At 57.5% G+C, this 50,466-nt stretch overlaps 4 protein-coding genes across 15 annotated transcripts; 3 read left to right on the top strand and 1 right to left on the bottom strand.

Annotated features, from left to right (window-relative positions):
• The first annotated feature begins 375 nt into the window (after positions 1-375).
• On the top strand, positions 376-8,156 carry POLD2 (DNA polymerase delta 2, accessory subunit). Of its 8 annotated transcripts, none has more exons than XM_032642921.1 (12): positions 395-431; positions 852-910; positions 1,546-1,987; positions 4,777-4,898; positions 5,088-5,211; positions 5,497-5,611; positions 5,757-5,955; positions 6,218-6,298; positions 6,450-6,607; positions 6,811-6,938; positions 7,434-7,535; positions 7,888-8,156. In XM_032642921.1, the coding sequence occupies exons 3-12, from the start codon at positions 1,768-1,770 to the stop codon at positions 8,046-8,048; spliced, it is 1,410 nt and encodes a 469-aa protein (XP_032498812.1). In that variant the 5' UTR covers positions 395-431; positions 852-910; positions 1,546-1,767; the 3' UTR covers positions 8,049-8,156. The 8 variants fall into 8 exon arrangements, with proteins under 8 accessions (XP_032498815.1, XP_032498817.1, XP_032498812.1 ...); XM_032642923.1 differs by having other exon boundaries at positions 412-431; positions 852-956; XM_032642925.1 differs by lacking the exon at positions 395-431 and having other exon boundaries at positions 485-910; positions 1,546-1,607; positions 1,714-1,987.
• Positions 8,157-8,260: 104 nt separating this feature from the next.
• On the bottom strand, positions 8,261-17,884 carry AEBP1 (AE binding protein 1). Of its 4 annotated transcripts, none has more exons than XM_032642914.1 (21): positions 17,594-17,884; positions 15,598-15,939; positions 14,991-15,053; positions 14,792-14,863; positions 14,526-14,660; positions 14,383-14,448; positions 13,612-13,707; positions 13,406-13,489; positions 13,241-13,288; positions 12,493-12,602; positions 12,277-12,416; positions 11,852-11,936; positions 11,608-11,752; positions 11,420-11,505; positions 11,134-11,257; positions 10,670-10,866; positions 10,402-10,581; positions 9,837-10,188; positions 9,617-9,756; positions 9,362-9,461; positions 8,261-9,151 (listed from the first exon to the last, which is right to left on the bottom strand). In XM_032642914.1, the coding sequence occupies exons 1-21, from the start codon at positions 17,844-17,846 to the stop codon at positions 8,544-8,546; spliced, it is 3,426 nt and encodes a 1,141-aa protein (XP_032498805.1). In that variant the 5' UTR covers positions 17,847-17,884; the 3' UTR covers positions 8,261-8,543. The 4 variants fall into 4 exon arrangements, with proteins under 4 accessions (XP_032498805.1, XP_032498806.1, XP_032498809.1 ...); XM_032642915.1 differs by having other exon boundaries at positions 13,612-13,689; XM_032642918.1 differs by lacking the exon at positions 13,612-13,707.
• A 96-nt stretch (positions 17,885-17,980) lies between these two features.
• Positions 17,981-29,293, top strand: LOC116759315. 2 transcript variants are annotated; one of them, XM_032642929.1, is made up of 5 exons: positions 18,331-18,453; positions 22,047-22,101; positions 22,657-22,763; positions 26,558-26,726; positions 29,268-29,293. In XM_032642929.1, the coding sequence occupies exons 1-5, from the start codon at positions 18,434-18,436 to the stop codon at positions 29,274-29,276; spliced, it is 360 nt and encodes a 119-aa protein (XP_032498820.1). In that variant the 5' UTR covers positions 18,331-18,433; the 3' UTR covers positions 29,277-29,293. The 2 variants fall into 2 exon arrangements, with proteins under 2 accessions (XP_032498819.1, XP_032498820.1); XM_032642928.1 differs by lacking the exons at positions 26,558-26,726; positions 29,268-29,293 and adding an exon at positions 23,113-25,047 and having other exon boundaries at positions 17,981-18,453; positions 22,031-22,101.
• Positions 29,294-37,032: 7,739 nt separating this feature from the next.
• On the top strand, positions 37,033-45,478 carry POLM (DNA polymerase mu). The gene is given in 14 exon segments (XM_032643179.1): positions 37,033-37,069; positions 37,072-37,201; positions 38,509-38,692; positions 39,412-39,510; positions 39,635-39,805; positions 40,868-40,939; positions 42,715-42,835; positions 44,165-44,334; positions 44,441-44,530; positions 44,631-44,803; positions 44,805-44,865; positions 44,941-44,982; positions 44,985-45,029; positions 45,260-45,478. Coding segments are annotated over 14 exon segments (1,482 nt in total). The 3' UTR covers positions 45,347-45,478.
• Positions 45,479-50,466: the final 4,988 nt, after the last annotated feature.

Raw genomic sequence — 50,466 nt, 5'->3', positions numbered from 1 at the left:
GAAGGCGCAGCGACCTCAGGGTCAGGCCTCCGGGAAGGGCCGGATCGGGGCGTCACGGCGCACACGAGTGCACACTGGTCCCTAAGCTGCAACCCCGCCCCGCGTTTCCCTTGGAATAGGGGGCGTGATCCCGCGCACGCGCAGAGCTCAGGGGCGGGGCGCGCGTCAATGGAGGGGGCGGGCGCGGCTGTGGACGAGCCCGGGGGGGGATGATTAGCATGGTGGAGCGCGCTGTCATTGGCGGGATGCAGCATGGGCGGGGCGAGGCTCGCGGAATGGCGGGAGGAGGTGCGCGGCGGCGGGCGGTCCCCGCGATGATGAGCATGGTGGAGCACGCGGTGATTGGCGAGATGCCTCTGTGGGCGGGGTAAGGCGCGCGGATTGGCGGGAGATGGCGCGCGGCTGTGGGCGGGGCCGCGGCGTGCGGCGAGGTGAGTGGGGTCTCGGTTTCCCGGGCCGCGTGGATGCTTGGGGGGAGCTGGCTCTTTGGGGGGGCTGGCTCTTTGGGTGTCCTCGCGTGGAGGCGGGTTAAGAGGCATCTCGCGAGGGAGGTCTGAGCAGGCTCTGTGCTGTACTCCCCAAGACGGCCCCAGGTTGCGGGCCGGGGCCGTGGCCTGGGGAGTCAGGCCGCGAGACTCCATCGAGACTGCGGCCAGAGCGCTGCCTCCGCTCTGCACTTTGGGGCAGAAAGTTGATTCAGATACCGTCCCAGCCCAGAGCTGTTCTGTAGCGACAGAATTCAAGCCACCTAATAGCTGTGCTAAAAGGCGGGAGGAAGAAATCGGTTTTAGTGCCACGTCTTTTTTAACCCATTCCATGCAAACTATTATCATCCCTGTACGCATGTAAAGAAATGACTGAGCTGCTCCACGCACTGATCTTGGAACCTGCTGTGGATCTGACGCCTACAGTACGTCTCAGTGGGGCTCCGGGCTGCTTCTGGAAAGTGGGCTCAGGTGCTGACGCCTCTGCTCTCCTGGAGCTTTTATTCTAGTCAGAGGAGGCAGACAATAAAGTTAAAATGTATTGTCTGTTGGGAGGTAAATGCCATGGAAAACAATAAACATTGCAGGAGCAGAAGTGCCAGGGGAGGGTTGCAGGTGGAGAAGGTGAGGTTTGAGCAGACCTGAGGGACCTGAGGGAGAAGAGCAGGCCTCCTGGTGGGGGGACAGGAGGGCAGGACCAGTGGGGCAGATCTCATAGGCCACTGTAGGGACTTGGGGTTTTATTCCGTGAAATGGGGAACCTTTGGAGGGTTTCGAGCAGAGAAGTGACTGATTTATGTTTTGTTTTATTTATATTTTTAATCATAGGCTAATTATTTTATGGTAGGCTTGTGTAATAAGGCTGGCCTCATGCCTTGAGATGGGGCAGGTGCCAGGGAGCTGGATGGAGGCAGATGAGGAATTCCATTTGGGGCATGGAATTTGAGACCTTGATCATTGTCTGTTGAGGTGTGGAGCAGGCAGTGGACACTTGAGATGGGTTTGGAGAGCGCCAGGTGGGAGAAGCATTTCCTAGCTTTCCTCATCTCCCTTTTTGCAGGTTACAGGGGACACTGGTATCCAACCTAGTCGAGTTCCAGGTGCTGTTCTGGCCGAAGTCTGGTGTGCACTACAAGTCTCCCCCACCCTCAGTGCCCTGGGACGCGGCTAGGGACGCGGCTGCCGCGGAGGCTGCAGGGATTGCAGGACTGCGTTTGTGTCCTTTCAGGGACCACCTCCTCCCTGTCCCGGCCACAGCAGTCTGGACACATCAAGCACGGACATGTTTTCTGAGCAGGCTGCCCAGAGGGCCCACACTCTGCTGTCCCCACCATCAGCCAGCAATGCTACCTTTGCCCGGGTGCCCGTGGTGACTTACACCAACTCCTCGCAGCCCTTCCGGCTGGGGGAGCGCAACTTTAGCCGGCAGTATGCCCACATTTATGCCACCCGCCTCATCCAGATGAGGCCCTTCCTGGTGAGCCGGGCCCAGCAGCGCTGGGGTAAGTAATGAGTTTGGGGAAGTGCTTCTGGGTTTGTTGGGCATGGATCTCCAGACCCTTGGGGTTGTCTGTCTTTCCTAATCAAGTGGCCTGGGCAGTGCAGGCCTTTTTCTTTTTTTTCCCCATTTCTTCCTTGGTGATCTTTCCTGCTTTTAAGTTATTCTTGATGAAGTAGGACCCCCACGACCTTCAACTTTTGGGTGATGCCCCATCACCCCATTGTTACTATTTGTAAGAGTGGCTTTCTGGGACTTCCCTGGTGGTCCAGTGGTTCAGACTCCTCACTTCCAATGCAGGGGGCATGGGTTCGATCCCTGGTTGGGGAACTGCGATCCCGCATGCCTCATGGTGCAGCCAAAAAAAAAAAAAAAATTACAAAAAAAAAAAGGGTAGCTTTCCACGTAGTTTTCATTTCATGTGTTATGTCTTTAAACTGAAATTTTGTGGTTGAGACCGTGTCTTATTCATTTTTCTTGCCCCCCACCCACCCCGGCCAGCACCAGGCTTGCTGGGTTTCAGCCCAGGTTGCACATTGGAACCACTGGGAAAGCTTTGGCGAGCACTGGCTCCCAGGCCTGTCCCATCCCACCAGGTCAGCTGGATTGACTCCGGTTTTATTATACGCAGCCAGGAGAACACTTGACCCGATCTCCTAGCTACATCCTCATGTTAGAGATGTTTTCTGTTTTCCTCACTGCAGGCAAAAGTGTTATTCACCTTTTCTCTGCCACATAACAAGGGTCTCCTTCCTCTGTCTCCCAATGCCTTTGTCTCACTTTCCTTGAAGTCCTCGAGGACACCCTCCTCGAGCCTAAGGTCAATGTCATCTTTTAGATTCTTTACCACAGCATCTGCTGTGGTACCAGGTTTCTCCTCTTCTTCTTTTTTTTAATTAATTTTTATTGGAGTACAGTTGCTTTACAATGTTGTGTTAGTTTCTACTGAACAGCAAAGTGAATCAGTTACACGTATATACATATCCCCGCCAGGTTTCTCTTCTAACAAAGCTGCCCAGTGACAGAAAGCAGCCATTTTATTCTGTTCACAGAGTGGGGCCCACAAGGAATGGGGCCTTGGCTGGGTGATTGACGGTAGGCAGCATCGTTCACTCAACACGTGGCTTCTCTGCGTGGCCAGGCTTCCTCCCCAGAGCTCAGTCCGTCTCAGAATTCACGTCTCTCCACTCACAAGTTTCCTGAACACCTCAAGCCCTTTCTTACCTTTGGCTCTCCCTGCGCCTGGCACGCTCTGTCCCTGGCATACTCTGTCCCCAGGCTTCCTTCACAACCTCAGCTGAAACATCCTGTGCTTCGAGAGGCCGCCTGGGCCAGCAGGGCCTTCTCTGTTCGCAGCACTTGGCCCAGCGGCAGATCCCGCCTTTCCTGCTCTTGCCTCTCCCTCTGCGCCGGAAGCTCAGTGAGGGCAAGGATGGGCCTTCGGGTTCACTCTCTGTGCTGGCGCCTGGCCTGGCGCCCACACTCCGCCTGGATGGTCAGATGTCCCGCCCTCAGCATAGGGCTGTCTGGTTCTACCTGGTGCTCAGACATGCACACTGGATCTCAGCTGGGTAGCCTAGGGCGTGTTCCTTAATCTCTCTGTGCCTCAGTTTCCTCAGCCAGGTGGTGGGGTAATAATATCTCCAATGGCGTGTCGTCGGGGGTGGAAGAATTCCAAGCGCAGGGCTTGGCACGGCCACCTGGGGCTGAGTGAGGGCTCGGTGGACATTGTGGCTTTGGCATTTGTTGTCTCTTGTGGCGTCTGGCATTTCTATCCAGTGCCGGCGCCCTCCTTATCTTATTTTGAAGTACTCCCCCTCGCTCCCCAGGGTGTGGATCTGTGGGATGTTCTTGGTTATTCCGGGGCAGGAGGGATACGTGCTGGAGTCACCGGGCTAAGGAACGGGCTGGTCCCGAGTCCACATTATCCCATCACCTCCTGTTAGCATTTTCTCCAGGCTTGGGGTCTGTACTAGCAAACCCTCAGGCCTTCTGGGACGTGGTTCCTCCCTCCTGCCCACCCGAGTGACCCCTGCATACCACCCCTCTCCCACGCCCGTCTTCTTGCCCGTCCCTAACGCTTCCTATGTGCTGTTCTCTGTGATCCCAGGCCCTCTGGTGACTCCACAGGAAGCAGAATGGGGCGGGTGGGGATATGAAGTTTGGATTTGGGGTATCTCTGTTTTCAGATGACGAGGCATTTGTGGGGCGGATGAAAGAATCCAAACTCTCTAAAGAGACTGTAATATTGTTAGGGCAGGGCTGTGTTGAGACTTGGCATACCTCTTTCTAAGGATCAGTGTTATAATTTAGGTATAAGTGAAGAAACTCTGCATTAGCTTCCCGTGGCCATTGTAATAAACAACAGAGCCGCAAACTGAGTGCCTTCAAACAACAGAAGTCTATTCTCTCCCAGTTCTGGAGGCCAGGGCTCCGAGATGCAGGTGTCGGCAGGGCCACGTTCTCTCCAGTCCTTCCTTGCCTCTTCCAGCTTCTGGTGGCTGCCCCGGCACTGGTGGGCCCGCTGCTGCCTCCCTCCCGTCTCTGCCCCATCTTCACGTCGCCTTCTCTGCATGTCTGCCTCTCTTGTGAGGACGCTTGGCATCCAGAGCGCAGGCACATTCAGAGTCCCTCTGTCCCCCTGGGGCCAAGTGATCCTTTAGGTCTAAGGGGTCCTTGCATTTGACGTTCTCTCCCTCCTCGTGGAGGCCAGGGCCCCAGGGCCGTGGTGCTCCGTGGCCGTGAGGGGGTGGAGCAGGGCTCGTCTCTGAGCTCATACCCCTCGCGCCGCAGGCAATGGAGTCCTGATTAAGAAGCTGTGTGAGCTGCAGCCTGGGGAGAAGTGCTGTGTGGTAGGGACCCTCTTCAAGGCCATGCTGCTCCAGCCGTCCATCCTGCGGGAGGTCAGCGAAGAGGTGAGGCCCACACGGGTTGCCCCCAGAATACTTCCCCGGGGGCACTGATGAGGCCACCTGCCTTGCATCCTGGGAATCAGGGCTGGGCCTCTGCCCATGGGGGAGGGATCTGCAGGGCCATCTCACTGATGTGGCACCGGAGCCAGAGTGGGCTCTGGCCCCATGACCACTCCCATCTTTGAATTCCAGCACAACCTGCTCCCCCAGCCTCCTCGGAGCAAATACATCCACGCAGACGACGAACTGATCTTGGAAGATGAATTGCAGCGTATCAAACTGGCGGGCGCCATCGACGTGGCAAAGCTGGTCACAGGTGGGGAGGGGGGAGGGGGTGGCCCTCACCTCTGGGTGCTGGCGAACACCTGCATTATTCTTGCAGCCATGGGTTTGGGTTCAGGCGGCGGGTGAGACCCAGGTAGGGGTCAGTTCTTCCCACCTGCGCCCGGAGGCACTTGACTCCAGGAAGCAGATGCCCAGTCCTGAGTCCTCATGAGAATTCACCAGCAGAGGAGAGCTGCTGGTTTTGTCATCTGGGTGCCTGGAAGGGGGTGGTAACCCCTCAGGCCCCCCTCCTGGGCCTGACTCTGCTGCTCCCCAGGGACGGTCCTGGCTGTGCTGGGCTCTGCAGGAGACGACGGGAAGTTCCTGGTGGAGGACCACTGCTTTGCAGGGCTTGCTCCCCAGAAGCCCACACGGCCCCTCGACACGGCCAGGTGAGGAGCAGGGGCCCGGGTCCGGTCAGTGGTCTGGGGGAGTCACATTCGCTGGCCCCTGCTCCCCTGTGATGGTGACAGAGCCCCACCAGGAGCTCCACGCGGCCCTCCCAGCACCCACGAAGACCCCGACTTCTTCCGGCAGGTTTGTGCTGCTGGTGTCCGGCCTGGGCCTGGGTGGAGGCGGGGGCGAGAGCCTGCTGGGCACCCAGCTGCTGGTGGACGTGGTGACGGGGCAGCTTGGGGATGAAGGGGAGCAGTGCAGCGCCGCCCACGTCTCCCGGGTCATCCTCGCCGGGAACCTCCTGAGCCACAACACCCAGAGCAGAGACTCCATCAATAAGGTACGGCGCCCGCCTGCCTGCATTCGAGCCCTTCCCTGCGGAGCGTCGGGCACGGGTCTCGCAGGTCTGGTGACCCAGGAATCTCCTGTCCTCAGGCCCTGCTTTCTGAGGGCGGTGGTGGGGGCCGGAGGCCCGGAACTCTTACTGTCCCCCTGCGGGTGGGGCTTTGCTCTGCTCTCAGCCCTCCTGGCGGGGGCTCTGGGTATGGCTTTGATGTAAGCCTCCCTTGGGGCCTGATAGCCTCTGTACGGGCTTCTCCCAGGCCAAGTACTTAACCAAGAAAACCCAGGCCGCCAGCGTGGAGGCTGTCAAGATGCTGGACGAGATCCTCCTGCAGCTGAGCGTGAGTGAGCTGGGGGCAGGCCAGTGCTCGGGATCGGGGTCTCTGGCACTGCAGTTGGGCACTGGAAGGTGGGCTGGGGAAGGTGGACTCCAGTGGGGTGCGTATGGAGGGAGCTGGGCCCTGCGAGCTCCCCTGCCCCTGTGCCCTCCAGGCTTCCGTGCCCGTGGACGTGATGCCAGGCGAATTTGACCCAACAAACTACACGCTCCCCCAGCAGCCCCTGCACCCCTGCATGTTCCCACTGGCCACTGCCTACTCCACGCTCCAGCTGGTCACCAACCCCTACCAGGCCACCATCGACGGAGTCAGGTAGCCCCACTCCAGGCTGACCCCTGGCCTTCTGCCTCGGTGGCACCAGGAGGGGAGGGTTGGGCCCAGGGCTGTGGAGGGCCCACCTGGAGTCGGGCTCGGGACTCCCTGTGAGGGTGCCAGGTGAGCTCTGGGCTGGCAGCCGTGGGAGGAGTGCAGACGGTGGCCCCCCAGGGTGGGGTCAGCCGAGCCCTGCCTTGCAGATTCCTGGGGACGTCGGGACAGAACGTGAGTGACATCTTCCGGTACAGCAGCATGGAGGACCACTTGGAGATCCTGGAGTGGACCCTGCAAGTCCGTCACGTCAGCCCTACAGCCCCTGACACCCTAGGTACTGGGACTCAGACACGTGGTGTGCAGCAAAGGGCCGGGGAAGGCCAAAGGGGCTCCTGTCATGCTCGGAGGGTTCCCAGCCTGGATTTGCACCCACCAGCCTAGCCGTGACCTGTCTAAGGCAAAGCCCCAAAGCTTGGTTTGTTTTGGGAGCTACTGTGGAATCTTACGTCTGTTCGTGGCCAAGGCCCTGCTTAGGGCTGAAGGCCATGGGAGCGCAGTGGGAGCTAGGGCCGGCCAGAGCACTGCACCCTGGCCCGGTGCCCACCCGGAAGGGCGAAGGCGGCAGCGGCAGAGCATACTGCCCTGCCTCTGGGGCCACGTGGCAGTGTGTGGAGATGTTTTTGTTGTGACAGCTGCAGGGCTGCTACAGGGTCACGTGTGTGAGATGGCACCCCGCGCCCTACACGGGACAGCCCTACCCGAGATGTGTAGGTGTCTCCGTGCTGCGGCTGAGAAGCCCCACTCTCAGCTGTGGGTCCTCCTTCTCCAGGTTGTTACCCTTTCTACAACACCGACCCGTTCATCTTTCTGGAGTGCCCTCACGTCTACTTTTGTGGCAACACCCTCAGCTTTGGCTCCAAAATCATCCGAGGTAAGTTTTGTCTTCTGGGGGTCCCAGGCCTGGGCTGACGCGAGTGACACGCTCTCAGCTGGGGCCAAGGCTCACAGAGAAAGCCTGTGTTGGAGTGTCCAGGCGCCCATGGGTGGACAGCCCAGGCTCTGCAGGGACTGAAACTGTCCCCACCAGAGCTCATTCTGGTCAGTGTGGCTTTAGCCTTGGACCTTTATGGTGTCCTTGGCCCTTTTCGTTTCTGGTCTCAAGGAGCTTCTGTGGTCCACGCTCCCATGGTGCTGATGGGGGCTCCTGTTCACTTCTGGTGACTTCCCTTTGAGACGGGCCTCACCCAGAACCTAAGGCGCGCCCCCACGTGGCTTCTTTGCAGGCCCCGAGGACCAGACAGTGTTGCTGGTGGCTGTTCCAGACTTTAGCACCACACAGACAGCCTGCCTGGTGAACCTGCGCAGCCTGGCATGCCAGCCCATCAGCTTCTCAGGCTTTGGGGCGGAGGAGGAGGACCTGGGAGGCCTGGATCTGGGCACCTGACTCACAAAGGCGGCCTTGTCCGGAGAGGCCCCGGCTATTCCTTCCCTGTGGCGTCAGCACCATGGCAGCTTTGCCTTTGTAAATAAAGCCCGAGTGTTTACTGGTGTTGAGCTGGGCAGACCCGGTGGCGGGCCAGGGCGCTCTGTGGAGGGAGCCTCCCTCCTCCTCCCCTCTCCCAGCTGGTCAGGATGGCAAGCGGTCAGTGACACATCTGCCGTGAGCTTGGTTTATTGGTGTGGCCGGAGCAGATGGTGGAGAAGTCTGCCCCCACCACCCCCCCGCACCCGGGCTCGCTCAAGCTGCCCCAGCCCGGCCCTGCAGCAGAGCGGCCGGTGGAGCAGACGCCTGACACAGACCCTGGCTCCTAGGTCTCCATCACTTTGTGCCCCCTCCTGGCAGGGTCCACACCGGGGATCTTTCCGTTTGCTGATGGCAGCTGAGCAGGCCAGGGCAGTGTGACTACTGGTGCAAGCTCGCGCGTTGGCAGACCTGTCCTCAGAAGTCCCCGAAGTTCACTGTGTAGGTCTCAACTGTGGTGAAGGGGATCTCCTGGCCCGTGACCATCTCTCTCTCCTCCTCCTCACCCTCCTCGGGCGCCAGCTCTGTCCCAAACTCCGTCACCACCTCCGTGTAGGTCTCGGTCTCTGACTCCTCCCAGCCAGCTGTGGTCTGGGGTGGAAAGTGCCGGGGACCCAGGGTAGGACTCGGGGCGGGGGAGGGGGCGACGGAGGGGGCGGGGAGCAGTGTCGGGGGGGTGGGGGGCGACGTGGGGACGGTAGCCGGGCTGGCGGTGGCGTTCAGACGCCGGAGCCGCATCTGTTCGCGCATGCGCAGCCGGTACTGCAGGCGGCGGCGTTGCATGCGCCGCTGCTGGGGGGTCATGGGGCGCGACGGGTCGATGTGCGGGATGGGCCGGTTCCCGTTCATGGCCATGATCTCCCGGATGCGCTTCCAGTTGGAGCGAGCCAAGATGAAGTTGCACTGGGTGGCTCCGATGTCGTAATCCACGTTGCAGGTCTTGGAGCTCGGGGTGTAGCCCTCCGCGTGGGCCGTCACGCGGTACTCCCCCGGGTTCAGGATGCGCCAGTAATCACCGCCACTTGCTGCAAAGGGAGGACGGGTTCGGCTGCCTAGGAGTACCCCCTCCCAGGCCCCAGTCCTCCTGTCCGAGATCCCCCTAGCCCTCCCTCTGGGGGGCTCCAGAGGAGCAGGGACGTGCTGGGCAGGCCAGGCTTGCCTTGCCAACGGCACGTACAGATTTGGTGCCCCCCACCTCGGGAGGCGGAGCGGCCTAGGGGTATGCACTTGTGTACCTGTCTTCACTCCGTGGTTAATGCCGCTCACGGAGATGGTGGCGTTGGCGATAGGGATGCCCTGCTCGTCCGTCACAACCCCCTTGATGCCGCGGTGAACCTGCAGGGGAGGCAGGGCGGGTGTCCACATGGAGAGCCCACTGGATCTGCTGCTGCCCTGTCCCATGCACGAGGTCCCCTCGCCCTTCACCACCCTCTCCCCAAATGCTGCCCCACTCCTCCACCTGCACGCCCCCCCCTCGGCAGCCCCCACACCTGCTCCATGAAGGTGAGCAGAGCTTCCTTGTTGTTCTCCCACTCTCGGGGCAGCTCACTCTCGTGAGGGAACTTGTCGCAGCCCAGGTAGATGGAGAGTTCCAGGCAGTTGGTGTGCAGGTAACTGAAGTCGTTGATAGCTGGGCAGGGCAGACACAGAGCCGCAGTCACCCCTGCCCACACCAGATGCCCCACCGCAGACCCTCCCAGGCTGACTCACTCCCAGAGCGGGGTTTCCACTTGGCCCCGTTGATGATGCCCATGCCGCCGGTGTAGTCCTGCGCTTGGCACCCTCCCCGGTAGGGCTCGGTCATGGTGAGGTGGGTAGAGGCGAAGGAGATGGACAGCCAGCGGAAGATGGCATGGTCTGGGGTCTCTTGGGCCTCAGATGCTTCTTCCTCGTCCTCTCCCCGGGCGGCTGCCATGGCTGCGGCCAGCAGCTGCTCCTGGCTGGGCGTGCGGGCCATGTCATAGGGGTAGGACACGAGCCGCTCACCGCCGTTCAGGTTCGCTCCCAGCACAAAGGGGTTCTTCTCCATCCAGGCAATGATGGCCCGGACCTCCGTGGACACCTAGGGTGGCCAGTATGTGGGGTGTGGGCCACAGCCTCCATCACCCTCCACGTAGACCCCATACTGGTACTCATTACCCCCTCAGTCCCTCCAAGGCCCTGCAGTCTCAGTGCCCGGGCTGGGTAACCCACAGCCCACCCCCAAGTCCGGAGCTCCAGGACCCCAGGGTCCGGGCTGCTCCCGCAGGCCCTGCTGGCCAGGCTGCAGCCTCACCGTGGCATCTGGAGACAGGTAGTGTTCAGGGATGGGCAGGTTATTGTTGGGGACCCGGTAGGGGACCCATTTCCTCTCCTCAGCTCCCCAGAGCACAGAGTTGAGGTCCGGGAAGTCCTCATAGATGTCAAAGCCCTCCTCGGTCCACAGTCCCAGCGCCCAGTTCCCAAATTCTGAGCCCTGGGGGAGCAGGTGGGGGTCAGCATCAGCAGCCCACCCCCAGCCCTGCCCCACCCTAGCCCTGTCTTACCCCCTTTCCTCCACCCACCATCTGCGCTGCCACCTCGTAGCCGTCAGGGTTCAGCGAGGGCACCAGGTGGATGCGCGTGTCATGCACCAGGCTGCGCACGCGCGGGTTTCCGTCTCGGTACTCGCGGCACAGGTACTGCATTAGTAGCAGCAGCAGCTCTCGGCCTAGCACCTCGTTGCCATGGATACCAGCTGTGTAGCGGAACTCAGGCTCCCCTGTAAGGGCAGGAGCCTCAGCAACCAAGCAGCCTCCCGAGGCCTGAGGCCCAGGGGATCTGAGGAAGGACCCAAACCGGCCTCATCCCCAGAGGGGTGAGGGTGGCTGAGGACTGTAGGGCCCAGCAAGGGGCTCCAAAGATGGGTGGGAGGTGGTGAGCTGGAAACATCAACGGCGCAGACCCAGCTACAGTGCCAGGGCCTTGCCTCTATAATCTGTTGGGCGTGGGGAAGGCCAGGCCTCCAGGGGGCTGTCGGGGCCCTCACCCAACTCGTGATCCCCGGGGTTGTCCGAGATCTCCATGGCGTAGATCTTGAGCCCACGCGAGCTCTTCCCTAGGCTGTATGTGCGGGTGATCGTGGGGCACTGCTCGTTCACCACCTTCATCAACTGGGTGCCAGAGAAGACACAGAGTTACGCAGCCCACCTACTCCCGCCACCCCCAGCCCACCCGCAGTGACCACACCTCTCCCACGGCCTGGGTCTGCTCTATGGGGAGGCTCCCCTGTTAGCCCTGAGCCCAGTCCGTGGCCTCAGGACAAGCACCCCAACCTGGCGCATGTCCTTATAGCTGTGGTGCCGGAAGTCCAGGTCGTCGGTGGTCAACACCTCGTTCTGTGCATAGTAGCTGTGGACAGCTGCAGAGGGTGGGCAGGCAGGGCCTTGAGCTGGCCACCTGCCAGCCCACCGCGGGTTGCCCCAGCTTCCCATCCATGCCCCTGCCAGCCCCCTGCACTCACGGGACATGGGGCACCCCAGCACCTCCAGGCGCATGCATAGGCTGCCGTTCCAGGTGAGTGGGTAGATGCGGATGAAACGGGCCACCACCGGCTCCGGGAGCTCGCTGAGCACAGGTGTGTCCTTGTCCACGTTCCCATGGAAGGTCTGGGAAGAGGCAGGCCTCTGAGCAGCCCCCAACCCCAGCCGAGAGCCCACCTGCGGTTCAGACGAGGGGCGTATAGAGCCGAGGGCTCAGGTGCCCACCATTTCCTCGTAGCCGTTGGTGTACATCACCCATGTCTGGCTGTCATTGCTGAAGCCCACGAAGAAGGAGGTCACGAAGTCGTCACTGGGGAGCGGATGGTGGTCAGGGTAAGGCTTCTCTCCCCGCCCCAGGTCCAGGCCCTCAGGCGGCCTGAGCACCCTCTTCTGGGCCCAAGAACCTAAGAGCTAGCAGGTGTGTGGTGTTGGCCCGGATGTCGGGAGAGGCTGCCATGCCCGCTGCGTGGCCGTGGGCGATTGGTTTGCTTATCTGGACCCAGGGAACCGACCGGCCATAACCGAGGAGTGGCGGTGGGGTGGGGCGGGGGAGGGCCCTGGAAGGCCCACTGGAAAGTTCTGAATGGGACTCAGAGCTGTGCCTGGAGCCACCTGCCCCCACCAAGTGCCTGTGAGCCTGGTGGACTTACTGGATGCTGGAGTCGCGGCCCTGGGTGATGACGCCCGTGAACTTGGTGGTCCTTCTGGTGTCCACCTCGATCCACTGGGTCTGAGAGTCGTCCTCGGCACACCACGCCCCGTCATAGTAGTCGTCCTCAGTGTCGCCGGCCTGTCGGGGACAGCAGGGGGGCTGAGCAGGCAGGGAACCCCTACCCAGCTGGGAGATGGGCCCGTCCGACACCCACCTGCATGTTGAGCCGGCCACGCTGTGCCCCTAGGCCGTGGCGCAGCATGGAGGAGGACCGGATCTGGTTGTCCTCGATGCGGTGCGACTCCATCCCGATGGGGGGGCACTCTGGGGACACGGCACCCCAGGCTGGTGGCCCCCTGGCTCCGTCCCTCCTTCCACCGAACCCAGAACGGAGGAGCCCAGCACCCACTTCCCCTCACATCAGGGGGCGCCAGTGAGGGCAGCTGTGCTCCAGCCTGTGCTTCCCCACCCTGAGCCTCAGCTTCCCCCTCTGGAGAATGGGCTGATGATGCCAGGCTCCAGGGGACCACGGGGCTCACATGAAATCACAGGGACAGCCACCCCAGGGCCTGGCCGGTCCCAGGCATTGTCTGCATCGGGGCCATCTGCACACCTGCCTTGTGCCCCGAGCTCTGTCCCCTGGGGTCAGACCCAGGACAGAGACACTCCAGGGCCTCTCCTTTTCACGTTGCAGGACTTTAAGAGCAGGAAGGGGCTCTGGAGGCCTGGAGTGCCAACAGGAAATTCGGGTTCGGGACCAATGTGTGGCCTTAGGTGGGTCACGTGCCCCATCACCGTCACCCTGCGGCCACGGCACAGCCCCAGCGCCGTCACACCCGCCCTACAGCCTCCATACATGCCCATGGCAGCCCCGGCGCTCGTAGCTATGCTGCAGCCCTCACAGCCCCCCCCAGCCCCCCGCACCTATCCCGCTCCCCCGAGCCCCCCAGCGCCTCACTCACTGAGTTGCTCTGCTGGAGCCCACTCCTCCAGCTCACCCTTCCGGGGCCCTGGGGGCAACAAAGGGAGGAGGTGGTGCTGAGGGTCCCAGAGCAGCCGGGGGTCTGGCGGACCTCTCACGGGGACCCAGGTTGTGTGGGCCCAGCCCCCGGCCCCCAGAGACACACCTTTGTGGTCCTTGCCCTTCTCCACGGTCCATTTGTCATGTGTCTCCTCCTCCTTGGGCCTGCTGCCCTCCTTTTTGGGTTTCTCTGAAGGTGGAAGTGGGGAAGGGCCTGTTGGCTTAGCCCCAGGCTAAGGGGGGCTTCAGGGGGCAGGTGGGGTGGGGGTCAGGCCTGCACGGGGGGGCTGGGGGCAGCCTGGTTCCACTCACTCAGCCCCTCCTTCTCTTCATCTGTTTCCAGGCCAGGGTCAGGCTTCTGGGGCCTGGGAGGCCGGAAGTAATAGTCCACTGTGGGGAGGGAGAGCCCTGATGAGATGGCCCACCATGAGCCGGGGCTCCTAGGTTCACAGGAGCCCAGTGGGCCGGACTGGGCACGCGGTGCACAAGGTGAGGAGGTGAGATCAGGGTGGGCCTTAAAGAGTCCAGATGGGCTGAGATGAGGAGGGAGGGTCCTCCTGGAGGGGGAGGCTGCTTGGGCACAGGTGGGGTGAGCGAGACCCCGAGGAAGTCACCAGCCTGGCCCCCCAGCAGGGCGTGGCCTGGAGAAAGGTGGGGAAAGGCTGGGCAGGGAGTGGGGCACGGACATCGGACATGCCCCGAAGGACGACTGGCACCTGTGGCAGGAAGGGGGGTCTGGAGGGCTGAGCTGGGGCCAAGGGGTTGATGGGGACCGAGGCCAGGAGGAGGGGAATGGGGTCCAAAGGGGCCGGGAGCAGGAGGGAGCGGAAGGCCGCATGGGAGTCCCGAGGGGCGAGGGGCGAGGTGGCCAGGACCGGAGCTCGGAGGGCCCGAGAGTGAAGCCCACTGGGGCTCAGGGCGATGTGGGGAAGAGCGAAGTTGGGAGCCAGGAAGACCCAGCCTGAGGGAGGAGATCAGGGGAGGGCGGCCAGGCCGGAGAGGGTGGCCGGGTAACTGCCACCAAGGTGGAGGCACAGGCAGCCCGACCTTGGGATGCAGAGGGCAGGGGCCCTGGGCACTCACTGTCGTCGTAGTTGGGGATCACGTAGCCGTCCCCATAGTTGGGTGGCAGCGGCTTCAGAGGCGGCTCTGTGGAGGTGGGAGGCAGGGTTGAGCCGGAGCCCCCTCGCCTGGCACCCCGCCCCCCAAGTCTGCCCGCATCCTACCTATCCTCTCCTCCGGGGCCTCGAACCCCCGTCCGGGCGGCTCAGCCTTCTCCTCGGGGCGCTCGGGCCACAGCCTTTCCGGCCTTCTCCTGCTGGGGGGCGGCCTGGGCTGCTTCTGGCGCCGGATGTACTCAACTGGGGGAGAGGTGGGCGCTCGGAGCCGGGGGCCAAGGCCAGGGAGGGTGGGGCCTCCGGGGGCCGGGGGTGGGATCCAGCGGGGGAGGCGGGGCCGGCGGGGCCTGGGGAGCGGGCAGGGTCCTACTCACAGTCTTCGTAGTCCTCCCGCTCTATCTGGTCGTTGTAGTCCAGCGTGGGCTGCTCCGTCTCCTCCTCCGGCTCTGAGGGAGAGCGCATGTGGCCGCCTCATCGAAGGTACTCCCCGACGCTGCCACCCCGGCCCACCCCGGAGACCCAGCAAGCCAGGGCGGTTGGTGCCCTGAGGCCAGGTGGCCGGCGCCCACTCACCAGGCTGGCGCTCCACGTCGGTCTCTCCTGCTGGGCCCTGCCAGGGATCTGGCAGGGGCCCGTCTGCAACACAAAGCCCAGGAGCAGGTGGACGGGAGGCCTGCCCTGACCACTGGCTGCACCGTGAGCCTCCACGAGACCCGGGCCCTGCCGACACCCCCTGAACAGCTCACTCCCGGGAGGCCCGGGCTGCTCTAGCTCTAAGCACCCTGCTGGCATTTCCGGGGGGCCAGAGAGCTGGACGGCTTTCTGGGGAGCCCAGGCCCTGCTGTCTGGAAGGACCTGCCGCAAAGCTGCCCCCGCAGGCGGGCACCCTCCAGGCTCAGAGCCCAGTGACGCTGTGGGCAGGTGGCTCTGGATGGGGCCCAGGGGACGGATCCCAGGACGGTGGAGAGCAAGCCCCCCCCCCCCGACGAGGCTGCCAAGCACTCCCTCCCCAGGGGAGGAGCGGCACCGAGGGAGGGACAACAGTGAGGCCGCAGCGCCCACCCGGACTGGGGGCTCTGAGGGTCTGCGAGAGGCAGGGCCTCAGGGACCCGCCCTCAGCCCCCTCTCCCTGCAGCCCAGCAGGTCAGAGCCCCACAGTCTCAGAAGAGCCAGCACTCACCTCCCTCCTGGGGCAGCTCCTCGAGGCCGGGGCTGGCGACTGGGGGCAGTGGCCACTTCGGGCTTTCGGAGGGGGTTGGTATGGGGGCCTTCTTCCCAGCCAGAGGCCTCTTGTTGGCCTTGGGTGGCTTCTCCTTGGGCTTCTTGGTGGCCTTGGGTGGCTTTTCCTTGGGCTTCTTGGTGGCCTTGGGTGGCTTCTCCTTGGGCTTCTTGGTGGCCTTGGGTGGCTTCTCCTTGGGCTTCTTGGGCGGCCTGGAGGACGCCTCCGGGGGCTGCTTGGTCGCCTTGGGGCCTTTGTCCTTCTTTCCTTTCTTCCCTTTGTCTTTGGCTTTTCCTGGAGGTGCTGTTCAAGATGCAGACTCAGGTAAAATCAATGAAGAACCCCCTCTATGCCCCATGTGCCCCCCCCCACCCCCGGCAGGGTGCCTACAACCTGGGCAGAGGGGCTGCTGTTAGCCCTGCATTTCCCAGATGGGGGAAACTGAGAGGTGAAGCCACTTGCAGTCATGGCAGAGCTGGGACTGGCTTTCCGTCACCACCACACCTTGGCCTGGGTAGCTCAGCTTCCCAGGGGGTAGGCCCTCGTCCTCCCATCTGCCGAAACCTCCAGAGGAGCACCTCACAATCCCCTCTTTCACCATACAGCCCCTTGGCCAGTCAGGGCCCACTATTCTGTGCTGGGCACAGAAGGGGCAGAGGGGTGACTAAGCCATCCGGGCCTGGGGAGAGTGCCCAGTCTAAAGGGGGAGGCAGTCTCATCCCTGCCAACTGCCACATGAAGTAAAGGGCATGGGCCCAGGGCCTGTCTGAAGCTAGAAAAGCTTCAAAGAAAAGCAACACTCATGGGCTATTCCCTATCCAGGGGTAAGGAGGCTGGGGTGGGTTGGAAGCCATAACCATAGGGGGTCCTGAGGCCACACAGAGGACAGATAGGATAGGTGGGCACTGCAGCTGCTCGCCCATCTCGGAGTCTGGGGGAGGGAGGAAGCAGGGGCAGGGCCTAGGGCTGCCTATAGGAATCCTCCAGGCCCCTGAGCAAATGCTGTTGAAAATGTAATGGAGGAGTGGGGGCCACATGACCGAAATACTGGAAAATCTACAAAACGCAGACAGAAGAAACAGAGCTGCCACAGCAGCGTGCAAGAGGCCGGGACAGCAATCTCGACCGGAATGGTGGGGGAGGCCGAGATGGGTCCCAGGGAGGAGCCAGGAAAGATCTAGAGCGGGATGAAGGGGAGGAGCTGCTGACCTCAGGAATGATGGATGGTGCCCTGGAGTCTCCTGGGAGAGAGATCAGCAAGACCCTTGCCCACCCTCCGGAAGATCACAATAAACAGCTAAGATTTATTGACAACTGATTATATAAGAGGCACTAGGCTGAATGCTTTAGTGATGCATCACCTCGTTTAATTTTCACAAGAACCCAGGACTACTGCCCAGTGCCTCTGGAGGCCTTGTGGAGACGAGGGTCTTCTGCAACGCCCCCCGCCCCCCGGCTCTGTGCTCCTGGAGTAGGAGGCCAGGCAGCAGGGTGCTGGGGGTCCTTCCCAGGGAAGGCTGGAGGCTGGGACTCTGGCAGTGGTGTGGGCACGGCCAGTGTGTGCCACAATCAGACTGAGTGGCCCCATTAGGACGGCAGGGCCGTTCCCGTTCAAACTGACCTGGGCAGGGGGCAGCAAAGTCCCCAGTTAGTTCATGTCTAGTCCCTCTGGGGGTTTGGGGCTGTGCATGACGGATTGGGAGGACCCAGTTCCACTGGGCAGTGGACCTGCTGGATGCGTCTCCAAACCCAAAGGGCTCCAAGCCAGCACTGACCTCTGCCTGGCACAGTGTCCCGCCAGATATCTGGGCTCTCTTGTGCCTTACAGAGCCATTCCTCATGCTGGGCAGACTGGACCTCGGCCAGACACCACCGAGGCCCGCCATTCAAGCCTGAGGTGGAGGTCTCCCCGAGGCCCCCCATCACACCGAGGGCCACCCCTACCCGGTGCTCTTACCCTCTTCGGCCACCCCCAGACGCGCCCCCGGCTTGCCCCCTGTCTGGGCTTTGCGGACGGGAAGGGTGGGTTCAGGGGGTGGTGGGGCCTCCACGTCGTCCTCCCGGGGCTCGGACTCCAGCTCCGACAGGAAGCCCTCGAGGAACTCCTCGATCTCGTCGTCGGTCAGCACAGTCTGCGGGCGCCCCCCGGGGCACAGTGCCAGCAGCGCCAGGAGGCAGCCGAGCAGGGGTGCCCCGCGCAGGACCGCCATGGTCGCGGCCCGCACGGGGGGCGGTGGGGGGGGCCTCCGGGGAGGGGCGGGCGGGGGCTCCGGGGCGGGGCGCGGGGGGGGGGGCTCCGGGGTGGGCAGGGGACTCCGGGGTGGGGCGCTGAGGGCTCCGGGACGGGCAGTGGCTCAGGGGTCGGTGTGGGCTCAGGGATGGTCTGGGGGTTCCGAGGCGGTGGCGGCGGCTGGGAGCTCAGGTCCCGCGTGGCGCGCTCCCGCGCGGACCGCCTTCTCCAAAGCGCCAGAGGCGGCCGGGGCGGGGGTGCTGGGGCTTCCGGAGCCGGCTCCCCCCACCCCCGGGGAAGGAGGAGGAAGGGGAGGAGGAGCCGGGCGTGGACGGAGGGGCTGCGGGGGGAGCCGAGCAGTCCCGGCGCCGCGCGCGCTTGGCACTTCCCGGAGTGGGAACTGCGGGCTGTGTCCCGGGCCGGGGCCCGCGCCTTGGAAGGAAGGCCGCAGGGAGGGAGCGTCGGAGGGGACGCGAGGTCCAGAGGGTGCGGATCGGAGCGCTCCGACGCCCCTGCCCCGCGCCGTCTGCGACACCGCCCCCAAGCCGGACGAGAACTGGAGGCGAGATGCCCCAGACCGGCTGGAGGTGAGCGGGACCCCTGATGGCAGAGCCAAGCCAGGAACTCAGGCCTCGGGGACCCTCCCCATCTCGGGACCCGCAGAAGTATCCCCACCTATCCTTTCCGCCCTCTGGAGCCTTGGCCTGGCAGCTCTGCCAGCTGTCACCAGCCTTCATTCAGACATCCAGCTAACCTCCCAGGTCCATGAGAGCCGGGCCCTGTGCTGGTCCCCCTGGGAGGGACCACACTTTGGGAATTCACCCTCTAGTGAGGGGGACAGGTGCAAAACCGCCCTCAAGGCAGGCTGACTGCTCTGCTGGGAGTAGGAGCCCCCATGTAAGATTGCCCCTCCCCTCCCAAGGGACTGACATACTAGGTCAAGTTTGAAGGGAGGGTCAGAGATGGAGCAGGGAGGGACGGACGAGATGCCTTTCAAGTTGTATTAAACTGTGTGTGTCATTCATAGGAATGGGCTGTCAGGGGTGTGGAGGGACTCAGCACTCACACAGCAATTTCCATACAAGCTCAGGGGGTTGTTGCCCTCCCCTGCACTCCCAGCAACAGAGGGAGGGATCCCAGATGAAGAGCCCGGCACGGAGCGGGGAGGCAGCCAGCTGGCTTATGTGGCCCCCTTCTAGCAGATGGTACAGCCTCAGGTGAAGCCAGGTCAGATCAAGGGAACATTTTAGGGGCGGTGCGGGTGAGCCCAGCTCCGCGTGGAAGATGTAAGGGCCACAAAGGCATAGGAGATCAGACACTACCCCTGAGGACATGGGCCAGCTGGCAAGAGAGGATGGGTACCTTCAACCCAACGAACCTGGGTGCTGGGACCTACCACAGGAACAGTTCACTCACCACCCAAATAGGAGCCACAGATGTTACGGTCGGTTCCCCTCCCCTACGGTTTCTTTTACTATTTCCCCGCAAAGAACATTTATTTCTTCACCTCTAGGGATACACTGCTTTCCGAACAGCTGAGATCCTAACCAGGACAAACAGACGTTCCTCTACTTCCTCTTACTAGAACCCAGTTTTTTAAAACTGTGTTTACCGTAGCTCCAGCTACCATATGGACCAGATGCAGCAGGGACATGTAGATTGGGTAGTCAGAGAATCCCAGGATCGATTAGTAATGTCTGCCATGGGTGTTGGCTTAGGGAGTTATGCCATGTGTACCTGGTGTTTCCATAAGTCTCTCCCCAGGGGCAGATGTTGGCTGGCCCCAAATGGGCATGACATCTAAGGCCAGAGCTCCCAGAATGTTCCTCCTTGATGGGATGAGGAAGCAAGAAAAAGCACATCTGGAGCCCATGGGCCAAGTTTAGCAGCAGTCAGCCCTGAGCCAACGTTGTCTGAGGGTTTGGCCCAGTTGAGAAAACCCAGGAGAGCCTGAGATGATGAACAGGCAGCAGCCAGGGAGCGTAGTGCGAGCTGCTGGCTCAGCCCGGGACTGGGGGCAGGACCCAGGGAGCTCTCCCTTCTCTCACCACTTTCTTTCAAGGCCCTTCCTTCGCTGCTCACTGGTTTGTACTTAGAAAGGCGGTGGGACTATGTCAAGAGCTGGTCCCTACAGTCAAATCCCAGCTCCGCCCTCCTGGCCATCTGATCACAGCAAGTAACCTCACCGCTCCCCGTGGCCTCACTGCCGCAGACCAAACAGGGACTTTGCACGTGCTGTGCCGAGCGCTATTTCAGCACTCGCGACCCAGCAGCCTCCAGTTCTTGTCAGTTCCCTTAGGAGACCAAGACCCACCTGGGCTCTCGGAGGACGCCTCCCCCACCCCCCCCAGTTGGGCCTCCTTGTCCCTGTGCTGTCCTCGCCCTGCCATGTGTACCCAGGCTGGTCCTGGCAGCAGTAGGATGAAGAAAGCTCTTACCCATAAATGTCCTCTGCGAGCCTCTGAATCATCGCTCTCGAAACTTTTGTCTTGGAATTTGTTCTGTTGCCCCCAGTTGAGTGTGTCAAATAGGGAGGCCCAAGGCTGTGGGGGGGTGGGGGGTGGCGGCTATAGAACGTCACTTCCCTGGGAACAGCTCCCGAGTTCAGCTGGCTCACACATGGATCAGATTTGGGTTCAACATTCTCCGCCAGGGAAAATAGAAGCCCTGAGAAAATTAGAAAGAAATAGAAAGAGGCTTCTCCTCAGTCACAGTGAGTCACCAAGAGAAACATGAGCGAAGGCCTGTGGGGAGCTGGGCCCTGGGGTGGGGTGGGCAGGGAGTTGGGGGCCCCCCTGCCCCCTCCCACCCGAGAGTCTGGGCAGGTGGAGGGGGGCTGTGCTTCCCTCGGTGGACAGGGCTGGGACTCTGCTTAGCTTTAAGACATGCACTCAGGAAATCCCGCAGACCTAGGCCCATCAGGACCTGTCATCTAAACCAAACTCCCCAAGGGCAACAGCCCAGGCCGGGAAGAGGCAGGCCAAGAGGTGGGAAGCTTGTGGCCTCCTGTGGCTGCCTTTCACCCTTCTGGGATCCAGGCCCCCTGCCAGCGGGTGGGGTGTCTGTACCCACGTCCAAGGGCTCTCCTGAGCTAGTCTGGGAGTCTGCTGGACGTCCTGGGTCCCCTCACCTCCAGCTTCCTAAGAGAAGGCTGGGCCTTTCCCTCCTACGGAGCGAGGCCTACCCTAGGGACTGCAGGAGGACTGGGCTTACAGGCAGAGACAAGGCAACATCTCACCCTGGTGGATCTACCCTTGCTGCTTCCAGAGTTGGGGAGCAGAGTTCTTGGGGGAGCCTGACATGGGCTGTGTGTGTGTGTGTGTGTGTGTGTGTGTGTGGAGTTTTCCTGCAGCCTTGTGAGGGTCAGGCTGGTGGAGCCCACAGATGCAAGGGTGGGGAGAGGAGGGGGCGGGGCCCGCACTCTCACTTCTGACCAGGCTGGGGTCGGTCCTGTTTAGCTCACGGGCCAAGAGCTTACCTCTGAGGGCCATTGAGAAAGAACCATATGCCAGGAGGGCTGCCTGCCAGGGTGGGAGGTCCCCAGGAGAGACACCTGGTTGGGGGCCGAGGTGCCCATGCTTGGGGTCAGCAGCAGGGGCATTGCAGAGGTCTGCAGAGACCCATCTGGGAGGAATGGTGCAGTGCAGAGGCCCTGCGGGCTGCAGCGAAGGGCGGGGTGCGGGGGGGCAATGGCGGTGGGGGAATGTGGACATGTAGGCAAAGCTGTCACATGAGGGCTTTGCTCCTGTCAGTAATGCCTTCAGCGGGGTGGGGGTGGGCGGGGAGCCAGAAGCTCCCACGTTGGGAAGAGAGTGAGTAGGTGGAACGGAAATGGAACCCACCCTCTTCCCACTATGGTGGGGTCAGTCCCACAGGGATGAGAAATCGAAGCTTTGCTGTAGGTCAGGCTTGCCTTGTTAATGCTTTCCGATGCGACAGCTTCCTGCGTGAAAAGAAGAACCCAGGATGGACCTGGAGCAGCAGGGAGAGGGCCTGTTTCCTTCTGCCCATCCTAGAAGCCACACTTAAAACTATGACCTTGAACAACTCGGTTTTCTCAGGCTTTAAGTTGGGAGGTGGGGAATGGCTCCATGACCACTAGCAGCACCCCGCCCCTGTTAGGAAGGGTCTCCCATTCAGACAGGCCTGGTCAAGCAAGGTTAGCCTCTTGTCTTTGCAGATCAGACCGTTTGGATCTCGAGGCAACTCTGGCTGGAGCCTTGGAAGGCATGAGGGTCAGTCTTATCCCTGCGTGGGCCCCAGGTGACCTTGATCCCTTCCCCTCTCCCACCAGACCTCAGGGTGGGAACCCTGAGGTCACTACAAACCTAGTGACCACACCTCCGCACGAGATGGAGTGGCCCCATCCGAGCACTCACTCTCCGCGTCCAGGGAATGAGGGGGTCCCTGGAGGAGGGTGCCCCGAACCCTGGGTGGCCTCTCTTCCCTAATGGGAAGAGCCATGCTCTGGGACTCTCAGGGAACTCATCCATTCTAAAGGTTTCGGCAGAGTCTCCGCACCCAGGGGCACCACACCGCAGCTTCCTGAGTGTCTGAAAAGATGCCCCCAGGCCGTCCTTCTAGGACTGCCAGCCTCGTCGGCAGGAGACTGCCTCATCCCATGTCACTGTAGCCTGAGAGTCCATGATCTCATCACCCTCCACTTCCTAGCCCCCAGCCCGCCCCTATCCTGCCACAGCACCATCCCCCCTCACTCTGGGTCCCCAGCGATCTAAGCACGTGTCTGTGGGTGTGTGTCCCTGACTGCGGCTCATTTGTTCATTGGGCAGGTCTCCACGGAGCTTTCAACGAGGTCCAGCCCTGAGCGTGGCCCAGAGACCCAGAAATCATGGAGGTATCCTTCCTCTGAAGATGTTCAGGCCAGAGGGAATAGGATGTAAGTGGTTGGACCTCCGGAACAGAGGGCACAGGGGAGGGCATCGAACCCCGGGAAGTGGAGTCCTGCCCTGTGGGAGAAACGGAAGGGGGATCCCGGCGGGGGAGACGCTGTCCCCTGGGCTCAGACTCCTCAAGTCAGTTGCCTGCATCTCAGGTCCCAGCACCCGGACAGTGGGCTGGGCAGTGATGGTGCTTTAAATGCTTGTAGAGTATATGCGCCATCTTGCCCCATTTTCAAGTAAGGAAACTTGGGCCCAGGGAGAAGTGATGTGTCCAGGTCACAGCATGTCAGTCATGGTGTGTCTATGAGGCCAGACCGAATGCTCTTTTCCATCCGGTTTACACAGCATCCGGCATCGGCCCACAAGGCCGCGGGGCTACCAGCCCCTCCTGCTGAGGCCCGAGTATCACCAGGAGCCACCCTGGTGCCTCAGCCTGGACAGAGGTGGGAAACTCACCTGCCAAAAGGACCAGCGTGTCCCACTTCTGACTGCGGCAGCCGCAGAACACTGGGGCTGGGAGCAGTAGCGGCAGAGCTCCTCCAAGGCTCCCGCGGCCTCCAAGGCAGCAGCTCAGACCCGGCCCAGCTGGCCCAAATGAGTGTGTGCGGTGAGGTGGGGGTCGGAGTTGTAACTGGAAGGCTCTGGAGGCCGGGCCTCGGGACAGCAGGCCCTGGGATCAGGCACCAGCCCTCCCAGTCTCCTGGAGTCCTGAGTTGGCCTCGAGGGACCAAGCGAGAAAGACCCAGGCCCATCCGGTCCCTCTGCCCCTCCCTCTTGGGGGAGGGCTCTGGAAACGCCCTCTTGTCTACAGTTTGGACAACGCCGGGGGATGAGTCTGCCCGGGCTCACCAGGAGGGTGGTTCCCAGAGCCATGGGACCTGGGGTCTCCCAGACAGTGTCTAGCTGTCCGCGCAATTGGCAGAATGATTTTCTTGGTTTCCAACAACTTGAAAACCACATGTGATTTTCCACAGTCCCCAGGCCCAGACTGCTGAGTGAGCAGTTCACCCGAATTCCTTCCACTCACCGCAGGACCCAGCCCCCGGGAGACTGGGGGGTCACTGCAGCCGCGGCGGGGCTGATGGGCTGAGGGGCGGGAGGCGGGCTTCCAGCGCCTGAGTAATTCTGCAGCCCGCAGACTGGGATGAGGACAAGGGCTGCGTGTGGCAGTGTCATGTGCCAATCAGCCAGGGTCGTCCGGTTCCAAACAGGCTCTACTGGAAAAAAGTATGCTCACCATTCCTCCCACCTTCATCTAAATTGACTCCGACGGATTGAAGATGTAGATGTTGAAAGAGAAGCCATCAAAGTAGTAAAAGAAAACATAGAAATCTGTGCTTACCATCTTCGTGGGGGAAGTCTTTCTAAGCAGAAACTGTAGAAGGATGGAGAATTTTGGTTGCGTAAAAGCGCTAGCTTTCTGTTCAGGATATCCTGAAAATGAAATTAACAGGCAAACAGAACACTGGAAATAGGTCCACAAGCCCTAGGTCAGAAAGCGAACATTTTAGGAGCTGCCCGTGGCCTCAGAGCCTCTCTCCAAGCCTCAGTTTCTCTCCTCCTTAAAATGGGATAATACTGACAGTATCGCTCCTTGTGAAAAGGGCACAAGGATTCACTGAGATAAATCTAGAAAGCTGTGCCTGAAACATAGTAATTCTTTGAGAAAGGGAAAACATTCTTTACATTTTTAAAGTTAATTTGACCTTGTTTCCATTTTTAAAAGTGAGCCCTGAGATAGAGGCCAATTCACAAAAGAAGCATAAGTGGGGACTTCCGTAGCGGTCCAGTGGTTAAGACTTCGCTCTTCCACTGCAGGGGGCACAGGTTCCATCCCTGATCGGGGAACTAAGATCCCGCATGCCACTAATAAACATATGCAAAAATGTTGACCTCATGAAAAATTATGCAAATGCTAATTAAAATACACTGAGTAGTACTTTTCCAATATCAAATTCCCAAAGATTAAAATCCTCCTGGTGGGCTTCCCTGGTGACACAGTGGTTAAGAATCCGCCTGTCAATGCAAGGGACGCGGGTTCGAGCCCTGGTCCGGGAAGATCCCACATGCCGCGGAGCAACTAAACTCATGTGCCACAACTACTGAGCCTGCGCTCTAGAATCCGCGAGCCACAGCTACTGAAGCCTGTGCACCTAGAGCCCGTGCTCCGCAACAAGAGAAGCGACTGCAATGAGAAGCCCGCGCACCGCAACGAAGAGTGGCCCCCGCTCACCGTAGCTAGAGAAAGCGCGTGTGCAGCAATGAAGACCCAATGCAGCCAAAAATAAAATAAATAAATGTATTAAAAAAAAAAAAAAGAACCCTCCTGGTGGAGGCGGTACCAGGAAATCACTGTCTGAGCACTGTCCTGCAGGATCATTTGGCTGCAGAGATCAGAAACCCCACTGTGATGAGTAATTTTGTGTGTCCCCTGACTGGGCTAAGGGATGCCCAGATCAACGGTGAAACATTATTTCTGGGTGTTTCCGTGAGGCTGTTTCCGAAAAAGAGTCGCTGATCTGAATCAGTGGACTGAGAAAAGCAGATGGCCCTCCCCAGTGTGGGTAGCCCCAATCTCTGCTTGAGCTGGGACGTCCATTTCCTGCCCTCGGACATCAGCTCTCTCGGTTCTCAGGCCTTTGGGTTTGCACTGAACTGCACGACTGGCTCCCCTGGGCCTCCAGCTTGCAGACGGCAGATGGCAGCCTCCATAATCGTGTGAATCAATCCTTCCTAATAAGTCTATATACGTGTATATGTATCCTGCGGGTTCTGTTTCTCTGGGGAACCCTGACTGATACACTCTCTAAAGCAGCTGAGCCCTGACAGGCAATCCCACAGGTGACTGGTAGGACAGAGGGCCACCACGTTCCCCTGCGGCCCAGCCTTCACTGTTCACCCAGACCCCTCCATACCCCAGAACTTCAGCCTGGACTTCAGCTCGATGAATTTCCCAGAGGGGACTTGGACCAGGCAACTGGACTCCACCCTATACCTTATTCCAATCAGCTGCTGGAGGGGTCGGCCGTGTGCCCAGGTATGGCTGCACCGGCCACCTCCCCTGGAGCCAGAAGAGGACCCGAGGCCTGGGTAGGCCCTGGGCTCATCTTCTCGGGAAACTGGATGCCAGCCTCATAAATGAGCAGGTGCCCCAACATCTGCACCCCTCTGCCACTCCAAGAACAGATTTTCCCGTCCTGAAGTGCATTGTGACCTCAAGATGGGTGAAGCATGTGATTCTGGAGATGACGAGCCTGGGATGTCCATCCTGTCCACAGGGACTTTGGGGAATGAGGTGCTGCATTAGCCCCCGAGAAAGCCTCCCCTGCCCCACCCCCCACCCCGCCCTCAGACTAATACAACACGTTCCTGATTTAGTGGGAGGAAATCCCACCGACAGGTGGGCACGTCCTGCCTCAGGGGACATATTTGCTGTTCCTTCTGCCTGCAGTGTCCTTCCCAGCTTCTCACTGAAGCATCCCCAGCTGCCCTTCGTAAAACTTCAGCCCTCTCCTATATCTGCCAAAACAAACCATCCCACTCTCCTACTTTATTTCTGACATATTGACCCATTGGGCTATACTGATGATGCTAATGGCTCCAGTTAAGTGGCCTCCCTGTGCCCATGCCCTTTGCTCTGTGCCTTGTAACCTTGTAGGCCCCTCCTACTCTGACTACAGGCTTGGCCATGTGATGGCTTTGGCCAGTTGGACAGGAACAAACTTGGTCCAAGGAGAGGCTTGAAAAAACACTTGAAGCATCCTCTCTCCCCTTCCCCACAACCTTCCAGAAGGATGAGAGCACACCTGGGCTGTCCTGCCGGAGGACAAGACCACAAGGAACAAAGCCGAGACCATGCAAAACAGGCTGCCACAGCCAGTGGGACACCGGAGGGAGACCAGCGAGACCAGCCAAGCTGGGCTCCGATGGGCGGAGCTGCCCAGGCAGCTGGCAGGCAGGTGAGCTAATAAATGTGATTGTCTTAATCTGCTGAGTCGGGTGGTTGGTTACTCAGCAATAGCTAACACTTATCTCAGATGTTTATCATCTGTCTCCCTACCAGCAGTGCCAGTGTCGCAAGACCAAGGGATCAGGGGCTGTGATATTTCCTACTACAGCTCTCTGGCCCACAGAGGCCCTGAGTAAATATTTGTTAAATGACTAAATACAGGATAAATACCGTAACAGAATCTTGTGAGACAGACAACAGCCCTGGAGCTAGTCAGAACTGAGTGGAGGGTGGTACTGACACTGGTGAAGAGAATGGCAGTGGGTGAGCACCAAGGGAGTCTCAATAACTGACGCAGGTCCTGTCTGTGAGCTTCAAGACAAAGACCAGGGCTTCCCTGGTGGCGCAGTGGTTGAGAGTCCGCCTGCCGATGCAGGGGACACGGGGTCGTGCCCCGGGAGGATCCCACATGCCGCGGAGCGGCTGGGCCCGTGAGCCGTGGCCGCTGAGCCTGCGCATCCGGAGCCTGTGCTCCGCAACAGGAGAGGCCACAACAGTGAGAGGCCCGTGTACCGCAAACAACAACGAAAACAAAACAAACAAACAAACAAAAAAAGACAAAGACCAGCTCAGAGTCCCCTTCCTTTCATTTTGTTGCTCCTCCATTCTCAGCATCTGGCTTCCATCTCATGATGCAAAACAGCTGCTTGAGATCCAGTCATCATTGCATCATCCCAGCCAGTAGAAAGGCATAGTAGGGCACAATCTCTTCCTTTAAGAACTTCTTCTAGAAGCTCACACAAAGCTCCAAGTTCATTCCATTGGCCTTGGCCAGAACTCAGTCACAGCCATACCCAGCTGCAAGGGAAGCTGAGAAGTGTAGTCTTTTTTCTGACAGCCTTGTGCTAGCTGAGGGCAGTAAGAATAGGATACACGCATTTAGTGCCAGGAAGACTCGCCCAGCCAGAAAGTGTCCACAGACTGGCTCCATGTGTGGGCATGGCCACCCCAAGTCCAGGGAGGACCCGTGCCCTGGGAGCTTTCTCTCCAGCAGAGGAGACAGATGCTCTGGGCCAGTGGGCTGGGGGACATGCAGGGGACCCAACCCGGACCGGGGGACCAGCAGAGGCTTCTGGAGGAAAGAGTGAGGGGGATGAGCTGGGTGAGTCCCCGCAGGGAGGGGACGGTAACCCAGGAGCGGGGACTGGACATATGAAGACCCTGCTGTAGGGGAACTGCCGCGGGGATCTCAGGATGGGCATAGTGTGGGCAGGGGGCTGAGGGCAGCGTGAGGCCCGGGTAGGTCAGCAGACCCCTGGAAGCCAACTTGCACTTGGGTTCTGTGCTGTGGAAAGTGGGACTTCGTGCAGCTGAGTGGAGATGGGGAGGGCAGAGGGGTCATGAGGGGCAGGGATGCCAAGCGGGGGAAGATGTTGGGGCAGGACCCGCAAGACCTGGGCCCAGTGGATGACGGAGGAGCCAGCGAGGCTGCTGGCTGGAAGCTGGTGGGTGGGAATTCTAGAAGGCCCACAGGAAAGTAGGTATAGGGAGAGGAGGGGTAGACCAGCACGGGGACCTGCCCTTCAGACAGCTGGTTATACGGTCCTGGAACCAGGACAGTGAACCTGGCTGTGTGGATGTGGGAGTGACGGAGGGGTGAAGGGGAAGGGCAGATGCACCCAGGGAGTGCGTGGGGAGTGGGACAGCGACCCCACCCCTTCCAGGTTTGATGAAAGAATCAGATGTTATGTGATGGTGGCCTCTTTGCCCTAACCCCTGCCCCTTGAGATGCCACATCCCCAAATGAGCCTGTGCTCCTCACAGGGCTTGCAGGGCCTGCAGGTGGGCCCCGAGTGCCTGTGCCGGGGTGGGCACACGGCGGTCCTGCCAACCTTGCTGCTGGGTCTGAAACCCTGCCGGCTGTGAGCCATTGGAAACAGGGGTGGGGCCTGGGATGTCTCAGGGTGACTCCCACCCCACCCCGGCACCTCTGCGGTCAGGAGCCCTGGGCTAAGCACCCCTACCGGGCCTCACTGCTGCTGGTTCTAGGTCTATCTAAAACTCTTCTTGGGACTTCCCTGGTGGTCCAGTGGTTAGGACTCCGAGCTGCCACTGCAGGGGGCACGGGTTCTGTCCCTGGCTGGGGAACTAAGATCCCATAAGCCACGTGGCACGGTCAAAAGAAAACTCTTCTTATTACAAATCTCTTTATTATGCAGTCGGTGTGTGCTCATGGCAGGAAAATTAGAAAACACAAGTAGGCAAAATAACAAACTGATTATGATAAGTTTTGTCTGATCCCCCAGAGAGAACAAGTAACAGTTTGTGACATAATCATCTGGGAGTTTTAGAAGCACATAGACCAGGAGTTCTGTGATGGAGCTAGGCTCCTTGGGTCACATCTGTGAAATGATAGAAAAAATATATATTAGTCTCTGCTCTCGGTTCCTGGCACAGAGCTCCTAAATCCCTTGGAATTTCCTAAGTGATAAGAACGCGAGGAGCATCTTTTGTTCTAATATTTGGTCTTTGAACCCACCCCCTGGCACAGATCTCCTAAATCCCTTGGAATCTACTGGATGGAAGGAGGATCTTTTATTCCAATTCTGTGACTCTAAGTGGGTTCCTGGATGGCTTCAGGATCAGGGCTGGTCACCAGAAAGATCAAGCCATGATAAGGAGCTTGGAACTTTCAGCCCAGCTGGAGATGGAGTTAATGATCGATCACGCCTGTGTGATGAAGCTGGCTATATAAAAGTCCCTAAAGATGGGGTTCAGAGAGCTTCTGGCTGGTGAATACATCCATATGATGGGGGCTCCCCTCAGCTCCACGGACACAGAAGCTCCTGTGCTCAGGGCCCTTCTGGATCTTGCCCTATTTCCTCATCTAGCGGTTCACTCATATCCTTCAATATCCTTTGTAATAAGCTGGTTATCTAGTAGGTAAACTGTTTTCCTGAGTCCCGTGAGCTGTTCTAACAAATTATCAAATTGGAGAAAGGGGCTCATGGGAACCCCAGCTTATGGCCAGTTGGTCAGAAGCACAGGTGACAACCTGGCCTCAATGTTGGTATCTGAAGTGGAGGCAGGGCCAGGCGGGTCTGCACTAACTCTGGTCAGTGTCAGAATTGGGTTGAACTTAGGACACCCAGCTGGTGCTGGAGAATTGCTGGATGTGGAAAACCCACACATCTAGTGTCAGAAGTGTCACATGAGAATAAAGAACACAGGGATGTTTTTCCAAGGCAGCACCCCAAGGCTGCTGTTCACCGGCTGTGCAAACTCCAGCAAGTCACTTGACCTCTCTGTGCCTCTCTCTCCTTCCCAGCAAGATGGGAACATGGATGTCATCCACTGACAGGAATGTCCTGGGCCTCAGTGAGCTGACACGTGTAAAGTGCTTAGAACTGCTCCTGGCAGAGAGCGCTGCTCTCATTTTAAGTGCACATGCTTAAAAAAAACATTTTTTTATTGAAATTTCAAACATATCCAGAAGTGGAGAGGTGATATGCCGAACTTTCTGCCTCTGTCATCAAACTTCTCAACTCAAGGCCCATCTTGTTTCATCTGTGTCCCACCCCTTCCTCCGTCTCGACATGATTTTGAAGCAAATCCCAGACATCATATGATTTCACCAGGAAATATTTTACTGTGTACTTCTAAATGAAAGAACTCCCTCTGCTTGCCTCTCAATCTCTCTCTCTCTCTCTCTCTCTCTCTCTCTCTCTCTTTCTCTCTCTCTCTCTCTCGCTCCACCATAACCTATGTAATGAGTGATAACTCTCAACCACGTTTCTTTTTTCTTTTTAAATTAATTAATTAATTAATTTTTTGCTCCTTTGGCTCTTTGCTGCTGCGCGTGGGCTTTCTCTAGTTGCAGCGAGCGGGGGCTACTCTTGGTTGCGGTGCGTGGGCCTCTCATTGCGGTGGCTTCTCTTATTGGGGAGCATGGGCTCTAGGCGCGCGGGCTTCAGTAGTTGTGGCACATGGGCTCAGTAGTTGTGGCTTCCGGGCTCTACAGCGCAGGCTCAGTAGTTGTGGCGCACGGGCTTAGTTGCTCCACGGCATGTGGGATCTTCCCGGACGAGGGCTTGAAGCCACGTGCCCTGCATTGGCAGGTGGATTCTTAATCACGGCGCCACCAGGGAAGTCCCCCCCTGCCCTGACTTTAGTTCTCTCCATGGCACTTTGCCCTTCTCCCATCCTCTCAGTTATCTGTGGCTGTGTGACAAAATGCCCTAAAGCTGATTTGTCTTAAAGCAGCGGTGCTACATCATTCCTTACCATTCTGTGAGCCATTGCATGGGGGAGGAGTCGGCTGACGCCACATGCAGGAGTCTGCTCACAGAATCATGAGGAATGATCTAGCACCGCTGCTTTAAGACGTCAGCCGGAAGCTGCTGTCCCGAGGGCTACTGGTTCTCTATTCACGTGGTTCCCAGCACCCACGGTGCAGCCTGAACCTCTTTCCGTGACCGTTGCCTTCCAAGAGGGCAGAAATGGAAGCTGTGTGCCCTCGTCAGGCTGAGCCCACCCATCCCACAATGTCGCTTCTGCTGCCTTCTGTTGGTCCAAGAAAGTTCCAGGGCCGGCCCCCTATTAAAAGGAGGGGATAGACCCCACCTCTTGCCGGGGAGAGCATCAGAGGCACGATTGGAGAAGGGTGTGCACGCCGAAGGGATTGGTTCAGCCATGCCCTCTGTGCCCCATGGCACCACCCGGCACCGTGTGCATTCTCCTTATTTGTCTGTCTGTCTTGCCTCTACAAAAATGGAATGAAGGCAGGTCCTTCTGTGCGTCTTATGTCTGTACCCCCTGCACTTAGGGCAGAGCTTGGTGCGCAACACAATTCTGTTGAATCCATGGTTGAGAGGCTGGCTCAGAAGTCACAGCCACTGTTTAAATCATAATTGTGCCTCTGTATGCACTGTAAACTTGGAAAGAGTACTTGGGCTCTCGGCCTCAGTTCTTCTATCTGTAAAATGGGGGAAGTAATAGCAGTACCAATTCCATACAACTGGGGAGAGAATAAAAATGTAATAGAACAAATAATTAACACAATACATGGCCTATACCAAGCCCTCCATAAATGTCAGTAGTTGTACTGACTAGGATCCCCCCCGCCCCACTATACCCAGATTCCATCCTTTTCCATCTGCATGCGGCCCTGACCACGGACACCCTCCTGAGCTAACCGCCCGCCCCCCTTTCCTCCAGTGAAGGACAGACTCTGACCTTGACCTGCCCCACATCCTGGGGCAGGCTGCTGCCTCCCTATCTGGCCTCTCAATACCCTCCACCCCGTGGGCCACCGTCCATGACAACCTTGGACATTCAGCCAAACTTTCCAGCCCAGGGCTCTCCTTGAAGCCGATAAGCTGGAACTCCCCACAGTCATATCTCTGTTTTATTTCAATAACAGTAGTAAATTGGAAAATACCTAAATGACATTGGGTCTGTTCACTCAAGAATGTAATAATGTCATATTCTGCCTTAATATCAGTGGAATTGCCTGTGGTGGAAAGGGTAGACAGTTGTGTCAATTTGTGACGGAGTTTGGTTCAGCAAACATCCCTCTTCTCGTAATTCTTCCAGACCACTTAGCCCTTCCCCTAAGGATTACCAACCATGCTGAATCAGGGCTGGTTGGACAAATGAACGCTAAGAGCCTTCATTTTAAGGACACATCTATCTCTTTTCCATCATTCTTAGGCCAAGTCCCCATGGTGGGAGGGAGTCAGGGATTCTTCTCTACCCCTTGGCCCAGGCTTCCCACTCCAGATCTTGCCCCAGGCCTCCAATCCCCCCACCTCCTTCTTACACAGAGCCCATCTGTTTGTGTCCCCCCCTCCCCTAAATCCACATGTTGGAATCCTGATGCCCAAGGTGCTAGTGTTAGGAGGTGGGGCCTCCTGGAGGTGATTAGGTCATGAGGATGGGGCTCTCGTAGCTGGGATTAGTGCCCTTATAAAAGAGGCACCATGTCTCACCCCCTCTGACATATGAGGATACAGTGAAAAATCTGCAGCTTGGTAGCGGGCCCTCACCAACACTGAATCTTCCAGCACCCTGATTCCACATGTCCAGCCTCCAGAACTGTGAGAAATTAATGTCTGTTTTTTTCAAGTCACCCAACCTGTGGTATTCATTATAGCTGCCTGACCAGACTTAGACACCATCCAACAAGCAAAGGGACCCACCTTTTCCTTAAAAGACAGTATAGTTTCTCAAAAATAAAGCATCTCCTTTGGTCACATAACCTGGCAGGCCCATGGCAAGCCACAGTCCCTGGCATGAGCACATCTATTCCTATCAGAAACTACATCCTGCAGCTCTGACGGATTTTTGCAGAGATCCATGATGGGCCATGGAACCTGTCAGCAGAGTCCAGGGCTGAGCCTGGGTCGGAGGTGTGGACTCAGGGTAGTAGATTGAATGGTGCCCCCCCCGCCAAATTCATGCCCATGAGGAACCTCAGACTGTGACCACATTTGGAATAAGGGTCTTTGCAGATGTAATTAAGAATTTCATGATGAGGTCATCCTGAACTAAGTGTGGGCCTTAAATTCAATGACTGGTGCCTTTATAAGAAAAGGTGGGGGGGGCACTTCCCTGGTGGTCCAGTGGTTAAGACTCTGCGCTTCCACTGCAGGGGGCACGGGTTTGAACCTGGCTGGAGAACCAAGATCCCGCATGCCGTGCAGCGTGGCCAGAAAGTAAAAATAAATTAAAAAATATATATATATATATATAAGAAAAGGAGAAGGGACAGAGGGAAGGCAGCCATTGGGTTGGGGATGGGGCAGAGTCCAGAGGGATGCAGCCGCAAGCCCAGGAATGCCAGGAGCCACTAGGAGCTACAGGAGGTGGGAAGGATCTTCCACTAGAACTTTCAGAGGGAACACAGCCCTGCTAACGCCTTGATCTTAGAATTCCAGGCTTCAGAACTACAAGAATAAATTTCTGTTGTTTCAAGCCCCCAGTTTGTGGTAATTTGTTACAGCAGCACAGGACCAAATACGCCAGGTACTATGAACTGAATTGTGTTCCCTCAGATTCATATGTTGCAGCCCTAACCCCCAATGTGACTGTATTTGGAGAAAGGCCTTTTAGGAGTAATATGGTTAAATGACGTCACAGGGGTGTGGTCCTAATTTGATACGACTGGTGGCCTTATAAGAAGAGGAAGAGATCTCTTTCTCTCCCTTTCCACGAGCACACAAAGAGATCGTGTAGACACACAGAGAGATGGTGGCCGCCTACAAGCCAAGAGAGAAGGCCTCAGAATGAAAGCTGCCTGCCAGCACCTTAATCCTGGATTTCCAGCCTCTAGAACAATAAGAAATGTTTCTTTTGTTTAGGCTGTCCTGTCTGTGGTATTTTGTTCTGTCAGCCTGGGCAGACTGATGCACCAGATAGCCCAAACCCACAGTGATGCAGTGGGTAGCTCAGGAAGGTCCAGGGAGTGGCACTAGAGGCCAGAACTTTGGGCCGGTGGTCCTCAGGAGCTCCAGTCCGACAGCATCAGCAGGCTGACCACACACCCTCTGGAATGCAGCTGGCAAGTAACCCGCAGGAGATGGGAATTGGTGGGGGGTTGGGCCTCAGAGCCAGGCAGAGTCCCAGCCCCACAGGCCAAGGACAGGCGCCAACAGCACTGAAGCGGACTTCAAAGACGGTGCTCTATGGGGAGGTTTTATGAAGGTCACGAGGACTGAAAAATCACTCCCAGGGGCCTTTTCTGAACTGGAAGTGGGAACAGGAAATAGCTAGATGAGATTCATCTTGGAAAAATGCAAGCTCATACATCTGGGTAAAACTAATCCAAAACACAGCATGGGAAAGCACAGTGCAGAACACAGGGGAGGACTGCCACCCTCAGGGCCGCTGAGAAGGCCCAGCCAGGAGATCATCTGTGCAGCCTCTGACTTTTTTTGGGGGGGTGGTCTCAGCGTGGGCAGCAGGGAGCTGGGGACTTAGACATTTGGGAACCCCAAGCCAGGTTTATTGGAGATAGAGGGCTGAGGTCTCCGCTTCCCAGCTGGATGGACAGTGACCTGGTGGTCCAGGGAGGGGAGGAGAGGAGCACGCCAACCATCGATGCTGTGGCTTTGCCCACCTGTGCCCAGGCCTCCACTCAGTGGGCACTGAGGATCACCCCTCACAAAACTTCCCTGGGCCTGTAGAAATCCTCATTTTTGCAAGTTGCCCAGTATTTTAAGTATTCAGGTGCGATGGGTCATTAAAAGCTGCCTCTGGGGCGTCCCTGGTGGCGCAGTGGTTGGGAGTCCGCCTGCCGTTGCAGGGGACACGGGTTCGTGCCACGGTCCGGGAAGATCCCACATGCCGCGGGGCGGCTGGGCCCGTGAGCCATGGCCGCTGAGCCTGAGCGTCCGGAGCCTGTGCTCCGCAACGGGAGGGGCCACAGCGGTGAGAGGCCCGTGTACCGCAAAAAAAAAAAGCTGCCTCTGCCGCCCCAAGAGAGAACCCAGGTGCCTGGGATGGAGACAGAGGCCATCAAGAAGAATGGAAATTGTTTCAGGGGTAGGCTGCTGCTCTCTGAGGAAAGGCAGAACCCACAGATGGGGAACACGGACTCCTTACAGAGAGCCTGGGAGCTCCCCCTTCCCAGATGGCAGGAGGAGAAATGAGCACAGCAAATGACAGAGGGGCTGCATCCCAGGCCTCCCAGCCAGGGTGTGTGTCCTGGGCCCAGGAGGGCAGGTCAGGAGCTGGTGTGGAGGCTGAGAGGAGGCCTGGGCTGAGGCACCAGCCTGCTTCAGCCCTGTGCCGCAGGCAGGGAAGACTGAGGAGATCACATAGCATAACAAAGAGATTCCAAAGCATAGTGTCTGAAAATATGAGAGACATACAGGAACACTTGATGTTGTCAAGATGTCAGCTTTCCCAACCTGGTCTAGGGATTCAACACAATACCAATCTTGGAAAAGGAATTGCTGGGTGAGATTTTTGTTTTCATTTTGTTGGCTATGGTTGCTAAATTGGCTTCCAAAAAGTCCCTCCTACAATCTGCCAGTTCCCTCATGTGTGATCAATTTCATAAACGTCGGATAATGCGATAAGTGAAGATACTCTCATTTAAGTTTGCCCTTCCCTGATTGGACGAGTCATGGAATCTGGTATGTTTTTGAGTAGCATTTCCTCTGTAAATTGCCTACTGGTGTTCTTGCTTGTCCTCTTTTCCTTATTAATCCGTGGACAATTTCATAATTACAGGAATTAGATTTAAATTCAAAATGTGTCACACTCTTCCCCTGGTTTGCCTTTTAATGTTTAAATACATTTTAAATTTGCATGTCTTCAAGTTTATCATTCTTTTCCTTTAGTGTCTTCAGGTTTATTGTGATACTTTAGACCATAAAAACATTCATCGACTCCCCAGTACATTTTTTTTTTCTTTTTTAGATTTTAATATTTGATCCATCTGGATTTTATCTTGGTGTTAAACAGTAAGGGAGGGATCCAACTTCCATTTTTCCAAATGGCCGGCCAGTCGTCCTTAACGCCATTCGATTGAGAAAGACTGAAAACCCTTTCCAGGGGTTTGAAGCGGTCGCTCCACCAGCACGCTCACTCGCTCATCTGCCCGGGCCCGCTATCCAGGGGCCCGGCGCCGCCAGGTTTCCGGGGCCCATCGGTCCAGCCCGACCCAGTCGGAGGGGGCGAATAGCAGGGGCTGGGGCGGCTACTCCTTTCCTGCTGAGAACGGATCCCTCTCCTACCCGCCAAGGACCCACCACTAACATCCCCCTCCCCCCACGCGCCGAGGACGGATCCCCGGATACCCCCACCTCGATCTCCCCTCTTAGCCTCCGAGGACGACTTCCCTAACCTCCGCCTCCTCCCTTCCAGCTTCTGCCCGCACCCCTTTTACCCGACCCCCCTACCCTCCAACCCAGTCTCTCTTCCCGGGTGATCCCAAGGATGGGACGGGACTTTCCGCGAGTGTAAGTTAAATAAAAGGCGTGTGCTCTGGTTGTATTTGCATAGAGGCGGGGCCTCTGTCGCTGAGAGGCCGGAACACCCAATCAGGTGGAACCCCGGGACCTCTACCTCGCTCCAAACGACCCTGGGGGCGAAATCCGCCCAGAGACTTAATTTGCATGGGGCGGGGCCTGCCTCCTTGAGTGGCCGGGCGCCACTTCCCCTTCCAGTCGGCTTCCGCCCGCTGGCTTCCGCCCGCTGGCTTCCGCCCGCTGGCTTCCGGCTTCCGTGCGGCTTCCGCCCGCCTTCCTTCCGGCTTCTGTCCAGCTTCCTTCTGCTTTCGCCGGGCGCCACCCGCGGCCAGGGGTCGAATGCTACCAAAACGGCGGCGAGCGCGGGTCGGGACCCCCGGACACCCACCTCTCCTCCGCGGCACGCTTCCCTGGGGTCACTGGCTGAGCCACGCATGGGCCGCAACCGCCTGGCCTTCCTCACACGCCTGGCTCTCTCCAAGGGCTTCCGCGTCATGGACGCCTACAGGTGCGAGGTCGTGGCGAAGCTTGCCGCAAGGCGAGACCGCTTTCCTAGGGCCGACCTTTCCGAGGGGCGCGGGGCGGTTCCGGCGCCCACGGCCTCGCCTCACCGGGGAACGTGGCACACCCGTATAGGTATCACCATGCCGTCGCGCCCGGTGGGCCGGGGGATGCTGCTGAGTGGCGTGATGGCCTGAACACAGATGCCCGTGCTCGGAACTCTGCAGCTTTGCAGCCACATTCACGGATGGTGTTTCCTTACTGCTGAGGATATTAAGATCTGAAACGACTCCCACGCAGCTGACCCCGGAGCGGAGGGGCACCAGAGGTGTCTGGATTCCAAGTTAGCCCTGGCATTTCATGGTCATATAGCCTTCCTGTCGATTTCCTCTTTTGTAAAAGGGTGTTAGCAGTTAGAGCCAGGAGTGTTTCTGTAGGACAAGGAGAGAATGTGTATGCCGGAGGCTTTATAAAGGGCCATGTGAGTGTAGCGGTGGTTAACAGTCCTTCCTTAGGTGAATTCATCTTGCCCTGTTAGCTAAACTGATTTCTCTCCTCAGGGCTGAGAAAGTGACTTGAGTGAGGCTCAAAGAGTAGAAGAAAACCAAACAAAAACAAAACCACTACAGAAGCAATGCTGAAAGTAAGGGAGGAGAGTTCCCATGGTTTTGAAGTTGAAAGAGCAAGTGAATCAGGGGCCAGTCCCCCTGAAGCTTAGTTAACCATTCCCAGGGGTGCAGCAGACCCACTCAGGAGAGGATGATGACCACGGCCTAGAGTGTACTGGGCACTGTCTAAGCCGTTTTGCTTATTAGCTCATTTAATCTTTGCAGCAACCCTGCAAAATAGATATGTTATTATCTCTGCTCTGTGGATGAGGCAGTCAAAGTACAGAGATAAGTGATGTGCCCAAGGGCACATAGCAAGTGTGTGGCAGAGCTGAGGTTCAAACCCAAGCAGTCTGTCTCCAGCACTTCGATGAAGACCCCCTCCTGGTCCTGGCCCCTGTACCCCTGGCCTCTCCTTCCTCTGGGGTTGGGGGGAGAGGGAGACAGACAAGTTAACACAAAAAAGGGTTGGTCTTGTCATCATAGCTAGAGCCGAGAACCACGCACAGCTCTGCAGATGCTGGAGTGGTGGAGATGTTTGCCTGCCAGGCGGAGGGGCTGGGAGGTCTTTCTGAAGAATGAATAGGTGGTCACCAGGCAGAGGGGATAGTAACAGCAAAGGCCTGGAGGCATGGAGTGAAGCAGGAAGAATGGCAGGTCTGGGAAAGGGTTCTGGGCCTCACTTCCTCTTTTTCCCTCCACCCAGCTCAGAGGTGACACACGTCGTGATGGAGGGGACCTCAGCAGAGGAGGCCGTCTGCCAGCAGGAGCGCAGGACGGCGGCCCTTCACCCAGGATGCACCCGCCCAGTGCTCTTAGACGTAAGCTGGTTCACGGAGAGCATGGCGGCTGGGCAGCCAGTCTCTGTGGAGTGCCGGCACTGCCTGGAGGTGAGCTGGGTGAAGGATGAGGGTGGAGCCCCAAAGAAGGCCCCAGCGCAGGCCAGAGCTCAGCTGGGACAGGTGACGCCAGGTGACACGGCAGCCGTGCCTCAGTGTTCTTCACATGAGGTGGGCGGTGAGGGCTCAGCCCAGACCACCAAGGGGCCCTGGGAAGCCAGGCCGTTCCCGCTTCTCTTCTCACCATTGGTGCAAACTTTCTTGAGATCCACTTATTTTTAGCATCTTTAGGCCTTTGTTGCTTAACCAAGTGGATGAGACTGTGACCCCAAGTGGGGCCAGCAGGAGGCTGTCCTCGGGGTGCTGTGAGGTTCATGGCCTCCGCCCACCTCTGTGCTTCCTGGGTGAGCACAGCCGGGGGCTGCAGGTGTGGGCTCCGAGCAGGGCTGCCCGCATTCAAATCCTGACTCTGCCTGTGAGCCACGAGGCCTCGGTGTCCCCGTCTGTGGAGTGGGGGTGACAGGCAGCCCAGCCCACTCCGGAGGGGGTTCCGGGAGGTGGGGCACACACAGCACGTGCGGGGCAGGTGGTGCCACTCGCGCCACTCTGGTCTCTGCCCCGTGCCTTTGGCAGTTGTGCCCTCGGAGGGTCGGCCCCGTCTGTCCCGAGAGCCCTAGGTGACCACCCAGGAGAGGCAGGGCTCCGGGGGGCTTCCTTGGCCCCTGCCCACCCTGCAGCCTCGAAGTGGCCTGTATATTACCCTTCCCCAGGTGGCTGTGTGTGGGAAGGGGCCGCCACGCCCAGCATGGAGGCTGCCCTGTGCCTGCCAGCGCCCCACACCCCTCACGCACCACCATGCCGACCTCTCAGTGAGCCCTGGGTCCCCTGCCTCCCTGGGATGGGACCAGGCCTTCCCCTGTCCCAGCCTTGGAGGGAGGGGTGGGGTGAGGTACCCCGCCATCCCTGCCCCTCCCCAAGGGCCCCTCCTTGCAGGAGGCTCTGGAGATGCTGGTGGAGGCCGCGGGCTTTGCCAGCAGTGAGGGCCGCCAACTCTCCTTGTGCGGAGCGGCCTCAGCGCTCAAGGTCCTTCCCAGCCCGGTCACGGCCCTGAGCCAGCTGCGTGGCCTGGCCCACTTTGGAGAACACTCGTGCAGGATCGTCCAGGTCGGTGCTCCCCGCACTTAGCAGGGCGGGGTGGGGGGGAGGCGAGGGGGTCTCAGGGCCTGGCGAGGGCAGGTGGCTTGGTGGCTCAGAGCCCAGCTGCGGCCGGCCACCCTCTTCACTCAGATTCCTCACGTGTAAATTGGGGCCACAGCACCTGCCCTAGGGGGACCGAGGGAACTCAGCCAAGGGAGCTGCCGGGAGCCTGGCAGGCTGGTAGCTGGCACCACTTGGATCAGCTCAGACTGTCCAGGATGGTGGAAGAGGACCCCTGAGCACGTGCACCTCTATTTACAACGCGAAGTATTTGAGGACCCAAAATGTGAAGTTGTCCTTTTGTACACTTACCACTGAGCGAATATATCACGATGGAAAAGATACTTCTGAATTCACTTAAGCTTTTTTTTTTTCCCCAGTACGTGGGCCTCTCACTGCTGTGGCCTCTCCTATTGCGGAGCACAGGCTCTCGACGCGCAGGCTCAGCAGCCATGACTCATGGGCCCAGCCGCTCCGCGGCATGTGGGATCCTCCCGGACCGGGGCACGAACCCGTGTCTCCTGCATCAGCAGGCGGACTCTCAACCACTGCGCCAGCAGGGAAGCCCCACTTAAGCTTTTTTTTTTTTTTACGGTATGCGGGCCTCTCACTGTTGCGGCCTCTCCCGTTGCAGAGCACAGGCTCGGGACGCGCAGGCTCAGCGGCCATGGCTCACGGGCCCAGCCGTTCAGCGGCATGTGGGATCCTCCCAGACTGGGGCACGAACCCGCGTCCCCTGCATCGGCAGGCAGACTCTCAACCACTGTGCCACCAGGGAAGCCCTCCACTTAAGCTTTTAAATGAAGTCTTGTTGAATTCATCTATGTTTTAAAAGCAGTTGTTTACGTATCCCAGGGCTTGCTATTTATCTGAGAGGTGGCCCACGTTCCCCACCCTAGGGGCTTGGAGGCTCCCTGGGCACAGTCTTCATTTCCAAGTCCCCCGGGATCCTGCTCCCACAAAACCCCCCTGCTGGGCCTTGGGCCCCCAGCTCTCCTCTTTCCAGTCAGGCTTTGTCTTCTCCCACAGGAGCTGCTGGAACGCGGAGTGTGTGAGGAGGTGGAGAGAGTCCGGCTCTCGGAGAGGTACCAGGCCATGAAGGTACGCAGGGCAGCCCCCGGCAGGGGCACGGAACTCCACGGTCCTCCCCCAGAGCCACAGCACACGGTTCACGCCATGTCAGGTGGCCAGTGGGGACGGTGGGTCCCCCCCGGGGTCAGAGAAGGTCTCACTGAGGAACTGGCAGTTCAGCCGACACCCGATGTACACGAGGCAGCCAAATGGAGGCAGACGAGAAGCTTGTTTTGAGCACAGGGAATTTTCTAGATCACTCGGCACCATCTGTTCTTATTTGACTACTGATGGCATATTCTCAAGTATATCACATGCTCTGGCATTTTACACAGAGCATACTGAACAAAACAGAACCTTTTTCCGGGTGCCACGGGGACCGTTAAATCTGTGGGGCTGCTCACCCTCGCAGTGTCTCCACTTTTGTGATCTCACGTACTCATTTTCTTGGTGGCGTCCTGCCTGTGTCCACGGTGCACCTTCCCACTGGTCCCGCCCATTTCTGGTCTGATAACGGAGCTGCCAGAGCTCTTATGGATGCCTTGGTCGGGCTCTTTAGACACCCGGGTTTTGTGGCTGGAGGTTGTCAGATCAGTGACTGGTCGGGGGGGTGGGGCTTCAAAAAGGGAGAGGAATCCTGTGTGAAGGACGGGGGGCGGGGCCTCAGGGGTGTGGAGGCAACACAGGAATTGGTGGCTGGAGAAGCGGTGAGAGAGGGCAGAGCCATCTGCTACCTCCCCCAGGGTACCCCTGAGTCCCAGAAGGCATCCAGGCCAGGAGAGAAGTACGTGAACAGTTAGAAGTTTACTATTATAAACAACTTGATTAGGTTATTCTCAGCATCTTTCCCATCCAGTTCATGCTCTTGGTTCAGGGGATCTAGGGAAGGATGGCCAGCACAGTCCCAAAAGGGCAGGCTACAGCTGGTCTGCAGGAAGTGGGGCTCAGGGACACGAGTGCCACCCAGCTGTTCTTCCTCCCCTGGGCCTGCTCTTGTGTTTCAGAAGTCCCCGGGGAGGGGCTCTGAGTGGCTGGCCTAGGGCAAGTGCCCACCCCTGTCCAACGAGCTATAGTCAAGGAAGAAACAGGTGAGTTGCTAGCGCCCACCCTGTGTGTGGGATACCCGTGTGAGGGCAGCTGGCCACCCCACGAGAGGTCAGCTCCAGCAGCATAGTTAGTTTCCACTGGCCTGGACGTCTCTGCTGACCCGTGGCCAGGCAGTGGCAATTGTCGTGTTTGAACCTGGAACAGAGCCCCAGCCAGCCCTAACCTGTTCCTTCCAGATCCTGCTAAAACAACCCCCTGGCTGTTAACTGCCCTTTTTTGCTGCCTGTTAAGAGGCAGAGCCACAGTAATAAGTCCCAGCTGCTGTTGGGTGGGATGGTATGGTTTTCCCAGTGAATGAACGGACTGTCAGGACGCCTACTTTGGTGATGTTGGAATCATAGGCTAGAACTGTACAAGTTCTGGGGAGAGACCCTGCTCGAGGAGGGGACCGAGGCCTGGGGAGGGAGCACGTGGGGTCTTTCCCTGCCGTCCCCTGTGAGGGTGGGCTGTGTAGGCCAGGCTCGGGGTTTGAGTCCTGCCTGTGCACTCGCTGTGTGGCCTTGAGCACGTTGCTTAAACTTGAAGAATGTGAGTGGGGATGCCACTTGCCCGGCCAGACGAAGACTTAACGAGGCCACTTGTGTAACGCTGCAGTGGTGCTGTCCTGGGACACACCTTGCACGGATCAGTGTCGTCATCCGCATCTTGCTGTAAGAGCTTGCTCCTGACCAAGTTTGCTGTGCTCGTCCTCAGAACAGCTCTTCACTCAGATCTTTGGGGTCGGGGTAAGGACCGCTGACCGGTGGTACCAGGAGGGGCTGCGGACGCTGGACGACCTCCGAGAGCAGCCCCAGAGACTGACGCAGCGGCAGAGAGCAGGTGAGCCCTCTGGGAGCGCTGGGCCCTGGGCTTCCCCAAAGCACCTGTGCCTGAAAGCCTCCCACACCATGGAGCCCTTAGCTCTGACGCATGGCATATGCTCGTGGCTGCCTGTGTGGCAGGGAACGGGGTGAGTGTGAAGATGGGCATCTTTATTTGGTGGGCTTCCTGACCCAGTGGAGTCAGGACCCGGTGCAGCCCCTTCTCAGTGAGCGATAATGGTCAGAGTAGCTGCTGTGCCATTCAGGACCTCCTGGTTAGACTTGGACCTGGACCAGGCATGTACCCCTTACTCCTGATTCCGTAGAGGGGAGGGCATGTCAGAGCAGCCCGGGCCCTGGGCACACTTGCTTGGTGCCTTGGCCCACTGGCTGATGGCGTGGGGACCTGTGCTCAGTGGGGAGAGGCTCAGTGAGGAGCCTGCTAGTGGGAGGTGGTGCCGAGCGGTGGAGAGAACGTGAACTTGAGAGTTTGTCAGGCCTGGATTTGAGTCCCATCTCTGCCGCTTACTAGGTAGGAGACCGTGGCCCTGAGTCTTGACTTCTCTGAGCCTGAATTACGTTCTCTGTAAAGCATGGGATCCCGTGAGCTCCTTGGCGTGAGGCAAGCAGGTCGCAGGTGTTGAACAGACTCTGTGTTCTCTCCGTGTGGCCTGGATCGGGGACCCTGCTGAAGGAGCCCCACACCAGCACTCGTTGCCTCTTTGAACATCTTCCCAGGGTCTGGGGGAGGGGAGGCCAGCTGGGGGTCCTGGGAGAGTCTCCTGGCCGGTCAGCAGGACGTGAGACCACAGTGCCGTGCGTCCGGTGGAGCGTGATGGTGGCATCCGTCGGTTCCGTTCAGTGTTCTCTCCCCGCAGGAGAGGCCCGCAGCGCTTACTGAGCGCGCATCCTGCCTGGGGCCGTTTGTTCCCTCACGTAAACCTCTCCTAACTGTGTGTGTGGAAGGCCCAGTGATCCCTCTGACAGGGGAGGAGGTGGACACGGGCTAGAGCGAGGTGTTGTTAAGCGGCAGAGCCATCTTCACATCTCTTTATCACCTCCCGGCCCCGTTTTATGGATGGGAAAACCGAGGCGTTGAAAGGGATAGTCTGTATCTTGATTGTGTCAGCATCAGAATTCTGGTGTGACCTACAGTAGTTCTGCAAGATGTTACCGCTGCGGGGAACTGGGCAGAGGGCACAGGGGACCTCTGTTATTTCCTTCAAGTGCATGTGAGCCTACAGTTGTTTCAGAATAAGCGTTTGATATTTAAGGGAGAGGAGGGGGTAGTGGGAGACAGCTAGAGAGGGCCGGGCTGGGCAGGTCAGGAGAGCTGTGCTGCCCACAGGACGCCAGCACCACCAGGACCTGAGCACCCGGATCCTGCGGTCAGATGTGGAGACCCTGCAGCAGGTGGTGGAGGCAGCCATGGGGCAGGCCCTTCCTGGGGCCACGGTCGCGCTGACCGGCGGCTTCCAGAGGTCAGGGGGCTCCACACGCCCTCCGGCTCAGCTCCAGGCCCTTCCCAGTGAAGGCATCTGAGGCGGGACCACTGAGGTGGGCCTTCCCTCACTGAAGGGATTCGGGAGAACACGGAGGCTGAGAGTCAGACTGGCCCCCTCAGGGCCACGACGTGGACTTCCTCATCACCCACCGCCAGGAGGGCCGGGAGGCAGGGCTGCTGCCCAGAGTGATGTACTGCCTGAAGAAGCAGGTGAAGGGCTTCCTGCTCCCCGCGCTGACGGTCCTGCCAGGATCCTGGTTCCTGTCCCAGCCCCACATGGCGGTGCCCGGCCATGTCTGCTCTCCCCCAGGACCTTGTCCTGTACCACCAGCACCAGCGCAGCCGGCAGGCAGACGACCCCACCCACCTGCCCCGGCAGAGCCACACCACGGATGCCTTCGAGGGGACTTTCTGCATTTTCCACCTGCCACAACCCCCAGGGGATGCTGTAGGGGCGCCCAGAGGCCTTGCCCCACCCCGACCACCTGGTGGTCACCCCCATCAGCCAGTTCCCCTCTGCGCTACTCGGCTGGACTGGCTCCAAGGTAGGGAGTGTGCTGCTGCGGCCACCCTGGGGTCTGGGGTTGGTGGCCCTGCTGATGCAGTCACTCTTCCCCCAGCGTTTTGAGCGGGAGCTGTGCCGCTTCAGCTGGAAGGAGAGCCGGAAGGGCTCTGGCTGAACAGCCATGGTCTGTTTGATCCGGGGCAGGTGTGTTGCTGGGACGGGAGGCCTGGGTGGGGAGAACGGCTCTCTGCCCAGCCCACAGTCTGCATCGGCCCCAGGGCCCTCCAGCCTGGGACCCACAGGGCACTCAAGAAGCACCCCACCGCGGGGCTGGGCTCTGCCTGCCCTTCCAGCCTCCTCCCCACACCTGTCTCCGGGAAGCTGCCGCGGTGGTGGAGTGGCTCCCAAGCACTCGTGCTTGCACTCTGTTGCAGAAGACGTTTCTCCACGTGGCTTCAGAGGAAGACATCTTCAGACTCTTGGGCCTTGAGTACCTTCCCCTCCAGCCGAGAAATGCCTGATCCTATTAGCTGGCCCCCACTTCTGCTCTCTGGAAATGGAGGGTGCCATTTGAGCCAGATGCTGTGGGTGTTCTGGTCCCTGAATGTTTCCAGGTGGAAGATGCACTGCTGCCCCAAGTCCTCACCCCTCCCAAGTGGGAGCCCTGTCCGTGTGGACCACCAGCCCCCCACACACACCCAGTTCAAGCTGTCATGAAATGAGCATGTGGAACAAACTAAGCTGTATTTTCTGAACGTGTTGCTGGTGTGGGTGACCGGGGAGCATGGGCATTGGTTCTGCCCAGAGGTCTGCTACGGGGTGCTGGTGAGGGTGGGGGATGTGGACCTAAGACAAATAGACTTCCAGTTATTTCTCCAACAAAAATGGGTTTATTCAGGATCAGCAGAGAATGGGTCTGCAACCATGGCAAGCCATGTGCAAGTCCCCAGCAAAAATGGAAAGGAAAACGCTCTTACAGAGGGGAAAAGGAATTTGGGAAGGCTATAGTAAACAAGAGTCCATGGCTTTTCATTGGCCGAGTCCTCGTCAGGAACGAAGAGGAGATCTTTCTTTCTGTTGGGCTCTGCTACCATCACAGGGCATGAGCCCTCCCCCTTCTGGTCTCCCAACTCTTATTAATGTTTTTACACTTCCCCTTTCGATCAAGATGCATCTCTGAAAGCATCACTAATCTGAGTCAGGCTTTCCAGTTTCAGGGTCTTTTTGTCCCTCAATACAAGGAAGGACGTTTCCTGGGTGTAGTGTCCCACATCAGAGGGAAAGTGCACAGATTGGAGATCTATTGAGGTCATATTTAAGTTGTAACAAGGAGGGGTAGGAGGGACAACTCTTAGGCACTTTTTATCTGAAGTCCGTGTCTTTTACCAAGATCCTAAACGGTAGAGATTATCTGAAGCCTTATGTAATCAAAGGTTTGGTGACAAAATTCCAACAGGCCTAGTGTGAATATCTTTGGAAAGCTGGCTCATGGGATGTCGTCTGCTTCAGTTCAGGGAAGTCTTTACTTTCAGGTCACCAGACGATTTGCAGGCCCAGACAGGGTGTGGTGCTTTCTTTAGGTGTGTCATGTGAATCCAAGAGTTGTGTTCCTTGGAGTTCTGCAGCACAAGGGTTGGTTAGCAGTACCTGATAGCAGCCGTTCCAGCAAGGTTGAAGAGAGTCCTTCTGGAGGTGTCTTTTCCAGTAGATGAAATCTCCAGGTTGCAGGGTGTGATGTTTAACGTCTTCGTCTCCCAAGAGTGCACTGTGAAAAGGTTGCTTACCAAAACATGGTTATTTTTAATAGAAGCAATTAGGCCTTTGCAGTATTGGAGTATCTCTCTTCTTATTGGTTGTGGGTCAAAAGAGGCAGGAGCCGGGCTTCCCTGGTGGCGCAGTGGTTGAGGGTCCACCTGCCGATGAGGGGACGCGGGTTCGTGCCCGGGTCTGGGAGGATCCCGCATGCCGCGGAGCGGCTGGGCCCGTGGGCCATGGCCGCTGGGCCTGCGCGTCCGGAGCCTGTGCTCCATGACGGGGCAGGCCGCAGCGGTGAGAGGCCCATGTACCGCAAAAAAAAAAAAAAAAAAAAGAGGCAGGAGCCAAGTGCACTGGGCATCCTGTGACTACCTCAAAGGGTGTAAAAGTTCCAAAAGAGGTGGGTCTATGATTTAGAAGGACCAACAGCAGTGCCTTTGACCAAGGTATTTGGAGGGCCTCTACCCGTTTTGCCAGTTGAGTCTTAATAATGCTGGTAGTGTGTTTGACCAAACCAGAGGATTGGGGGTGGTGAATGCAGAGAAAGTGTAAAACTGGCCGAACAGCACAGACTTTTTGAAGCACCTGGCCAGTGAAATGGGTTCCTCTGTCATTATGAAGTTGAAGCGGAGTTCTCCAGGTAGGGATAATCTTTCCCAAGGCACTTCAGTCACAGAAGAGGTAGTAACCTATCTGCAAGGGCAAACTCCAGTCCAGTGTGAAAACATACATACCATGACTAAAACATACTTACATCCACGAAGTGGAGGAAATTGTATGAAATCCACTTGCCAGATCTCAAATGATCCATCAGGCAATTTAAAATGTCCAGGAGCAGTACAAACAGACTTCCCTGTGTTGTACTTCAGACAAGGGGAGCAATGAGTAGGTGCTTTCTGTGGCATTGTTAGTGTTTCCCCACCAGTACTGACGCATGAAGGCTGTCATTTTGTTAGGCCAGTGGTTTAATGCATGTACGGTGGTGAGGAGTGGGTAGGGCTGGGTTGTTACTTGGCCTGTACCAGTGCTTTCTCTTTTTTATCAAACCAACAGTCGTTGAATTCCCAATCTTGTTTTTCTTTTCCTAAGGCCAGTTTTTGGGCTTCCCGAGCCAGTTTTTAAAGGTATCACTTGAGGAAATATCCCTTTGGACCATGACAGAAATTTAGCTGCTGTGGTTCCTTTAAAGGTGGAATTCCTTGCAGAAATTTCGGCAAGGTGATTTACCTTAGCTTCCAGAGAGTCCAGTTTAGAATGCCCTGGAATCTTACTAATAACTCAAGGGTGGATAAAAGTGTTGCATCCAATAATTCCTGAACACGGGGGCCATTTTTAATTTTATTTCTGCTGGAAATAGGGAAGCCACATTGCTTCTACAACATTCCAAAATCATGAGCTACTCCGAAAACGTATCTACTATCGATATAGATATTGGCAGTTCTGTCCTTGGCTAAAGTACAAGCCTGTGTGAGAGCATATCATTCAGCCTGTTGGGCCAAAGTAGCCGTAGGTAAAGATGCTGCCTTAGCAACATCAAAAGAAGTTGCAGTAACATCCCCAGCACGACATCTGCCATTGTCCCCTTTGAAATAACCATCAGTGAACGTGAGCAGTCAGTGTTACAGACTGAAATTTCCTAGACGTCATTATGAGGACTCAGGAGGTGGTCTGTCAGGGTTAAGCAGTTGGGAGGGACTTCCTCAGTGACAGAGGAGAGAAGAGTAGCAGGGTTAAGGTTATTACAACGTAGAAGAGTTATGTGAAGAGCAGCTGACAAAAGGACTCCAAAGGAGGTGAGACGGCTGACTGAGAAACGTTGAGTGTGATGAGAATTCAGGGGGGCTATTGCATGAGGTCCAGAAATGATTAAAGGAGATCCCACCATGATTTTCTCAGCGGCCTTAACCACAAGGGCAGTGGCCGTGATGGCTCGAGGCGAGAGGGGTGTTTCTGTGTTACAGGGTCCAGTTGCTGGCCATAATACCCTGTGGGTCGACGGTGGTCTCCTTGTTTTTGGGTGAGTATCCCAAGGGCATTCCCTTCTTTTTCGTATACAAAAAGGGAATCTGATCATTGGGATGCCTAGCCTAAGGGCAGGTGGGTTCTTCAAACTCTCCTTTAAGGCCTTAAAATCTGTGTATCTGGTTCTTCCCATAAAATTGGATTGGAGTTGTGCTTCAGTAAAACATACAGAGGTTTGGCTATGAGAGAGAAATTTGAAACTCAATTTTGGCAATAACCAACTAGCCCAAGAAAACCTCACAGTTGGTGCTTAGTTTTGGGTTTAGAGAAACTTAGGACACCAGGGAGTCTGTCTGGAACTAAGTGTAGCCCTTGTTCTGATATCAGATGCCGTAAATGATGAACCTGGGTTAGGGGCAAACTGCAATTTATACTCACTGCCATATGTCCCTTTAAGGCTGAAATTGTTAGCAGGTGGATGATGACTTCCTATGAGGAGGTTTGAGAAAGAGCAAAGAAGCAAATCATCTACATATTGAAGCAAAGTAGAACCTCTAGGGAACTTTGTATCATCCAGATCAGCCTTCAGGAATTTTGAGAAATAAGGACTCTCAGTAAAACCATGAGGTCTTACTGTCCCGGTGAATAGGTTTTCTTCTCAAGTGAAGCCAAAAAGTTATTCGCTAGGTTCAACCGGAATGTTATAGCATGCACTGCCTAAATCAAGTTACAGTAAAGAAATTACCTCCTATGGGAATGACTGTTAGGAACATATGAAAGGAGCAACAGGGTGTCAAGGGATAGCTATGTTGTTTATTACTTGGAGGTTCTGGACAAACCTACATCCTTGGCTTTTAGGTTTCCTCATCTGTAAAATGGGAGTATTACAAGGGCTAGTACAAGGACTAATGAGGCCCTCAACCTTGTAATCTTCAATTACGGGCTTTATGCCTGGGATGGCTTCTTTACTTATACATTGTCAATACTGGGAAGAGATTTTGAGAGATCTGTTTGAATCTCGATGGGAGATGTGCTGTGAATTTTGCCAGTGTCAGTAGAGATTTTGCCCATAAAAGGGATGGTAGCCGATTCAATAGGGACAAATGATCTGTGTTTCCAGAATCAGCTCTAGTATCATCAGAGATGGAGCAAATGGAAGATATCAAAGAGTCGTTTAATTCACGTTGTTGTTTACTCTGATGACTACTGTCAAATTCTGGAATTATTTCCCCCTTTTGGGAGAAAGAACTTCTGGCCTGATGCTTCTCTAAGAAGTCTCGGCATAATAAATGGATAGAGGTGGAGGAACTAAGAAGAAAAGTGTGTGTATCTCTCAGAGGGCCTAAACAGAGTGGAATAGGTTCAGAGACAGGAGCCTGTTGAGGTTCATTGGAGATCCCCACTATTTGAACTGTTTACTCTGAGGCAGGGGCTGCTTCATAGTAGTGGGGCTGAGCCTTGAGAGTGGCTCCAAGTGTCAATTAGGACTGAAGAGATTCGCCCCCAATCTGGAGAAACGTTTCTCTAAGCCAGTTAAGAGGGAAGATTGAGAAGAGCCCCGTTGTTGAGAATTGGGAGGATGGTGGAAAAGCTGGTTAGAAGACTGAAGGTGCCTGAAGCACTTAGATTTGTACAATCTCTTTTCTGAAGTCTAGGCTCTTTGCAACGATAGCAGAAAGTAGGGCCTAAACTAGGACCTATTTGACCTAAAACAAATAGGAGGGTTTTGGTTTCATTTAGGAGCCTTCATTTGCTGGAGTTGAAGATAAAGGATTTTAGCTGTCTCCCTTTTAGGTGACTCCTCTAAGAAAGTGAGAGAACTGGTTTTCAAGATTAACTAAATCTGGAGTGGACACAGTTTTTCATTCCATCCTGTTCCTTTTTGCTAGAAGGGAAAGGTCCTGCTTCAGCCCACTAGTAAACA

Source organism: Phocoena sinus, chromosome 9, assembly GCF_008692025.1.
Source record: "Phocoena sinus isolate mPhoSin1 chromosome 9, mPhoSin1.pri, whole genome shotgun sequence".
NCBI lineage: Eukaryota > Metazoa > Chordata > Mammalia > Artiodactyla > Phocoenidae > Phocoena > Phocoena sinus.
Note: the sequence above shows the minus strand (reverse complement) of the source record. Positions and strands in the feature narration are given on the sequence as shown.

What these genes read in the sequence shown, in the direction of transcription:
- AEBP1 (XM_032642914.1), bottom strand. Translation starts at nt 17,846, where the DNA reads ATGGCGGTCCTGCGCGGGGCACCCCTGCTCGGCTGCCTCCTGGCGCTG. An exon ending in GTGGAAACCCCGCTCTGGGA is followed by an intron (nt 9,757 to 9,836) that starts GTGAGTCAGCCT and finishes TGCCCTGCCCAG; the next exon opens with CTATCAACGACTTCAGTTAC. An exon ending in TGCTCACCTTCATGGAGCAG is followed by an intron (nt 9,462 to 9,616) that starts GTGTGGGGGCTG and finishes CCTCCCCTGCAG; the next exon opens with GTTCACCGCGGCATCAAGGG.
- LOC116759315 (XM_032642928.1), top strand. Translation starts at nt 18,015, where the DNA reads ATGGTCTGGGGGTTCCGAGGCGGTGGCGGCGGCTGGGAGCTCAGGTCC. An exon ending in GAGCCTTGGAAGGCATGAGG is followed by an intron (nt 22,102 to 22,656) that starts GTCAGTCTTATC and finishes TTCATTGGGCAG; the next exon opens with GTCTCCACGGAGCTTTCAAC. An exon ending in CAGGCCAGAGGGAATAGGAT is followed by an intron (nt 22,764 to 23,112) that starts GTAAGTGGTTGG and finishes CGGTTTACACAG; the next exon opens with CATCCGGCATCGGCCCACAA.
- POLD2 (XM_032642919.1), top strand. Translation starts at nt 854, where the DNA reads ATGACTGAGCTGCTCCACGCACTGATCTTGGAACCTGCTGTGGATCTG. An exon ending in CGGCCCCTCGACACGGCCAG is followed by an intron (nt 5,612 to 5,756) that starts GTGAGGAGCAGG and finishes TTCTTCCGGCAG; the next exon opens with GTTTGTGCTGCTGGTGTCCG. An exon ending in TGGCTCCAAAATCATCCGAG is followed by an intron (nt 7,536 to 7,887) that starts GTAAGTTTTGTC and finishes GCTTCTTTGCAG; the next exon opens with GCCCCGAGGACCAGACAGTG.